This window comes from Euleptes europaea, chromosome 8 (genome assembly GCF_029931775.1).
Source record: "Euleptes europaea isolate rEulEur1 chromosome 8, rEulEur1.hap1, whole genome shotgun sequence".
Taxonomy (NCBI): domain Eukaryota; kingdom Metazoa; phylum Chordata; class Lepidosauria; order Squamata; family Sphaerodactylidae; genus Euleptes; species Euleptes europaea.
In genome coordinates, this window is record NC_079319.1 from 13482 (window position 1) to 64530 (window position 51049).

At 53.7% G+C, this 51049-nt stretch overlaps 2 protein-coding genes across 2 annotated transcripts; one reads left to right on the plus strand and one right to left on the minus strand.

Annotated features, from left to right (window-relative positions):
* Window positions 1-35213: 35213 nt before the first annotated feature.
* Window positions 35214-45756, minus strand: LOC130481783 (caskin-1-like). Its single transcript, XM_056854564.1, is given in 5 exon segments — window positions 35214-35310; window positions 36168-36192; window positions 36195-36557; window positions 36944-37339; window positions 43911-45756. Coding segments are annotated over 5 exon segments (2727 nt in total).
* Window positions 45757-48711: 2955 nt separating this feature from the next.
* Window positions 48712-49701, plus strand: CCDC166 (coiled-coil domain containing 166). The gene has a single exon (XM_056854565.1). It carries the CDS (start codon window positions 48712-48714, stop codon window positions 49699-49701), a length of 990 nt encoding a protein of 329 aa, XP_056710543.1.
* Window positions 49702-51049: the final 1348 nt, after the last annotated feature.

Consider the following 51049-nt stretch of genomic DNA (forward strand, 5'->3'; position numbering starts at 1 on the left):
AAACTAGGAGGGGAGGCATGAAGCCCAGTAAACAGACTGCCTGGAGGAAAATGCCACAGGGGAGATTGCCAAAGAATGGCAGGCCCCCATGCAAAGAGTATGGAGAGACAGGCAGAAGGACAAGGCGCGAGAAGGAGGGAGAGGCTCTCAGGGCAGCCCTGACCATCTTTACCAGAAGGAAGTCAAAGTGGTGGCATGGAAGAGGGGTTTTTCTAACCTCTGGCAGTAGAAGAAGCAGCAAAGAGAGACCAGGCTGCAGGATCCGTACTCCAAGCACGAAAGAGACTCAGAATCAGGCAGCACCTCGAACACTAAGAGAGGGGTTGTCGAATTCAGAAGCTTTCAAGACAGACAATCCATTCCCCACCACATTTAATTACCTAAATTTTGGGCAGTCAGCCTCATGATCTCAGTTCTCTCCCCAATACTCAGCCCTAACTCCTCCAACAGAAGATAGAAGCCCCCCCACAGAAACACACACACAGACCCCCCCGCTGTTCCTCAGCTCCAAGCTCCCCACCTCCACAAATTGGGGGTGGATTTGGAAGTCAACCACTGTCTCCACTTGTCACCAACAGTACCATGAGGCAAGAAGAGGGGGTGAAGAGGGCGACAGGCTCCTCAGGTGGGCCAGAAGACACTGTGTTTTTGGGCCTTCTTTCCTGGGAAAAGAACAGAAACTTGTAAAAAATTGCCGGTAAGTAGAAGCATGTTGTCTTTTTTACAAAGCAAGTGAAATATGGGCAGAGCATCACTAAGGGGCTTGTTAGGGGGGGGGAATTGGGGGGCTATAAACCCCAATAGGCACAAAAAAGAAGGGGCTTTGCTCAGGTAAATATTCTGAGAGAAAACAGGGGGGCTATAAACTCCAATAGGCACAAAAGGGAGGAGGCTTCGCTGAGGTAGATATTCTGAGAGAAAATGGAGGGCTATAAAACTCACTAGACACAAAAGGGAGAGGTAAATATTCTGAGAGAAAACAGGAAAAGGGGGACAGAGACCCCACACAGGGCCAATGGGGAAGGGGCTTTACTCACATAGGTCTTCTGAGAGAAAATGGGGAAGGGGCTTCACGCAGATAGGTATTCTGAGAAAAAATGGGGGAAAGGGGGGAGACACCCCCCCCACACAAGCCCAAAGGGGAAGGGGCTTTACTCAGATTTTCTGAGAGAAAATGGAGGGCTATAAACCTCAATGGACACAAAAGGGAGAGGTTAATATTCTGAGAGAAAACAGGAAAAGGGGGACAGAGACCCCACACAGGGCCAATGGGGAAGGGGCTTCACTCACATAGGTCTTCTGAGAGAAAATGGGGGAAAGGGGGCAGAGACACCCACCCACAAGCTCAAAGGGGAAGGGGCTTTACTCAGAAAGTATTCTGAGAAGAAAGGGGGGGCAGAGATACCCCCCAACAATCCTAAAGGGAAAGGGGCTTCACTCAGGTAGATATTCTGTGAGAAAAGAGGGAAAGGGGGTCTGAGCTCATGGACCAATCGGATCTGTGGCTGGTGGCCTCAGTTACTGAAGGAAACCTGTTGCTGACCAGGTGACCAAAGTGGTGGAAGAAGGACAAACGAGGAGGGCGGGGCTGCAGTCCAAGACCTCCCATTTCTCACAGGTGGCCCCCTCCCTCAGCATTTACAGCTCATTGAATGCAAGGTGGTTAATTGCCTGGCGCCGCGATTCTGGCCTTGGGGGGGGGGGGCAGATTGGAATTCCCCCTGAATTCTCAACCCCAAAAGGTCCCACAGCTTTGCTGAATCTCAAGCACAGCAGCCGTTTCCCATCTCCACTTATTCTGCAGGCCCTTTGCAGACCCCAGGCTGGGCCAAAGCCTGAAGGCAAGAATACTTAAGCAAAACCAGCAGAGGAATTTCATCACACAGATTTCCCCCCCACACACACACACACAGCACATGAAGAGTGTGGGGGAGAGGCGAGGGCAGCCTGCTTTTGCCCAGCCTCTTCATAAACTGCGGCCTGGATTTGTACCAGGTTTGTAATGCTGAGTTCCGGAAATTAAAACCCAATCGTGTCTCCAGAATGCCCGCGGTGTCAGCCACTGTACTAAATTTAGGAATTCTTTGTTTTCATTTTTGAGCGTGAAAACCTTTTCCTCAAGAAGCACAACACTCATTCTAAATGCACTGCATGAAAAACAGGATTTTCTCAACTGCAAACATTGCGAAATCTGGAGAGTGCTAAAACAAAAAAGACTCTCTTGCGCTGTTAGGTGCCTTTACAGCAGTTTCAAGATTGTTTTTGGTTAATGCAAATAGTTTAATGTGCTTGATAAGAGATTATTAAACTACTTAGTATTTTCAGTGTGATACAGTTGAGCTCAATATGCCAAACGGGTAGCACCTGTGGGTCAATAGGGAGCTTCTGTACAAATGCACTTTTTTCCTTTACTACAGAATTTATTTTCTACCTTCGCTTTTCCTATTTCCCACCTCTCCAAAGGCAAACTTTAAAGGAAGCATGCAACAGTGTATCTATATAGAGGATGCAATGGTTTGCAACTCTTTACTCCAGCCATTTCTCTTACAGAAAATTAAGACACAACAGGCACGTGCGAAAACCAGTTGCAATACGTTACATGTTAACTAAATTTGATTTGGTTGCATCGCTAAAAGCAATTTAGGTCTTAAAGGAAAACAAATACTGCATATCTTTCAAATTTCCCCCAAACGTCCATATTTCCCCCCCAAAAAAAAAAACCAGCTCGCAAGCCCGTAACTTTTTTTTTAAACTTCCCCCCACCCCAAGTTCGAGCCTTGCAAGACCACCGCGGGCCTCGTGCTGCGTCATAAAACCCGCTATACGCCCCCTCCCCCCGGGGCATTTCGCGCCAGACCCAAAGACACACACACCCCCTCCGGTGCACCGGGCGCCTTACCGGGCGGGCCGCGGAGTCCGCTTCGCCGCTGCACGTGCCGCCGCCGCCGCCTCCCGCGCGCCCGTGCCGTCCCGCGCCTGCGCACACACCCCAACCCACGGCGGGGCTGAGTGCACTACTTGGAGCATGCGCAGAGAGCCCCCGTGGGGTAGCGGCGGGCAGACTGGCAGCCGGGCATCGGGTGACGTCAGAGTAGCTCTGCATTTCTCCCCGGTGGACTGCCTCTGTAGCTGGAGGTTCCACTCTGCTGCCGCGACGCTTCTATTAAGAACGAGCCCGGGGCGGCCCTCGTGCAGGGGCTGAGTTCCCGCCAGGCAGGGTAAAAGGCGGCCTCTCGGCGGCAGCTTATTCCCTTGACCACCGGATGGCGGCATCTCCTCTCCCTGTCTTAGCCCCTGTGGAAGCCACTCGGAGGCGGGGCGTCGAGGTCGCGCCGCCCCCCCCAGCCCCCCCCCCCGTGCCTTCTTTGGCCCATGAAACCGCGCACGCACACCGGGGGAAGGGGGCTGGAACGGGCGGCCGAGCCAGGCCGGGGGGGGGGTCACTTGGCCTCTCGGCTGCAGTGCACCGGTTTGGCCAAGGGAGGGCAGCACCCTCCTCCCCCACGGCTCGGGCGCTCCCCCCCCCCATTTTATTACATTTTAGTTTATTCGATTTTATTTTATTAAGTTTTATCTGACCTGTTCTTAAAAACCTCCAGGGAATATTTTATCTTACCGCCTCCTGAGGAAGCCTGTTCCATGGAGCGGTTCCTGGGTGGGCAGGCTTCCTCCGGGGGGGGGGGGGTGAGCTCTCCTTCCCTGGAGGTTTTGAAGCAGAGGTTAGATGGCCATCTGTCAGCAATGCTGATTCTATGACCTTAGGCAGATGATGAGAGGGAGGGCACCTTGGCCATTTTGAGGGCATGGAGCAGGGGGGCACTAGGGGTGTGTGGGGGGGAGGGAGTTGTGAATTTCCTGCATTGTGCAGGGGGTTGGACTAGATGACCCTGGAGGTCCCTTCCAACTCTATGGTTGAAGTGGCAGTATGTTCAGGGTCTGACGTGCCGTGAAGCTGCTTTTTCGGGATGTACTAAAACGAATGACAAGTCAGCCCATTGGAAACAGTGGGAGAGGCTGCACAGCCCATTGAAGATAATGGGGAAAAAGAGTGTCGGTTGACTTGCATTGACTCCATTGAAAGACATTATAGCCCAAAAACGGTTGCAAAGAAAACACGGGATGGATTTCCCAGTAAGGTTTCTAAACCGTTCTGAGGTGGGGATGACAGACCACCCGGTGGATTTAAAGCCTCTGGGACCCCTAGAAGTGTTCTTAGGTGGTGATGACAGATCCTCTAGGGGAGTGAAAGCCTCTGGGACCCTTGGAAGTGTTTTAGGGTGGGGATGACAGCCCCTGGGACCCCTAAAAGTCTTCTTAGGTGGTGATGACAGATCCTCTAAAGGAGTGAAAGCCTCTGGGACCCCTGGAAGTGTTTTAGGGTGGGGATGACAGCCCCTGGGACCCCTAGAAGTCTTCTTAGGTGGTGATGACAGATACTCTAAGGGAGTGAAAGCCTCTGGGACCCCTGGAGGTGTTCTTGGGTGTGGATGACAGCCCCTGGGACCCCTAGAAGTCTCCTTAGGTGGTGATGACAGATCCTCTAAAGGAGTGAAAGCCTCTGGGATCCCCGGAAGTGTTCTTGGGTGGGGATGACAGCCCCTGGGACCCCTAGAAGTCTCCTTAGGTGGTGATGACAGATCCTCAAGGAGAGTGAAAGCCTCTTGGACCCCCGGAAGTGTTTTAGGGTGGGGATGAAAGCCCCTGGGACCCCTAGAAGTGTTCATAGGTGGTGATGACAGATCCTCTAAAGGAGTGAAAGCCTCTGGGACCCCCGGAAGTGTTCTTGGGTGGGGATTACAGCCCCTGGGACCCCTAGAAGTCTCCTTAGGTGGTGATGACAGATCCCCAAGGGGAGTGTAAGCCTCTGGGACCCCTGGAAGAGTTTTAGGGTGGAGATGACAGCCCCTGGGACCCCTAGAAGTGTTCTTAAGTGGTGATGACAGATCCTCTAGGGGAGTGAAAGCCTCTTGGACCACCGGAAGTGTTCTTGGGTGGGGATGACAGCCCCTGGGACCCCTAGAAGTCTTCTTAGATGGTGATGACAGATCCTCTAAAGGAGTGAAAGCCTCTGGGACCCCTGGAAGTGTTCTTGGGTGGGGATGACAGCCCCTGGGACCCCTAGAAGTGTTCTTAGGTGGTGATGACAGATCCTCTAAAGGAGTGAAAGCCTCTGGGACCCCTGGAAGTGTTTTAGGGTGGGGATGACAGTCCCTGGGACCCCTAGAAGTCTTCTTAGGTGGTGATGACAGATCCTCTAGGGGAGTGAAAACCTCTGGGACCCCAGAAAGTGTTCTTGGGTGGGAATGACAGCCCCTGGGACCCCTAGAAGTCTTCTTAGGTGGTGACAGATCCCCAAGGGGAGAGAAAGCCTCTGGGACCCCCGGAGGTGTTCTTGGGTGGGGATGACAGCCCCTGGGACCCCTAGAAGTCTTCTTAGGTGGTGATGACAGATCCTCTAAAGGAGTGAAAGCCTCTTGGACCTCCGGAAGTGTTCTTGGGTGGGGATGACAGCCCCTGGGACCCAGAAGTCTTCTTAGGTGGTGATGACAGATCCCCTAAAGGAGTGAAAGCCTCTGGGACCCCCGGAAGTGTTCTTGGTTGGGGATGACAGCCCCTGGGACCCCTAGAAGTCTCCTTAGGAGGTGATGACAGATGCTCTAAAGGAGTGAAAGCCTCTGGGACCCCTGGAAGTGTTTTAGGGTGGAGATGACAGCCCCTGGGACCCCTAGAAGTGTTCCTAGGTGGTGATGACAGATCCTCTAAAGGAGTGAAAGCCTCTGGGACCCCCGGAAGTGTTCTTGGGTGGGGGTGACAGCCCCTGGGACCCCTAGAAGTCTCCTTAGGTGGTGATGACAGATCCTCTAAAGGAGTGAAAGCCTCTGGGACCCCTGGAAGTGTTTTAGGGTGGGGATGACAGCCCCTGGGACCCCTAGAAGTCTTCTTAGATGGTGATGACAGATCCTCTAAAGGAGTGAAAGCCTCTGGGACCCCTGGAAGTGTTCTTGGGTGGGGATGACAGCCCCTGGGACCCCTAGAAGTGTTCTTAGGTGGTGATGACAGATCCTCTAAAGGAGTGAAAGCCTCTGGGACCCCTAGAAGTGTTTTAGGGTGGGGATGACAGTCCCTGGGACCCCTAGAAGTCTTCTTAGGTGGTGATGACAGATCCTCTAGGGGAGTGAAAACCTCTGGGACCCCAGAAAGTGTTCTTGGGTGGGAATGACAGCCCCTGGGACCCCTAGAAGTCTTCTTAGGTGGTGACAGATCCCCAAGGGGAGAGAAAGCCTCTGGGACCCCCGGAGGTGTTCTTGGGTGGGGATGACAGCCCCTGGGACCCCTAGAAGTCTTCTTAGGTGGTGATGACAGATCCTCTAAAGGAGTGAAAGCCTCTTGGACCTCCGGAAGTGTTCTTGGGTGGGGATGACAGCCCCTGGGACCCAGAAGTCTTCTTAGGTGGTGATGACAGATCCCCTAAAGGAGTGAAAGCCTCTGGGACCCCCGGAAGTGTTCTTGGTTGGGGATGACAGCCCCTGGGACCCCTAGAAGTCTCCTTAGGAGGTGATGACAGATGCTCTAAAGGAGTGAAAGCCTCTGGGACCCCTGGAAGTGTTTTAGGGTGGAGATGACAGCCCCTGGGACCCCTAGAAGTGTTCCTAGGTGGTGATGACAGATCCTCTAAAGGAGTGAAAGCCTCTGGGACCCCCGGAAGTGTTCTTGGGTGGGGGTGACAGCCCCTGGGACCCCTAGAAGTCTCCTTAGGTGGTGATGACAGATCCTCTAAAGGAGTGAAAGCCTCTGGGACCCCTGGAAGTGTTTTAGGGTGGGGATGACAGTCCCTGGGACCCCTAGAAGTCTTCTTAGGTGGTGATGACAGATCCTCTAGGGGAGCGAAAGCCTCTGGGACCCCAGAAAGTGTTCTTGGGTGGGGATGACAGCCCCTGGACCCCTAGAAGTCTTCTTAGGTGGTGACAGATCCCCAAGGGGAGAGAAAGCCTCTGGGACCCCCGGAGGTGTTTTTGGGTGGGGATGACAGCCCCTGGGACCCCTAGAAGTCTTCTTAGGTGGTGATGACAGATCCTCTAAAGGAGTGAAAGCCTCTGGGACCCCTGGAAGTGTTTTAGGGTGGGGATGACAGTCCCTGGGACCCCTAGAAGTCTTCTTAGGTGGTGATGACAGATCCTCTAGGGGAGTGAAAGCCTCTGGGACCCCAGAAAGTGTTCTTGGGTGGGGATGACAGCCCCTGGGACCCCTAGAAGTCTTCTCAGGTGGTGACAGATCCTCAAGGGGAGAGAAAGCCTCTGGGACCCCGGAGGTGTTATTGGGTGGGGATGACAGCCCCTGGGACCCCTAGAAGTATTCTTAGGTGGTGATGACAGATCCTCTAAAGGAGTGAAAGCCTCTTGGACCTCCGGAAGTGTTCTTGGGTGGGGATGACAGCCCCTGGGACCCAGAAGTCTTCTTAGGTGGTGATGACAGATCCCCTAAAGGAGTGAAAGCCTCTGGGACCCCCGGAAGTGTTCTTGGTTGGGGATGACAGCCCCTGGGACCCCTAGAAGTCTCCTTAGGAGGTGATGACAGATGCTCTAAAGGAGTGAAAGCCTCTGGGACCCCTGGAAGTGTTTTAGGGTGGAGATGACAGCCCCTGGGACCCCTAGAAGTGTTCCTAGGTGGTGATGACAGATCCTCTAAAGGAGTGAAAGCCTCTGGGACCCCCGGAAGTGTTCTTGGGTGGGGGTGACAGCCCCTGGGACCCCTAGAAGTCTCCTTAGGTGGTGATGACAGATCCTCTAAAGGAGTGAAAGCCTCTGGGACCCCTGGAAGTGTTTTAGGGTGGGGATGACAGTCCCTGGGACCCCTAGAAGTCTTCTTAGGTGGTGATGACAGATCCTCTAGGGGAGTGAAAGCCTCTGGGACCCCAGAAAGTGTTCTTGGGTGGGGATGACAGCCCCTGGACCCCTAGAAGTCTTCTTAGGTGGTGACAGATCCCCAAGGGGAGAGAAAGCCTCTGGGACCCCCGGAGGTGTTTTTGGGTGGGGATGACAGCCCCTGGGACCCCTAGAAGTCTTCTTAGGTGGTGATGACAGATCCTCTAAAGGAGTGAAAGCCTCTGGGACCCCTGGAAGTGTTTTAGGGTGGGGATGACAGTCCCTGGGACCCCTAGAAGTCTTCTTAGGTGGTGATGACAGATCCTCTAGGGGAGTGAAAGCCTCTGGGACCCCAGAAAGTGTTCTTGGGTGGGGATGACAGCCCCTGGGACCCCTAGAAGTCTTCTCAGGTGGTGACAGATCCTCAAGGGGAGAGAAAGCCTCTGGGACCCCCGGAGGTGTTATTGGGTGGGGATGACAGCCCCTGGGACCCCTAGAAGTATTCTTAGGTGGTGATGACAGATCCTCTAAAGGAGTGAAAGCCTCTTGGACCTCCGGAAGTGTTCTTGGGTGGGAATGACAGCCCCTGGGACCCCAGAAGTCTTCTTAGGTTGTGATGACAGATCCCCTAAAGGAGTGAAAGCCTCTGGGACCCCCGGAAGTGTTCTTGGTTGGGGATGACAGCCCCGGGACCCCTAGAAGTCTCCTTAGGTGGTGATGACAGATCCTCTAAAGGAGTGAAAGCCTCTGGGACCCCTGGAAGTGTTTTAGGGTGGGGATGACAGCCCCTGGGACCCCTAGAAGTGTTCCTAGGTGGTGATGACAGATCCTCTAAAGGAGTGAAAGCCTCTGGGACCCCAGAAAGTGTTCTTGGGTGGGGATGACAGCCCCTGGGACCCCTAGAAGTCTCCTTAGGTGGTGATGACAGATCCCCAAGGGGAGTGTAAGCCTCTGGGACCCCTGGAAGTGTTTTAGGGTGGAGATGACAGCCCCTGGGACCCCTACAAGTGTTCTTAGGTGGTGATGACAGATCCCCAAGGGGAGAGAGAGCCTCTGGGACCCCCGGAGGTGTTCTTGGGTGGGGATGACAGCCCCTGGGACACCTAGAAGTCTTCTTAGGTGGTGATGACAGATCCTCTAAAGGAGTGAAAGCCTCTTGGACCCCCGGAAGTGTTTTAGGGTGGGGATGACAGCCCCTGGGACCCCTAGAAGTCTCCTTAGGTGGTGATGACAGATCCTCTAATGGAGTGAAAGCCTCTGGGAGCCCCGGAAGTGTTCTTGGGTGGGGATGATAGCCCCTGGGACCCCTAGAAGTCTCCTTAGTGGTCATGACAGATTCCCAAGGGGAGTGTAAGCCTCTGGGACCCCTGGAAGAGTTTTAGGGTGGAGATGACAGCTCCTGGGAACCCTAGAAGTGTTTTTAGGTGGTGATGACAGATCCACTAAAGGAGTGAAAGCCTCTTGGACCCCCGGAAGTGTTATCGGGTGGGGATGACAGCCCCTGGGACCCCTAGAAGTGTTCTTAGGTGGTGATGACAGATCCCTAAGGGGAGAGAAAGCCTCTGGGACCCCCGGAGGTTTTCTTGGGTGGGGATGACAGCCCCCGGGACCCCTAAAAGTCTTCTTAGGTGGTGATGACAGATCCCCAAGGGGAGAGAAAGCCTCTGGGACCCCCGGTGGTGTTCTTGGGTGGGGATGACAGCCCCTGGGACCCCTAGAAGTCTTCTTAGGTGGTGATGACAGATCCTCTAAAGGAGTGAAAGCCTCTGGGACCCCCGGAGGTGTTCTTGGGTGGGGATGACAGCCCCTTGGACCCCTAGAAGTCTCCTTAGGTGGTGATGACAGATCCTCTAATGGAGTGAAAGCCTCTTGGACCCCCGGAAGTGTTCTTGGGTGGGGATGACAGCCCCTGGGACCCCTAGAAGTGTTCTTAGGTGGTGACGACAGATCCCCAAGGGGAGAGAAAGCCTCTGGGACCCCCGGAGGTGTTCTTGGGTGGGGATTACAGCCCCTGGGAGCCCTAGATGTCTTATTAGGTGGTGATGACAGATCCTCTAAAAGAGTGAAAGCCTCTTGGACCCCCGGAAGTGTTTTAGGGTGGGGATGACAGCCCCTGGGACCCCTAGAAGTGTTCTTAGTTGGTGATGACAGATCCTCTAAAGGAGTGAAAGCCTCTGGGACCCCCGGAAGTGTTCTTGGGTGGGGATGACAGCCCCTGGGACCCCTAGAAGTCTCCTTATATGGTGATGACAGATCCCCAAGGGGAGTGTAAGCGTCTGGGAACCCTGGATGAGTTTTAGGGTGGAGATGACAGCCCCTGGGACCCCTAGAAGTGTTCTTAGGTGGTGATGACAGATCCTCTAGGGGAGTGAAAGCCTCTTGGACCCCCGGAAGTGTTCTTGGGTGGGGATAACCGCCCCTGGGACCCCTAGAAGTGTTCTTAGGTGGTGATGACAGATCCCTAAGGGGAGAGAAAGCCTCTGGGACCCCCGGAGGTGTTCTTGGGTGGGGATGACAGCCCCTGGGACTCCTAGAAGTCTCCTTCGGTGGTGATGACAGATCCCCAAGGGGATTGTAAGCCTCTGGGACCCCTGGAAGTGTTTTAGGGTGGAGATGACAGCCCCTGGGACCCCTAGAAGTGTTCTTAGGTGGTGATGACAGATCCTCTAGGGGAGAGAAAGCCTCTGGAACCCCCGGAGGTGTTCTTGGGTGGGAAATGACAGCCCCTGGGACCCCTAGAAGTCTTCTTAGGTGGTGATGACAGATCCTCTAAAGGAGTGAAAGCCTCTGGGAACCCTGGAAGTGTTTTAGGGTGGGGATGACAGCCCCTGGGACCCCTAGAAGTGTTCTTAGGTGGTGATGACAGATCCTCTAAGGGAGTGAAAGCCTCTGGGACCCCCGAAAGTGTTCATGGGTGGGGATGACAGCCCCTGGGACCCCTAGAAGTGTTCTTAGGTGGTGATGACAGATCCTCTAGGGGAGTGAAAGCCTCTGAGACCCCCGAAAGTGTTCTTGGGTGGGGATGACAGCCCCTGGGACCCCTACAAGTCTTCTTAGGTGGTGACGACAGATCCCCAAGGGGAGAGAAAGCCTCTGGGACCCCCGGAGGTGTTCTTGGGTGGGGATGACAGCCCCTGGGACCCCTAGAAGTCTTCTCCGGTGGTGATGACAGATCCCCAAGGGGACTGTAAGCCTCTGGGACCCCTGGAAGTGTTTTAGGGTGGGATGACAGCCCCTGGGACCCCTAGAAGTCTTCTTAGGTGGTGATGACAGATCCTCTAAAGGAGTGAAACCCTCTTGGACCCCCGGAAGTGTTCTTTGGTGGGGATGACAGCCCCTGGGACCCCTAGAAGTGTTCTTAGGTGGTGATGAAAGATCCTCTAAAGGAGTGAAAGCCTCTGGGACCCTCGGAAGTGTTCTTGGGTGGGGATGACAGCCCCTGGGACCCCTAGAAGTCTCCTTAGGTGGTGATGACAGATCCCCAAGGGGAGTGTAAGCCTCTGGGACCCCTGGAAGTGTTTTAGGCTGGAGATGACAGCCCCTGGGACCCCTAGAAGTGTTCTTAGGTGGTGATGACAGATCCTCTAGGGGAGAGAAAGCCTCTGGGACCCCCGGAGGTGTTCTTGGGTGGGGATGACAGCCCCTGGGACCCCTAGAAGACTTCTTAGGTGGTGATGACAGATCCTCTAAAGGAGTGAAAGCCTCTGGGACCCCCGAAAGTGTTCTTGGTTGGGGATGACAGCCCCACGGACCCCGAGAAGTCTTCTTAGGTGGTGATGACAGATCCCCAAGGGGAGCGAAAGCCTCTTGGACCCCCGGAAGTGTTCTTGGGTGGGGATGACAGCCCCTGGGACCCCTAGAAGTCTTCTTAGGTGGTGATGACAGATCGCCAAGGGGAGTGAAAGCCTCTGGGACCCACGGAGGTGTTCTTGGTGGAGATGACAACCCCTGGGATCCCTAGAAGTCTTCTTAGGTGGTGATGACAGATCCTCTAAAGGAGTGAAAGCCTCTTGGACCCCCGGAAGTGTTCTTGGGTGGGGATGACAGCCCCTGGGACCCCTAGAAGTGTTCTTATGTGGTGATGACAGATCCCCAAGGGGAGTTAAAGGCTCTGTCGCGCCCAGAAGGGTTCTGAGGTTCTGATGACAGCCCTTGAAGGGGATTAAAACCCCAGGGACCCCCAGAACTTTTCTAGGGTGGGGATGACAGCCCCTGGCACGCCCAGAAGTTGTCGTAGGTGGTTATGACAGATCCCCAAGGGGAGTGAAAGCCCGTTGGTCCCCTGGAAGTGTTCTGGGGTGGGGATGACATCCCCTGGGACCCCCAGAAATGTTCTGAGGTGGTGATGACAGATCCCCAAGGGTAAATAAAAGCATGTTCTTTATGCTTTTTTATTTGTAAAATATTGTTCTGAAGTATCCGCAATGCATGCCACTTTTTTCTGTGGAACCATTATGAGTTTAATGTCTGTTGCCGCCTATTCCTCCTGTTATCTAATCCCAGGGATTGCATCATTGTTCATTTGTGCATCTCCTGGGGTTTTTCCTGGTTGTTTCTTCCCAAATCTGCTTGGCTGCAAATTTTTGAGAAAGATCTCAGCAAACCCTGGATGGATGTAATGTGAGTAGAATTTTTCCTGGCCAACCCACACAAAAGCCATCTTACCTTCCCCTTTCCCGGAAGCAGTAGTTAACCCCCTCTGGGATTAGGGTTGGCAACCTCCAGGTAGTTCCAGGAGATCTCTTGCTATTACAACTGATCTCCAGCCAATAGAGTACTGCTCACCTAAAGAAAATGCCCCTCTGTGAACTGGACTCTATGGCATTGAAGTCCTTCCCCTCCCCAAACCCTGCCATCCTCAGACTCTGCCCCCAAAAAACCCCTGCGATGGTAAAGAGGGACTTGGCAACCCTCTCTGGGACCGTGACTCTTTTTATCTGCAAATGAACATCATTATATCGGTCTTCTGGTATAACGATGTATCTTGCAGAATATCTTAATTTCCAGCTTTCATTTTAACAGGAAAGTCTCTAGCCCTTTTCATTGCTGAGATATAAGGGGGGAACATATTTTCAATAATAGTAGATAGATACTTTTTTAAAAAAGAAATTGGGAATTTAGAGAATTACAGAAACACATTGTAATGTCATCAGGAAATATTGCAGAGGTTCTAATAGGCAAATTAAGAATCATGGAACCATTTTGGTGAAATCTACACACTTTCCCGAATTATTTATTAAAATGTTAAGTATTTCATGCCACTGTACAATTTATTATTCAAGGTGGCGAACACTGAGTGTACTTCAAGCATCTGTCATTCCATCCCTGTGGCTGTCATCCCCACCTCAGAACACCTCTGAGGGTCCCTGGGGCTTTCAATCTCCTTGATGGGCTGTCTTCCCCCCTTCAGGACACTTCTCAGGGTCCCAGGGGCTTTCAATCCCCTGGGGAGTCAGTAATCCACCCTCAGAACAGTTATGGGGGTCCCAGGGTTTTTCATGCCCTCTTCAGAACAATTCTGGGGGTCCAATGGGCTTTCAATCCCCTTGGGGGCCCGTCATCACCGCCCTCATAAAGCTTCTTGGGGTCTCATGGGCTTTAACCCCCCCCCCTCAGAACATCTCTGTTTTTATTTAATGTTTTCATTTAAAGACAAGGGTACAAAAAGGAAAAAGGAGAGGAACAAGGGAATCCATCTTATGTTAACAAATCTATTGATGTATATAATCAAGTAAGTTCAAGCACATTTTGAACTTTCAAAAATAAATTACCAAACATTGTCATTAATCTAATATGGTTACATTTAATTAATTGTATTCTCCATTTTCTAACCACAAATTTGTCAACTAATTAGCTAACATATATGTATAAAATGGATGCCAGAAGACTTCTGAAGGACCCAGGGGCTTTCAATCCCCTTGGGTGGCTGTCATACCCCCTTCAGAACACTTCTGGGCATGCCAAAGGCTGTAATCCCTATCACAGAACACATCTAGGGGTCGCTGGGGTTTTTCCCCTTGAGGGGTCTGTTAAGTCCGCGTGGGGATGACACATGAGGTCGAGACGGAGTTCCAACAACGCAGCTTTTTTGATTTCAGCAATGAACAGACGGAACTGAGGAACTGTACAACCAGGCTCTGCTTATATGCACCCCTGGCCCCCGGTGGCCACTCCTCCCCTGATCCATGATAGGGGGAAAACAACCCCCAGGTCACCAATGGCATGACCTGGCTTAGGGCCAGTGGGATGTGTTGGCTGTGGCCAATCATGCAAGCAGGGCTTAGGAGCCTTCGCCCAGGACTCAAGCTCCTGGGCTTCCTTCGCTATGGTCTTAACGGATGCACATACATTACACCCCTCCCCCCCCAAGTTCAAACACTCACGAGCACACAAAGTCTTTCAGGTGGCTTGGTCATGTTCGTAACCACTGCGACCTACGCGGTACCGGCACTGGCGTTGTGGGTGCTGGGGCCACGTCTGTGGCAGCGGTTGGCCCGGGTTCACAGGAGGTGGGAGAAACGGCTTCCAGGAGCTCTCTTTGCATGCTGGCAGACAGGCGCTCCTCGCTCGGCTCGCTCTCCGCTGGCGTGGCTTGCTCCGGCACTCTGGGAAGCTCCGGAGCTCTGTGGCAGCGGCGCGGTCGGGCTTGTCAGGCAGTCAGCGGTGCAGCTGATCGATGTGTCGCCGGAGGACTCGACCCTCGGGGGTGGCAACCAGGTAGGATACTGGGCCGGTTGCATCTCGCACGGTAGCCGGAATCCAGGCTGGGCCCATTCCATAGTTACGGGCATAGACGGGGGCATCCTGCTCCACGACCCGTAGGGTTGCCGGTTCTTCTCGGTGGTGAGGGCGTTCTGGCGCAAGGTCGGGGTGTAGCCGGTCAAGTGGCGTTTTTGCCCGGCGGCCCATGAGGAGCTCCGCGGGGCTTTTTCCGGTGGCGGAGTTGGGCGTAGCGTGCTGGTACAGGAGGAATTCTGCCAGCCCTCTGTCCCAGTCATTGCGCTCAATGAGCCGCATCGCTTCCTTGGTCGTGCGGACCATTCTCTCTGCCTGTCCGTTACTGGCAGGGTGGAACGGGGCTGAGGTCGTGTGGCGGATTCCGTTTTTGGCAAAGAACCCTTGGAACTCCGCGAATGTTAATTGGGCCCCGTTGTCGGAGACCACTGTGTCTGGCAAGCCGTGGGTGGCAAAAAGCTTCCGCAGTTCCCAAACCACCACTCGCAAGGTCATAGAGCCTACGCCAGCGACCTCCAGCCACTTGGAGTAGGAGTCCACCACGATCAGGAAGGTTTTGCCCTGGAACGGGCCCACAAAGTCTATGTGGAGGCGGGACCAGGGTTTGTGGGTGGACTCCCAATGGTGGGTCGGGGCTCGCATCATCTCGGGCCGTGACTCTTGGCATGGCTGGCAGCAGCTCACCCACTCCTCCACAGCAGCGTCTATGCCCGGCCACCAAACGTAGCTCCTCGCCAGGGCCTTCATGCACACTATTCCCGGGTGGCAGGCATGCAGGGCCTCCAGGACCTTGGTGCGCAGTTTGGCTGGAACCACGACGCGGTTCCCCCAGAGTAGACCCCTTATTCAGCAAGAGTTCATGCTGCCGCGTGCAAAAGGGCTTGAATTCGCCCTCAGGCCTGGCAGCCAGCCACCCCTTCCCCACCCAGTTCAAAACGTGGGTGAAGTCCTTCGCTGTGTGAGCTGCAATGTCCGAGGCATGTAGGGGCGGTTCAGGCAGGGTCTCCAGCAGTATGACGTTGTAGGCCGGGGACGGGTCTGGGTCGGAGTCCTTGAGCGGCAAATGGCTGAGCTCGTCGGCGTTCACGATGCTGGACCTGGGCGGTGCAGTAGCCGGAAGTCGTAGGCGTTGAGAAAAATCGACCACCGGAGCATGCGGGGGACAGGATTTGCGGCATCTGTCGATCTGGCATGAACCCCAAAAGTGGCTTGTGGTTGGTGATGATGGTGAAGGGGCGGCCATAAACATAGTCATGGAATTTCTTCACGCTGGCCACGACGACGAGCACCTCCCGGTCGATTTGGGCATAGTTCCTCTCCGCAGTGGAGAGGGTCCGGGAGTAGAAAGCAATCGGGGCCTCCCGATCACCTGGCAGCTGGTGGCTCAGAACCGCTCCGACGCCGTAGGGCGAGGCGTCACATGTTAACACAACGGGAAGCTTCTCGTCGAAATGGACGAGCAAGCTGGAGGGAGACAGGAGGGCTTTGGTAGCCTCGAACGCCCGTTGATGCGACTTACCCCACGCCCACGGGGAGGATTTGTCCAGGAGACTGTGGAGTGGCTCAGCAACCGACGCCTTGTTAGGGAGGAAGGCGTGGTTAAAGTTCAGCAGGCCGAGGAACGACTGGAGCTCCTGCTTGCTTTGGGGCGGCGGGACATTGTGGATCGCCTTGATCTTGTCGGGCATGGGATGGATGCCCTCTGCGTCGATCAAGTAGCCCAGGAACTCCACCTGCGACAGGCCCAGCTGGCACTTCTCTCGCTTGACCGTCAGCCCGGCATCTCGGAAAAGCGGAGCACCCAGCGGACGTGATCCAGGAGCTCGTCATCGGAGCTTGTGGCGATCAAGACGTCGTCAAAGTATGGGACGATGCCAGGCAAGCCCTTCAGGAGGTCTTCCGTCAAATTCTGGAAGATGCCCGGGGCCGTGCTGACCTCGAACTGCAGGCGCGTCATCGGAAGGCACCCCGGTGAGTAACAATTGTCTGTGCCTCGGTCGACTCAAGGTCCACGGGCAGCTGTTGGTAAGCCTGAGTGAGGTCCAGTTTGGCAAACACCCGACCCCCAGCGAGGGAGGCCAGGAGGTGGTTGACAACGGGCACGGGGTAGGCGTGCGGCCGCAGCGCTGTATTAATAGTACATTTGTAGTCCGTGCAGATGCGGACGTCCCTGTTGGGCTTCAGCGGTGTCACGATCGGGGTCTCACGGGGGCATTGGGGACCGGTACCAGCACACCCTGAGCGACGAGACGGTCAAGCTCTGCGTCGATCCGGGGCTTGAGGGCGAAGGGGACGCAGCGAGGCTTCAGGCAGATGGCCGCAGCGCCGGGGTCGACATGCAGGCGGACTGGCAACCCCTTGTAGCAGCCCAGCAGGCCCTTCCACATGTCCTCAAACTCCGCCCAAATGTCGTTAAGGGCGGTCAGGCTGATGCGGTGGAATCCGCCGATGTGAAGGCCGAGGGCCGGAAACCAGTCGAGCCCCAGGAGGCTCGCGCAAGGCCCCTCGACCACAATGAGGCAGAGGCACCTGGAAAGGTCCTGGAATCGGACGGGCATGCGGGCCTCCCCCCGGACCAGCACCCGGCGCCTCTGATAGTCCCAAATGGTGACGCGGGATGGTCACGGCTCGGGGAGGGAGGCAGTGCGACGGCCCAGGTCACGGTACTTGTCCAGCGATATAATGGAGAGAGCCAACCCGGAGTCCACTTCCATCTCGCAAGGCGCACTGCCGATCTCGAAGACGATGGAGACCTTGTCTGCCCTGTGCACCTTGTGGAGGGAGACGCTGTGCAGCTCGGTATCGCGGCGACCCCTGCGGTCGCTGGTGGGCTCGTCGTCGTCCATCTTTCTTGACTGGGCACGAAGACCGACCCTTCGACGTCGAGCGACAGACTTTGGCAATGTGGCCGACCCCGCCGCAAGCCCGGCAAGAGGCGTTGTGGAACCGGCAGGAGCGGCGGTCGTGTCACTCACCACAGCTCGCGCACAGGCGGTCTGTGGTGCCTCGTGCCCGGTGCCCCCGAGAGGCCCCGCGGTCGCTCAGTTGGTGAGCCTCATCCTCGTCGCTGGAGGCCGCGTCGCTGGTGCTCTCGTGGTGGACTGTAACCGGATCGTGGGGAGTCAGTGTGACCGGTCACCCAGACGTCTGGGACGGGCGGAGGACTCGGCCGCAGCGGCTTCCTTGATGGCCGCGGTCAGCGCGAGGTCCTTCTTGGTGAGGAGCCGGCGCCACAACTTGTCGCTTCGCAAGCCGAACACAAAGCAGTCTCAAAGCCAGTCGTTGAGGTCCAGGAACTCGCAGGAACGAGCGGCTGTGCGTAGTGCTGCGATATATGCAGCTGCAGATTCCCCTGGGTCCTGGTCCCGCAGGCTGTCATCCCCACCCAAGAACACCTCCGGGGGTCCCAGAGGCTTTCACTCCTTTAGAGGATCTGTCATCACCATCTAAGAACACTTCTAGGGGTCCCAGGGGCTGTCATCTCCACTCAAGAACACTTCCGGGGGTCCCAGAGGCTTTCACTGCCCTTGGGGATCTGTCATCACCACCTAGGAAGACTTCTAGGGGTCCTAGGGGCTTTCATCCCCACCCAAGAACACTTCCGGGGGTCCCAGAGTCTTTCACTCCCCTTGGGGATCTGTCATCACCATCTAAGAAGACTTCTAGGGGTCCCAGGGGCTGTCATCCCCACCCAAGAACACTTTCTGGGGTCCCAGAGGCTTTCACTCCCCTAGAGGATCTGTCATCACCACCTAAGAAGACTTCTAGGGGTCCCAAGGGCTGTCATCCCCACCCAAGAACACCTCCGGGGGTCCCAGAGGCTTTCACTCTCCTTGAGGATCTGTCATCACCACCGAAGAACACTTCTAGGGGTCCCAAGGGCTGTCATCCCCACCCTAAAACACTTCCAGGGGTCCCAGAGGCTTTCACTCCCCTTGGGGATCTATCATCACCACCTAAGAAGACTTCTAGGGTTCCTAGGGGCTTTCATCCCCACCCAAGGACACTTCCGGGGGTCCCAGAGTCTTTCACTCCCCTTGGGGATCTGTCATCACCATCTAAGAAGACTTCTAGGGGTCCCAGGGGCTGTCATCCCCACCCAAGAAAACCTCTGTGGTTCCCAGAGTCTTTCACTCTCCTTGAGGATCTGTCATCACCACCTAAGAAGTCTTCTAGTGGTCCCAGGGGCTGTCATCCCCACCCAAGAACACCTCCGGGGGTCCCAGAGGCTTTCACTCTCCTTGAGGATCTGTCATCACCACCGAAGAACACTTCTAGGGGTCCCAAGGGCTGTCATCCCCACCCTAAAACACTTCCAGGGGTCCCAGAGGCTTTCACTCCCCTTGGGGATCTATCATCACCACCTAAGAAGACTTCTAGGGGTCCCAGGGGCTGTCATCCCCACCCAAGAATATCTCTGGGGTTCCCAGAGTCTTTCACTACCCTTGGGGATCTGTCATCACCACCTAAGAAGACTTCTAGGGGTCCCAGGGGCTGTCATCCCCACCCTAAAACACTTCCAGGGGTCCCAGAGGCTTTCACTCTCCTTGAGGATCTGTCATCACCACCTAAGAAGACTTCTAGGGGTCCCAGGGGCTGTCATCCCCACCCTAAAACACTTCCAGGGGTCCCAGAGGCTTTCACTCCCCTTGGGGATCTGTCATCACTACCTAAGAAGACTTCTAGGGGTCCCAGGGGCTGTCAGTCCCACCCAAGAAGACCTCTGGGGTTCCCAGAGGCTTTCACTCCCCTTGAGGATCTGTCATCACCATCTAAGAACACTTCTAGGGGTCCCAGGGGCTGTCATCTCCACTCAAGAACACTTCCGGGGGTCCCAGAGGCTTTCACTGCCCTTGGGGATCTGTCATCACCACCTAGGAAGACTTCTAGGGGTCCTAGGGGCTTTCATCCCCACCCAAGAACACTTCCGGGGGTCCCAGAGTCTTTCACTCCCCTTGGGGATCTGTCATCACCATCTAAGAAGACTTCTAGGGGTCCCAGGGGCTGTCATCCCCACCCAAGAACACTTTCTGGGGTCCCAGAGGCTTTCACTCCCCTAGAGGATCTGTCATCACCACCTAAGAAGACTTCTAGGGGTCCCAAGGGCTGTCATCCCCACCCAAGAACACCTCCGGGGGTCCCAGAGGCTTTCACTCTCCTTGAGGATCTGTCATCACCACCGAAGAACACTTCTAGGGGTCCCAAGGGCTGTCATCCCCACCCTAAAACACTTCCAGGGGTCCCAGAGGCTTTCACTCCCCTTGGGGATCTATCATCACCACCTAAGAAGACTTCTAGGGGTCCTAGGGGCTTTCATCCCCACCCAAGGACACTTCCGGGGGTCCCAGAGTCTTTCACTCCCCTTGGGGATCTGTCATCACCATCTAAGAAGACTTCTAGGGGTCCCAGGGGCTGTCATCCCCACCCAAGAAAACCTCTGTGGTTCCCAGAGTCTTTCACTCTCCTTGAGGATCTGTCATCACCACCTAAGAAGTCTTCTAGTGGTCCCAGGGGCTGTCATCCCCACCCAAGAACACCTCCGGGGGTCCCAGAGGCTTTCACTCTCCTTGAGGATCTGTCATCACCACCGAAGAACACTTCTAGGGGTCCCAAGGGCTGTCATCCCCACCCTAAAACACTTCCAGGGGTCCCAGAGGCTTTCACTCCCCTTGGGGATCTATCATCACCACCTAAGAAGACTTCTAGGGGTCCCAGGGGCTGTCATCCCCACCCAAGAATATCTCTGGGGTTCCCAGAGTCTTTCACTACCCTTGGGGATCTGTCATCACCACCTAAGAAGACTTCTAGGGGTCCCAGGGGCTGTCATCCCCACCCTAAAACACTTCCAGGGGTCCCAGAGGCTTTCACTCTCCTTGAGGATCTGTCATCACCACCTAAGAAGACTTCTAGGGGTCCCAGGGGCTGTCATCCCCACCCTAAAACACTTCCAGGGGTCCCAGAGGCTTTCACTCCCCTTGGGGATCTGTCATCACTACCTAAGAAGACTTCTAGGGGTCCCAGGGGCTGTCAGTCCCACCCAAGAAGACCTCCGGGGTTCCCAGAGGCTTTCACTCCCCTTGAGGATCTGTCATCACCACCTAAGAAGACTTCTAGGGCTCCCAGGGGCTGTCATCTCCACCCTAAAACACTTCAAGGGGTCCCAGAGGCTTTCACTCCCCTTGGCGATCTGTCATCACCACCTAAGAAGACTTCTAGGGGTCCCAGGGGCTGTCATCCCCACCCTAAAACACTTCCAGGGGTCCCAGAGGCTTTCACTCTCCTTGAGGATCTGTCATCACCACCTAAGAAGACTGCTAGGGGTCCCAGGGGCTGTCATCCCCACCCTAAAACACTTCCAGGGGTCCCAGAGGCTTTCACTGCCCTTGGGGATCTGTCATCACTACCTAAGAAGACTTCTAGGAGTCCCAGGGGCTGTCATCCCCACCCAAGAACAGTTCCAAGGATCCCAGAGGCTTTCACTCCTTTAGAGGATCTGTCATCACCACCTAAGGAGACTTCTAGGGGTCCCAGGGGCTGTCATCCCCACCCAAGAACACCTCCGGGGGTCTCAGAGGCTTTCACTCCCTTAGAGGATCTGTCATCAACACCTAAGAAGACTTCTAGGGGTCCCAGGGGCTGTCATCCCCACCCTAAAACACTTCCAGGGGTCCCAGAGGCTTTCACTCCTTTAGAGGATCTGTCATCACCACCTAAGAAGACTGCTAGGGGTCCCAGGGGCTCTCATCCCCACCCTAAAACACTTCCAGGGGTCCCAGAGGCTTTCACTCCCCTTGGGGATCTGTCATCACTACCTAAAAAGACTTCTAGGGGTCCCAGGGGCTGTCATCCCCACCCAAGAAGACCTCTGTGGTTCCCAGAGGCTTTCACTCCTTTAGAGGATCTGTCATCACCACCTAAGGAGACTTCTAGGGGTCCCAGGGACTGTCATCCCCACCCAAGAACACCTCCGGGGGTCCCAGAGGCTTTCACTCCCTTAGAGGATCTGTCATCACCACCTAAGAAGACTGCTAGGGGTCCCAGGGGCTGTCATCCCCACCCTAAAACACTTCCAGGGGTCCCAGAGGCTTTCACTCCTTTAGAGGATCTGTCATCACTACCTAAGAAGACTTCTAGGGGTCCCAGGGGCTGTCATCCCCACCCAAGAATACCTCTGGGGTTCCCAGAGGCTTTCACTCTCCTTGAGGATCTGTCATCACCACCTAAGAAGTCTTCTAGGGGTGCCAGGGGCTGTCATCCCCACCCAAGAACACCTCCGGGGGTCCAAGAGGCTTTCACTCTCCTTGAGGATCTGTCATCACCACCTAAGAACACTTCTAGGGGTCCCAAGGGCTGTCATCCTCACCCTAAAACACTTCCAGGGGTCCCAGAGGCTTTCACTCCCCTTGGGGATCTGTCATCACCACCTAAGAAGACTTCTAGGGGTGCCAGGGGCTGTCATCCCCACCCAAGAACACCTCCGGGGGTCCAAGAGGCTTTGACTCTCCTTGAGGATCTCTCATCACCACCTAAGGAGACTTCTATGGGTTCCAGGGGCTGTCATCCCCATCCTAAAACACTTCCAGGGGTCCCAGAGGCTTTCACTCCCCTTGGGGATCTGTCATCACCACCTAAGAAGACTTCTAGGGGTCCCAGGGGCTGTCATCCCCACCCAAGAAGACCTCTGGGGTTCCCAGAGGCTTTCACTCTCCTTGAGGATCTGTCATCACCACCTATGAACACTTCTAGGGGTCCCAGGGGCTGTCATCTCCACCCTAAAACACTTCCGGGGGTTCCCAGAGGCTTTCACTCCATTAGAGGATCTGTCATCACCACCTAAGGAGACTTCTAGGGGTTCCAGGGGCTGTCATCCCCACCGTAAAACACTTCCAGGGGTCCCAGAGGCTTTCACTCCCCTTGGAGATCTGTCATCACCACCTAAGAACACTTCTAGTGGTCCCAGGGGCTGTCATCCCCACCCAAGAAGACTTCTGGGGGTCCCAGAGGCTTTCACTCCCCTTGGGGATCTGTCATCACCACCTAAGAAGACTTCTAGGTGTCCCAGGGGCTGTCATCCCCACCCAAGAACACTTCCCGGGGTTCCCAGAGGCTTTCACTCCTTTAGAGGATCTGTCATCACCACCTAAGAACACTTCTAGGGGTCCCAAGGGCTGTCATCCCCACCCTAAAACACTTCCAGGGGTCCCAGAGGCTTTCACTCCCCTTGGGGATCTGTCATCACCACCTAAGAAGATTTCTAGGGGTCCCAGGGGCTGTCATCCCCACCCAAGAATACCTCTGGGGTTCCCAGAGGCTTTCACTCTCCTTGAGGATCTGTCATCACCACCTATGAACACTTCTAGGGGTCCCAGGGGCTGTCATCTCCACCCTAAAACACTTCCGGGGGTTCCCAGAGGCTTTCACTCCATTAGAGGATCTGTCATCACCACCTAAGGAGACTTCTAGGGGTTCCAGGGGCTGTCATCCCCACCGTAAAACACTTCCAGGGGTCCCAGAGGCTTTCACTCCCCTTGGAGATCTGTCATCACCACCTAAGAACACTTCTAGTGGTCCCAGGGGCTGTCATCCCCACCCAAGAAGACTTCTGGGGGTCCCAGAGGCTTTCACTCCCCTTGGGGATCTGTCATCACCACCTAAGAAGACTTCTAGGTGTCCCAGGGGCTTTCATCCCCACCCAAGAACACTTCCCGGGGTTCCCAGAGGCTTTCACTCCTTTAGAGGATCTGTCATCACCACCTAAGAACACTTCTAGGGGTCCCAGGGGCTCTCATCCCCACCCTAAAACACTTCCAGGGGTCCCAGAGGCTTTCACTCCCCTTGGGGATCTGTCATCACTACCTAAAAAGACTTCTAGGGGTCCCAGGGGCTGTCATCCCCACCCAAGAAGACCTCTGTGGTTCCCAGAGGCTTTCACTCCTTTAGAGGATCTGTCATCACCACCTAAGGAGACTTCTAGGGGTCCCAGGGGCTGTCATCCCCACCCAAGAACACCTCCGGGGGTCCCAGAGGCTTTCACTCCCTTAGAGGATCTGTCATCACCACCTAAGAAGACTTCTAGGGGTCCCAGGGGCTGTCATCCCCACCCTAAAACACTTCCAGGGGTCCCAGAGGCTTTCACTCCTTTAGAGGATCTGTCATCACCACCTAAGAAGAGTTCTAGGGGTCCCAGGGGCTGTCATCCCCACCCAAGAACACATCCGGGGGTCTCAGAGGCTTTCACTCCCCTAGAGGATCTGTCATCACCACCTAAGAACACTTCTAGGGGTCCCAGGGGCTGTCATCCCCACCCAAGAACACTTTCGGGGGTCCCAGAGGCTTTCACTCCCTTAGAGGATCTGTCATCACCACCTAAGAAGACTGCTAGGGGTCCCAGGGGCTGTCATCCCCACCCTAAAACACTTCCAGGGGTCCCAGAGGCTTTCACTCCTTTAGAGGATCTGTCATCACCACCTAAGAAGACTTCTAGGGGTCCCAGGGGCTGTGATCCCCACCCAAGAATACCTCTGGGGTTCCCAGAGGCTTTCACTCTCCTTGAGGATCTGTCATCACCACCTAAGAAGTCTTCTAGGGGTGCCAGGGGCTGTCATCCCCACCCAAGAACACCTCCGGGGGTCCAAGAGGCTTTCACTCTCCTTGAGGATCTGTCATCACCACCTAAGAACACTTCTAGGGGTCCCAAGGGCTGTCATCCTCACCCTAAAACACTTCCAGGGGTCCCAGAGGCTTTCACTCCCCTTGGGGATCTGTCATCACCACCTAAGAAGACTTCTAGGGGTGCCAGGGGCTGTCATCCCCACCCAAGAACACCTCCGGGGGTCCAAGAGGCTTTGACTCTCCTTGAGGATCTCTCATCACCACCTAAGGAGACTTCTAGGGGTTCCAGAGGCTGTCATCCCCATCCTAAAACACTTCCAGGGGTCCCAGAGGCTTTCACTCCCCTTGGGGATCTGTCATCACCACGTAAGAAGACTTCTAGGGGTCCCAGGGGCTGTCATCCCCACCCAAGAAGACCTCTGGGGTTCCCAGAGGCTTTCACTCTCCTTGAGGATCTGTCATCACCACCTATGAACACTTCTAGGGGTCCCAGGGGCTGTCATCTCCACCCTAAAACACTTCCGGGGGTTCCCAGAGGCTTTCACTCCATTAGAGGATCTGTCATCACCACCTAAGGAGACTTCTAGGGTTCCAGGGGCTGTCATCCCCACCGTAAAACACTTCCAGGGGTCCCAGAGGCTTTCACTCCCCTTGGAGATCTGTCATCACCACCTAAGAACACTTCTAGTGGTCCCAGGGGCTGTCATCCCCACCCAAGAAGACTTCTGGGGGTCCCAGAGGCTTTCACTCCCCTTGGGGATCTGTCATCACCACCTAAGAAGACTTCTAGGTGTCCCAGGGGCTGTCATCCCCACCCAAGAACACTTCCCGGGGTTCCCAGAGGCTTTCACTCCTTTAGAGGATCTGTCATCACCACCTAAGAACACTTCTAGGGGTCCCAAGGGCTGTCATCCCCACCCTAAAACACTTCCAGGGGTCCCAGAGGCTTTCACTCCCCTTGGGGATCTGTCATCACCACCTAAGAAGATTTCTAGGGGTCCCAGGGGCTGTCATCCCTACCCAAGAATACCTCTGGGGTTCCCAGAGGCTTTCACTCTCCTTGAGGATCTGTCATCACCACCTATGAACACTTCTACGGGTCCCAGGGGCTGTCATCCCCACCCTAAAACACTTCCAGGGGTCCCAGAGGCTTTCACTCCATTAGAGGATCTGTCATCACCACCTAAGGAGACTTCTAGGGGTTCCAGGTGCTGTCATCCCCACCGTAAAACACTTCCAGGGGTCCCAGAGGCTTTCACTCCCCTTGGAGATCTGTCATCACCACCTAAGAACACTTCTAGTGGTCCCAGGGGCTGTCATCCCCACCCAAGATGACTTCTGGGGGTCCCAGAGGCTTTCACTCCCCTTGGAGATCTGTCATCACCACCTAAGAACACTTCTAGTGGTCCCAGGGGCTGTCATCCCCACCCTAAAACACTTCCAGGGGTCCCAGAGGCTTTCACTCCCCTTGGGGATCTGTCATCACCACCTAAGAAGACTTCTAGGTGTCCCAGGGGCTGTCATCCCCACCCAAGAACACTTCCCGGGGTTCCCAGAGGCTTTCACTCCTTTAGAGGATCTGTCATCACCACCTAAGAACACTTCTAGGGGTCCCAAGGGCTGTCATCCCCACCCTAAAACACTTCCAGGGGTCCCAGAGGCTTTCACTCCCCTTGGGGATCTGTCATCACCACCTAAGAAGACTTCTAGAGGTCCCAGGGGCTGTCATCCCCACCCAAGAAGACTTCTGGGGGTCCCAGAGGCTTTCACTGCCCTTGGGGATCTGTCATCACCACCTAAGAACACTTCTAGGGGTCCCAGGGCCTTTCATCCCCACCCAAGAAGTCTTCCGGGGGTCCCAGAGTCTTTCACTCTCCTTGAGGATCTGTCATCACCACCTAAGAAGTCTTCTAGTGGTCCCAGGGGCTGTCATCCGCACCCAAGAACACCTCCGGGGGTCCCAGAGGCTTTCACTCTCCTTGAGGATCTGTCATCACCACCTAAGAACACTTCTAGGGGTCCCAAGGGCTGTCATCCCCACCCTAAAACACTTCCAGGGGTCCCAGAGGCTTTCACTCCCCTTGGGGATCTGTCACCACCACCTTCTAGGGGTCCCAGGGGCTGTCATCCACACCCAAGAATACCTCTGGGGTTCCCAGAGGCTTTCGCTCTCCTTGAGGATCTGTCATCACCACCTAAGAAGACTTCTAGGGGTCCCAGGGGCTGTTATCCCCACCCAAGAATACCTCTGGGGTTCCCAGAGGCTTTCAGTCTCCTTGAGGATCTGTCATCACCACCTAAGAACACTTCTAGGGGTCCCAGGGGCTGTCATCCCCACCCAAGAAGACCTCCTGGGGTCCCAGAGGCTTTCACTCCCCTTGGGGATCTGTCATCACCACCTAAGAACACTTTTGGGGGTCCCAGGGGCTGTCATCCCCACTCAAGAAGACTTCTGGGGGTCCCAGAGGCTGTCACTCCTTTTGGGGATCTGTCATCACCACCTAAGAACAGTTATGGGGGTCCCAGGGGCTGTCATCCCCACCCAAGAACACTTCCAGGGGTCTCAGAGGCTTTCACTCCCCTTGGGGATCTGTCATCACCACCTAAGTTCACTGCTAGGGGTCCCAGGGGCTGTCATCCCCACCCTAGAACACCTCTGGGGGTCCCAGGGGCTTTCACTCCCCTTGGGGATCTGTCATCACCACCTAAGTTCACTGCTAGGGGTCCCAGGGGCTGTCATCCGCACCCAAGAACACCTCCGGGGGTCCCAGACGTTTTCACTCTCCTTGAGGATCTGTCATCACCACCTAAGAACACTTCTAGGGGTCCCAAGGGCTGTCATCCCCACCTTAAAACACTTCCAGGGGTCCCAGAGGCTTTCACTCCCCTTGGGGATCTGTCACCACCACCTTCTAGGGGTCCCAGGGGCTGTCATCCACACCCAAGAATACCTCTGGGGTTCCCAGAGGCTTTCGCTCTCCTTGAGGATCTGTCATCACCACCTAAGAAGACTTCTAGGGGTCCCAGGGGCTGTTATCCCCACCCAAGAATACCTCTGGGGTTCCCAGAGGCTTTCACTCTCCTTGAGGATCTGTCATCACCACCTAAGAACAGTTATGGGGGTCCCAGGGGCTGTCATCCCCACCAAAGAACACTTCCAGGGGTCCCAGAGCCTTTCACTCCCCTTGGGGATCTGTCATCACCACCTAAGAACACTTCTGGGGGTCCCAGGGGCTGTCATCCCCACTCAAGACTTCTGGGGGTCCCAGAGGCTGTCACTCCCTTTGGGGATCTGTCATCACCACCTAAGAACAGTTATGGGGATCCCAGGGGCTGTCATCCCCACCCAAGAACACTTCCAGGGGTCCCAGAGGCTTTCACTCCCCTTGGGGATCTGTCATCACCACCTAAGTTCACTGCTAGGGGTCCCAGGGGCTGTCATCCCCACCCTAGAACACCTCTGGGGGTCCCAGGGGCTTTCAATCCCCTTGGGGGTCTGTCATCCGCACTGTAGAACACCTCTGTGGGTCCCAGGGGCTTTCAATCCCCTTGGAGGTCTGTCATCCCCACCTCAGAACGGTTTAGAAACCTTACTGGGAAATCCATCCCGTGTTTTCTTTGCAACCGTTTTTGGGCTATAATGTCTTTCAATGGAGTCAATGCAAGTCAACCGACACTCTTTTTCCCCATTATCTTCAATGGGCTGTGCAGCCTCTCCCATTGCTGCCAATGGGCTGACTTTGTCATTCGTGTTAGTACATCCCGCTTTTTCTTTGCTGCCGCAGCGTAAGACTTGCGCTGAGGTTTCAGGGGGAACAGAACCGAAGTGTAAGGACAATTGCTGCCCCCGTTTTGTAATAATAAATAAAAAAATAAAAATAAAGTCTGATTAAAGTCAAATAACATAAAGTGTTATAAAATAATTAAAACAGAGGGCTCAGCTGGTATTGCGCACGTATCATTACAGCTTTTCGGGAAGAAGAAAGGCCTCCGAAACGCTTGGGGGGGGGGGGGGAAACGACCTAGTAACGCTTCCGTTATTTGTGACGGGGGAATTTGAGTGTCTGTAACGCTTCCGGGACCCGAAATCGGCGGGGACTACAAAACGGGGGCAGCGGTTCTAGTAACACTTCCGGTCTTTGTGGGCAAGTTCCGGGCACCTAATGCGGTTGCGCACTACAGAGCAGGGGGCGGGGATTCCATCTGGCGCTTCCGCTCCACGAGACCGGGGGGGGGGGGGCTGGTTTGGCTGTGACGGTTTTGGGCACGGTTGCCATGGAAACAGGCTGGCGACGCGGCCGTCGGGCGCGCCCGTGAACCCGCTGCGCAAGCGCCGCAGCCGTGCAGAAAGAGGGGCGCTGCTGCCGCCCCGCGGCCAAACCCATGCACTGCAGCCCAGGGACCCCGCGGGCCACGCCCGGCCCGGCCGCGGAGGCTCCGCCAAGGGGCCCGGGGCTCCCGGGGGACGTCCCGGGCCTCCGACGCAGTGTGTGTGTGTTGGGGGGGGGAGACCGCACAACCCATTGCCATGGAAACTCGTTGTATGCGCAGAGGCACAGCCCTGGGCTGATCAGAGACCCGGGGCAGGGGATGCCGCCGCCGCCGCCTTGTGGCGCAATGGAGGAACTGTCCCCGCCCCGCCCCCACCTTACTTAAGCCATTTAATTTGCAGCCCCTCCCTCATTCCCAGCACGGGGGAGGAAGCAGCTGGTGTTGACAGGCCGACCTTCTCCACCATTTCAGGAGGACTCCAAGCGGCTCCCAGTCCCCTTTCCCCCTCCCCACAGCAGGCACCCCTGGGCACGGTCACTGGGGGTGTGGGGGGTGGTTGTGATTTCCCTGCATTGTGCAGGGGGGTTGGACTAGATGACCCTGGCGGTCCACCTTCCAACTCTGTGATTCTAGGTAGGTGGGGCTGAGAGAGCGCTAAGAGAGCTGTGACTAGCCCAACGTCACCCAGCTGGCTTCGTGTGGAGGAGCGGGGAAACCAACCTGGTTCCCCAGATTAGCCTCCGTCGCTCATGTGGAGGAGGAGTGGGGGATCAGACCCGGTTCTCCAGAGTCCGCCACTCCAAGCCACTCCAAACAGGCGCTCTTGCAGGTCTCCGCTCTGGGCTCTGAGCTGCTCTGCTAGGGCAGCTGTGTCCTGGGGAAAGAGCTCCTTTTCGCCTTGGCTTCTGCCAGTCTGAGCGCCCAGATCAGAGTCCACTGCTCCAAACCACCAGTCTTAACCACTGCACAGAAGAGGCCACTCCGCAGGTACTGCGCTGGGGAAGATCCCGCTCAAAGGCTTGTAGATCTGCAGGAAGGCATCCAGGGCCTGGCCCCACCTTCCCAATAGGCTCACCCACTTCCCTGAAATGAATGGTGAACATAAGAAGTAGGGGATACCCCTCCAGGGGTCCTGGCAGCCCCCGATAACGCTCCTTGGGAAGACTGTGCTAGCCCCCCACCCCACCCCCGAGGTCCCACTTTATTTAAATAATGGAGGCCACACACTCAGCTTTTTTCTTTTAAATAGAAGCAAAGTTCTTTACAGCACCACGAAAAGCCATCAAATATTGTTTTTTTCATAATAACAACAATACAGGCAGGTGGGGATGTTGGAGGGAAGAGGAGGCTGGGATCAGGATGCATAGCTCTGACAGAATGGACAGACGATACAAGTTCCATAACTTAATAAAAATATATGTTTCATATATATATTACACATATATATCCAGCATAAGAATCTTCGAATACTTTTAAGATACAGCTTGTGTTGTTGTTTTTAATCTCTCTTTACAACAGATATATTCACGTGGTCGTTTCATTTTTTGTTCTTTTAAAGTATTTTTTAATTTAATAAAGAAATTTCATAGTTGTGCCAGACGTGTTTTGGAGATCAGTACTTGGAGAAAAGAGGGGTGACCAGACGACACCCTCAACCCCACCCCACCCGTGGCCACCCAGTTCTCATTAAAAAAAATAAAATAAACAGAGCAAAGGAATAAACCAGAATTGCATTCCCAAACATAAAAGCCATTTGTTGCCCTGACAGATCCTTGTGTGTACATCAGTATACAGCTGCACGTGTGTCAAAATTACATCCACGCACGCACGCACAAACAAATTAAAAAAACAAACAGAAAATACACTGGTAGGAGATGAGATTGTATAGTACCAAATAATCCATAAAAGAAGGCACATCCTTTACTTTTGGCTAAAATGGTGTAAAAAGAACATGGCAAAGAAAATCAAAGCCCGTGTAACAGAAACTTAATTTCACACGCCCTGAAAACAAAAGTGATGGTATCTTTTACACCTTGTGCTACTCATTAAGATGATCTCGCCACAAGTCAGAGGTTAGGACAAGTCTGAAGATCCCAGCTGCACTCTAGTTCTTTCAATTAAATCTCTTTAAAACTGTTTAATATACAACTGATAATATTAACTCTTCTTAAATATATATATATATATATATATATATATATATATATATATATATATATATATATATATATATATATATATATATATATATATATATATATTACTTTCCTTTATTCTATCGGGGGGATGACTCGTTATAATCATCTCAAATAATTTAATACGTTATAGCTTATTTTCCTCAACCCTTTACACCCTCCAAAGAGAAAGTGTGGATTTTGTTTTCCATATCTGCAACCTAGAGGAAGGGCCTTTGCCCACTTAGCATGATTAATAACCCTGGGTGTCTACCACCGAGTGCCTGAAGGAGCCAGACGTAGACAGTAGCCCAGGGGAAGAAGGGAACTTGGAGCAAAGGGGGGTTTCCTGAGCTTTTGATCTTCAGCTGGTACTTTTGAGCTGTCCAAACTAAGGCAGGGTCTGTTATCAGCACTTCTAACTTTCTGGCTTCTAGACTATGTTTTTCTCGTGGGAGAAGATGGATGGTGAAAGGAAGAGGGAGAAAGACCCCAGAGGCTTAAAAGAGGCCCCAAGTGGCAGGTTGGAAGGGGGGGGTGACAACAGAGTCCCACATCTGCAAAGTGAGACAACGGCTCTAAAGGGAGACGCACCTATGGAAGCTCAGGATAGAATCCGGCCTCTTGGCCTAAAAGCAGCAAATGCCCGAGTAAACGCTGGTTTGTGAAGGCCGCCTCTGCCACTGGTCAAGGGTGCGAGACGCTCATACGGGTGGAACTTTGAGGCATATGAGGCCTGACCTCTGGAAGTTCAGCCTGAAATGTGGGAGCTCTTCTCGTTTCTTGACCTCCAAACGATCTCGGGTGCTTGTACTGTTCTGGATCTAGAGGAAGATGGGACACGAGGAAGAGAGCAAAGAACCATGAGCGGTGGCTTCCGTTATTACTGAAATATCTGACGGGCTAAAGCCAACAAGGGACCCCAAGGGTTAAGGTGGCTCTCGGAAAAGTGATGCTTGTGGGGGAAATGCCACCTCAGATAGGCGCATGTAGGAGGTCAGAACTCTTCCGTTGGGCACCGTTAGCCGAGAAGACGGCATTCTGAGGCCCATCTGTCCCTTCGGATGGCAAATAATAGCTAGGAAACGGGAAGATGATCTGCAAAACATCTAAGTGGTAATGGCGGGCCTGTTAGGACACAGTGATGTGATGTGACCTCTGACCTCAGGGAGGTATAAAACCACCGTAACAAAACACGTGAGATCTATCAGAGGAAGGATGCTAATGCTTACCCCTAACTTAGCCTCTCTGGAAGCAATTCCTGATTGTGAAAATAGCACAAGCCTCTGCAAATCTGTTAAAATCTTTGTCCGAGGGCCCACAAACTAGACACCTCGGGGGACCCTGCCGCGGGTCCACCGCCAAGGTGGCTGCAGGCCTCAGGGGGCAGAATAGAAGTGATTACAAAAATTAAGAATGCACTTCAAGGATCGATGCATAAGGAGGCGAATCAAGTTCTGTGCTGTGAATGACTCCTTGATCTGAATGCTGGCTCCAGGAAGGCTATGAGCTCTCCTGTGGCAAAAAGATGCTGATTCTCACCAAGATGGGAATAATTTTGTTTAACACTGACAGGGAAAAGGAGGGGCCTCTCATTGCCAAGAAATTCCAGCAGGAAGAGAGTGGCCGATCAATGCTTTAACAACTCGGAGTTGCCGCATCGCCGTAGGAATGGGTAATGCGTTATTGGGATTCCTGGATTGTGCTTGTCTAAGATAAGATGTGCCCATTGAGAAGTGGCCATGAGGCCTCAAGGGTTAAGAGGGAATCCCCGTGGATCCACCCAAAGAGGCTGTGTCTCCCATCATCCTGTGGCCATTCAGATGCTCAATCGCTTACTTGTCACTGCAACTGAGAGACAAGGTGATTTGCTGTGTCCATCAGCATGACAGTGGGGACCATCATGACACACACATGACTTCTGCAGAAATGTTGTTTCCTGGGCCAACGTCTTTCCATAGCAGCCTCTCTCCTTGAACTCCATAGCAATGGAGAATCTCAACCTTACAAGCACCATCTTACCAAGAAAACGTCCAGTCCTGGCTGGCCAGCTCGGCCCCACTACCATTCCCCCTCTCCAGCAACCGACCACGGCTGGTTCCCTTTGAGACACAAGGGTGCACGTTCTGAAGCAATCGCTCCTCAGGCACACAGAACCCAGCACTGCAGGGCTTCAACGAGGTTGGGTCTTTCTTACCTCACACCACCCCACGTCAACGTTGTAGGCCGAGTACCCATGCTTGACGAGAGCAATACCAGCCAAGGAGGACTCTGGAGTCTGAGTTATGTCATAGGTGAAGAGGTTCCGGTGTGCTCGTCTTGGCAGATGATGGAATGTATTTGGAGTATGCGGACACCGAGAAAGAGGTCTCCAAGCGCCAAATCCCTAGAGGAAGAGTCTCTACTGCCAAACACCTCCGGCCCCTCCACGGCGGTGCCGCTTTGTGACCAAAGATTCCACAGTTCTGGACAGGATGAATATCCCATGCCAGCCCACTGTCTACTTAGCTCTCCTCCCCACATCTGCGCGCACCCTCCCAGAAAGAAGTCTGGTACGGAAGGCTTCATTGTCTAATCAGGTGACAAGCTCTTTGGAAACAAAGAGAAAGTGCAATCACAGTCCCTCATAATATTGTCGAAGGCTTTCACGGTCAGAGTTCATTGGTTCTTGTAGGTTATCCGGGCTGTGTAACCGTGGTCTTGGAATTTTCTTTCCTGACATTTCGCCAGCAACTGTGGCAGGCATCTTCAGAGTAGTAACACTGAAGGACAGTGTCTCTCAGTGTCAAGGGTGTAGGAAGAGTAATATATAGTCAGAAAGGGGTTGGGTTTGAGCTGAGTATTGTCCTGCAAAAGTATTGTCCTGTAAGTATCAAGATAATGTGCTAATGAGGGTATGGTATGTTAATATGGAACCATTGTATCCTAAAGTGATCTGTTAATGTGTGTAATCCAAAGCTAATCTGTATGGCTATTGTTGAATGTTGTCTTTGTCTGGAGGTTTTTCAGGGCAGGAAGCCAAGCCTTATTCATTCTTAAACTCTCCTCTTTTCTGTTAAAGTTGTGCTGATGTTTATGAATTTCAATGGCTTCTCTGTGCAATCTGACAAAATAGTTGGTAGAATTGTCCAGTCTTTCAGTGTCTTGGAATAAGACCCTGTGTCCTGTTTGTGTCAGTCCATGTTCAGCCACTGCTGATTTCTCAGGTTGGCCAAGTCTGCAGTATCTTTCATGTTCTTTTATCCTTGTTTGTATGCTGCGTTTTGTGGTCCCGATGTAAACTTCTCCACAGCTGCAAGGTATACGATATACTCCTGCAGAGCTGCAAGGTATACGATATACTCCTGCACAGTCCCTCATGCTCAGAACCACAACCATTGTTTACCCAGAGATATATTTTGACCTTTCTCCCCACCCTCCCCCCAAAAAGACCCCAGGAATAAATATTCTTCTGTGGCAGCTGCAACAGCGGCCAGGGGGGTATTTACAGGTGGGTTTCTGCCAGAATTTTTTTTCCTTTTTTTTTTCTCTTTTCAAGTTTCAACACCGTATCAATCATGCAAACATACCAAAGCTTTTTCACGGCACCTGCCAGGAACGAGGCAAACAAGCAAACATAAAAGGATCTTATTTGTCAAATGGGACTCGTTAACAGAACAAAACTCCCCACAGTTACAAGCTTCATCGTCACCAGGAGAAGACTAACACCGTCGGGACAAAGAAACCCACCAAAAGCAGCCCACCAAAAGCCCCACCCCCTCGCCCTGGGCTGACGGCTTCCCTTGGGCATCTCCCCACCCCCGCCTCTTCCAGCGCTCCCCCACCCCACCCCACCCAAAAATGGCAGACAGGGGCAGGAATTGAGACAGCAGGGCACAGCAAGAGGGGCAGCGCTCAGTCTGGGGACGAGACCGACACAAAAGGCAAGAGGGTCACCGGGACAGAACAGCCAACCCAAGTGGAAAACGAGAACAGCCAGCAGCAAAACTGAAGACTTATTTGTGCCACATTCTGATCGCTTGTAGGGACTGTCATAGAAGGTGAGGGGGAAGGACTTCAATCTTGGAGAGAGGTCAGGGACGCCTTCCCAGTTCATCAAGAAAGAGACGCATGGAAGGCTGAGCCGGAGCAGATCCCGCGGCTGCCGTCGGGCCCGGAGAAAGTCGCCAGATGACGTTCAGCCCGCAGACCAGGAACCTCCTGGCCAGAACGAGGCACGGCGGCCTTCCGCCTCGTTTGGGAGAGAATTCCAGCTGTCCTTTATTCCCCAGGGTCAGCAGGTGGTTAAGCTAGAAAAACAGGGGCAACACAGCGGAGGGAATTCCCTTTCGTTGGTTGTGTTTTGCTTTGGCAAAACTGTTCCCAAGGAAAGCCTTTCCCAAGCACCTCCCATTTGTTTCAGCACAATCCTGAGGTAATCTTATCTTCTTTGTGCAAACCCTCAAAAGACGGCGGGTGAAGGGGGAGTTTGGGGGCATGGGACGATACTCGTGGAGGCGACCTGTGCCCTTGGTGCCCTTGGCAGATCCTGAGGTTGGCCCGGGTGGTTCTCCGGCTCTCATTCCAACATGGCATCCAGCTGGTCCGCGAGGTCGTCGAACATGCTGCCGATGTCGTCCAGGATGCTGACTGTGCTCTTGGATTCCGCGGCGGAGCTGAGGGGGGACAGAGGCCGGAGGGGGAGTGATGAGACGGATGCCGGCTCTGCCCTCCCTCTCCCCCCACCCCCCCAGGCATTTCCCACTATTCCTCTGAGACCACGTTGGCATATGCCTTCCCCAAGCCCTCGAAGACAACCCAGAAACTGCAACTGGCCCAGCGTGCGGTGGCCCATTTTGGGCCAGCCGCCGGGAACAGACGTGGCCCATTTGGAAACAGCTGCCAGTCTCCGTTTCAGAATCCAATTCAAGGTACAACAGTTACGACCCTTGAAACTCTTCACGGCCTGGGACTCGCATAACGGGAAGGACCAGCTCCTTCCCTGTGTGCCTGTGTGCCGACTGCGGTCATCAGGCAGCCATCTGCTGCTGATCCCCACCACTTAGGGTAGCCTGCCTGCCACGGGCCAGAGCCCGGGGCCTTTTCCATCATGCCCCCAACTCTGTGGGATGGGCCCCCTGAAGCAGTGAGAGGGCTCCCCCCTTCCTTGGAGATCTTCAGGAGGCGCTGCTAGACCTGCATGTTTGGCAGGGCTTTGGAGCTTAGAATCGACAGGCGTCTTTTAAGTTGCGGGGGGATTGCTATTTTCATTTTTGGCCTTAACAGAAAATGTTTTTAAACTATTATTGTCAGTCATCTTGAACCATGAGGAAAGGTGGGATATTAATGTTTTAGTCGACAAATATAAATCAATAAATCCCCGTCGGGTACAAGAGACTGAAGATCCCACCCTGATGCCTCCGTCTGGTGACACACACACAGAGGGTGCTCCCGGGGTCCCCGCCCTGGCCCTCCCCTGCCCAACTGAACCCAGCCCCAGCCCCCAGCCCCCACCCCCTCTGGCAATCCTTACACTGATGCCTGCCCATCCTCCTGATCTTCTCCTCCACAGCTTGCAGGGCCGCCACAAGCGAGGCGCTCGTCTCCTCCAGTTTCTGGTGGGCGCTCTCCGCACTGACGCTCTCCGCCGAAGGCCCAGCCATGGAAGAGCGCGGCGGCTTGACCGGCACTGTCTGAGACGCCACCCCGCCGGGAGAGAGGGGCTTGGCTGGGCTGGAGCAGAGCGAGGGGGGTGTGCTTGACGGCTTGATGGTGGGCACCAGCTGCTTGGCAGGCGACGGTGCGGGCGTGGAGCTGGCACTTGCCGACTGGAGGGCAGCGTGGACCTTCGGCTTGGGGGCGGTCGGGGGAGGCGTGGGCTTGGGGGAGATTGGAGGTGGGGTGCCGTGGACCCGCTTCACTTCTGCAACAGAGAGGACAGCATCAGCACCTACCCATTTCTGGGGGTGCCGCAGCTGCATAGAGACGTGGCATATATGCCACCTATTCCCAATTTCCTTCCCCTCTTCTCCATGCTACCCCTGACATCCCAGAAGGCTTGTGAGCCCCTTGCTTATGTATGGACATGTGGTTACAGGGACGGACCCCCCCCTCCCCACCTTAGGCATAAGGACCTGGGATAGCTGGCTGTGCCTGCCGACCCTGCAGGAAGCGGAGGTATACACAGGGATCACCGGGGCTACAGGAAGAAGCAACCAAGCAGAGCACTGTCCTGGAAAGATCTGTGGCTTCTGCCTGCCTGTGAGCTACCTGCCAAGATGACAGCTTTCTCCAGCAGTGCACACTTACCTGGACTGCCAGGGCCAGGAATTGGGGCCTTTTTGGAGGTGGGCGTGGGGGGCCCAGAGGCTTTCTGGGGTAGGACAGGCTTAGGAGATACTGGTGGCTTGGCCGGTTTCTTGGGCTCGCCTTCCACGGGGAGCTGCGTCGAAACACGGTCAGATTTCTCCTGCGAGGCTCCCGTGCTGCTCGTGTCAGAGGCCAGGCGGCGCTTGACGGTGGCCGTGCCGTTCTGATACACCGACAACGGTGCCGGTTCCTGCTCCTTGTCTTTCAACTTCGGCCGCCTCTTGACCGTGTCGGACTCTGTGAGGAGGAACTTGATGCCGTCCTGTTGGCTTTGCTTGGCCCGGATCCTCCTCTTCAGGGTGGCACTGGCCTCCACCTTGGTGAGGTCACGGTGGGTGTCAGGCTGCTATCTCGGTTTCGTTATTGCCTCTGTCTCTGCGCTGTATTGTCTGCCCCCCAAGGTCGCATACCTAGGCCTGGGAACTCAGCTCCTGGGAAACTGTATTCAGCCTGTGCGTGTAATCTCCCGCCTTTCCTGCCTTATAATATCTCCCAGCTAGTGAGCCTCTCATAGCTGTCATTTTATTCGTTTGCACTGTATGCCTATTTGACCAGTAAAAGCCATCTGTTTGGACTCTATATGACTTTGTGGTGATTTCTGGTTCTGTGGGCCAAGGGCTGACATTATGACAGCTATCCCTTCTCTTCACCATTCTACTAGCCAGGCTGGAGCCCAGGGGGGTTCGCCTGCCACTTGGATGGGAGCTGTGCAGCTCTCCAGGTGATCTACACCCTGGAGCCCTTCTCTGAGGATCCTACTCTGTTACAAGACTTAATCGCTGAACTTTTCCGGACGACCCGAGAGGTTTGCCGCTTGAGGGGACTGGTACAGGAACAGTGGCAATCTCTTAAAGGACGTCTCTGGATGTTAACGTCGGAGGATACTGATGCTCGTCTAGATCTTCAGGACTTGGATCAATTACTGGACGATGCCCGATTGGCGACTGAGGATTTACAAATATTAACTGGACTTTTGGATAATCTTATTTCTCGAGAAACTCTTTCTACCATGGCGGGAGCCCCGCCGGAGGGTTTTTCCCTGATCCCGGATGCAGCCAGCTGTCAGGCTGAGGCCAAGCGAGTCGCTATTAGCACCGCTCTTCTCCTTGTGGAATGTACAAAGGACACCCCGGTAGCCACCTTGGCTCAAGTTTTGACCTCGACTTTTGGAGCCGAGGCACCCGCACTGGCGGTTCGAGTACAACCTCTGCTGGGCGGGGAACCCGACCCCCTACTCGCACTCCTGGAAACAGAACTTTTGCCGCGCATTACGGCAGAGACTGCCCTAAGACTTGAGAACGCCAAAGTTCTTGCGGATCAGCAAGCCGCCGAAGCGGCTAAGGTCGCAAGAGAGAGAGAGGCTGCAGAAGCAGCCAGGGCGGCTGCAGCAAGGATTAGGAATCTGGCGAACGTGGACACGCGCCCCAAAGACAATGTACTAGGGCTATCGGGTCTGTCTTATTCCCCGGCGTTTGTCCCGTCGCGCGCGACCCAACGCGCACGCCGTTTGGCTGACCGACGTCGAGACTCAGGAGAGTCTGAAGACGAGGATTTATATGGGGATAGCTCTCAATGGGCCACAAGCTTCCGGACCAGTAAGCCTCATCTTACTGGTGGCCCAAGTGAGGAGGTTCATCTCTTACGAGCCCAGAATCGGGAGCTCTCCGACCGTGTTGATCAACTCCAGGAAGTAATGGAACTTATGCTTCAAGAGAACAGGCAATTACAACAAACCCTGATAGCTCAGAGACAGCCCATTCCGATACCGGGTCAGGGGGTACCCGTACAGCCACCCGCTAATGTGCCTGCCCCACCCTTGCCTCCTGGAGCTCCCGTTGCTCCTCCGCCCGGACCACCCGTGCAACCACCCGCTAATGTGCCTGCTCCACCCTTGCCTCCTGGAGCTCCTGTTGCTCCTCCGCCCGGACCACCCGTGCAACCGGGTCAACCTGCGCCCGGCCCTTGGAAGCAACTCAAATTGAGGACTACGTATGACGGATCTCTCGAGACTTTGCCTTGTTTCTTGCATCAAGTGGACAGTTATATGCGAGAACAAGGACAACTTTTCCCCACGGAAGACAGCCGGGTGCGTTACGTAGCTTCCCTTCTGACAGGTAAAGCGGCTGACTGGATGGTCCTCCAGTTTGACACCCGCTCTCGTGCTATTCGTTCCCTCAACAACTTCATGACTGCCCTAAGAAGGAGGTTTGAGGACCCCTTCCTGGGGGAAAGAGCCAAAACGGAACTCTTACAATTAAAACAAGGCTCTGCTACAGTTCGAGAATTTGCCGATGAATTTCAACGACTGGCAAGTAAAATTGTAGGTTGGCCCGAGACCACCCTGATCCATCATTTCAGGGAAGCCTTGCATCCTGACATTCTGAACTGGTCTTACATGCGAGGCGATCCCGATACCCTCGAAGACTGGATCCTATTAGCCGAGGAAGTGGAAAGCCGCCGACGCTTCATTTCTCTCGTCCGTCAAAAGCACAAGGAAAAAGGCACCCAAAAGCCTCAACCCAAGGCACCACTGCTCGTCCCACGAAATCCCCCACGTCCGCCCCAGGAACGTGAAGCCCGATTTCAGAGGGGTGCCTGTCTTACTTGCGGAGAAATGGGCCACTTTGCAGCCGTTTGCCCACGCCGCCAGGAAATATTTCGTCCCAGCACGACAACCCGCGCCCGAGGTCGTCCATCACGCAGAGGCACCGCGGCCACCCGCAGCGCAGCTCCGGGAAGACCCACACCCTCTGCACTCCATGCCGGGGACCCAGCCTCCCTGCCTACTACCAACGACCCCGCCGGGTCTCGGATTACAAGTGCCCCATTGGGGGACGACTTTCCCTCTTCGGATGAGGAAAATCCTTGGATTTCTCCGGCCTTAAACCTGGAATCTCCCCTCGACTTGTCAAAAAACGGCTCCGGTCTGTGGTGAATGGAGCGTCTCCACAGACCTCTCAGGATCTTCCTATCAAACCGAATGCTCCTACCAAAATCAAAGAAGTGGACTCCACCGTCTACGTGGATGCAGTTTTACAGCAACTTAACGGTGGCCCACAAATCCCCGTCAAAGCACTAATTGACTCCGGTTGCTGTCGCACTCTCATAAGCGAAACCACTTTTGCTGCACTCAGAGCCGACTCTGAGGCTTTACCCGCCCCCGTCCAATTTGCCCAAATGGACGGAAGCCATTTCCAGGGGGGTCCAGTTGATCACCGCACCATAGGGGTGGCAATGGGAATTGGTTCCCACTGGGAACAAATAGACTTCACTATAGCCCCTATCCGATTTGAAGTGGTCTTGGGAATTAACTGGATTAAAGGACATAGTCCCAGTATTGATTGGGACACAAACACTATCTCCTTCGCTAGTCCCACCTGCGACCAGCATCGGCAAAACTTTGCTCTGCTATATCCGCCCGTTCCAGCATTAACCTCTACTGCCCCAGCACCACCGGCTCTACCCGCTGTATACCGGGACTTTGAAGATGTCTTCGACCTTAGGGAATGTGATGCCTTACCCCCCCACCGGGCCTCAGACTGTGCGATTGAAGTGGTAAAGGACTGCACATTAACCAAGAGTAAGATTTACCCTATGAGCGCTTCCGAGCGCACTGTCCTCCGGGACTTTTTGGACAAAAACCTCGCCAGAGGGTTCATTCGCCCTTCGAATGCCCCAAACTCGGCCCCCGCGTTTTTCGTCCGGAAAAAAGAGGGCGACCTTCGCCTGTGCATTGACTTCAGAAAGCTCAATGCGGTTACCCAGACCAACGCCTATCCTATCCCATTAATATCCGATATTTTGGGACAATTACAGGAAGGCCGTGTGTTCTCTAAATTAGACTTGGTGGAAGCTTACTACCGAGTCCGTATCCGCGAAGGGGATGAGCACCTCACTGCCTTCTCTAGCTGTTTCGGAATGTATGAATTCCTTGTGATGCCATTCGGATTAAAAGGGGCCCCGGGGGTCTTCATGCAACTCATCAATGAAATCCTACATGACCTTCTATATCGTGGGGTGGTGGTCTACTTAGATGACATTCTCATTTATTCGAAAACTATGGACGAGCATGTGGCTCTGGTCAGGGAAGTTCTGCAACGCCTGCGTAACCATCAACTTTTCGCAAAACTAGCTAAGTGCGAATTTCACCAAAGCAAACTCACGTTTTTGGGATACATCATCTCCCACCAAGGTCTTCGCATGGACCCCGCCAAAGTCCAAGCCGTCCTCGATTGGACTCCCCCCACCAACCGGAAGCAAGTACAACAATTTCTGGGATTTGCAAACTTCTATCGAGGATTCATCCCTAACTTCGCCCAGGTGGCTCTACCCATTACGGACCTACTGAAAACTAAGGGAAAAGTAAGCTCGGCTGCCTTGCCCTCCGCAAAAATCCTATGGACTGAGCAATGCCAAGCCGCCTTTCTGGCCCTCAAACGCCTCTTCACTTCGGAGCCGGTGCTACAGCACCCAGACCCAAATCAAATGTTCATTGTGCAAGTCGATGCTTCCGATGTAGCCATGGGAGGGGCTCTCCTCCAGCAAGGACCGGATGGTCTTCTTCACCCTTGCGCTTACTTTTCAAAAAAATTTGCGCACGCTCAATTAAACTGGCCCATCTGGGAGAAAGAGGCCTCAGCAGTTCATCATGCACTGACTCTATGGCGACAATTCTTGGAAGGGTCTAAAGTCCCCTTTGAGGTTTGGACCGATCACAAAAATCTAGCTGCCCTCACGGGGTCCCATAAGCTATCGGAGAAACAACAACGGTGGGCGGAGTTCTTTGCGCAGTTCCGTTTCACCCTGAAGCACGTCCCTGGGAAGCAGAACATTCTTGCGGATGCCCTCTCCCGTTTACCACAATATCCGGTAAAACTCGAAAGACCCACCAACTCTCTGTTCACCCCTATGCAACGTGGGGCTCTACCTATGCTGGCTGTGCAAACTCGATCCCAGCATCAGCACACCTTACCCAACGTACAAGCTCCGCCAGCCCAATCGGCTGCCCAGCCGCCACCGCAACAAACCGGAGTTCCTGCCCTTCCTACCCCTCCGACCGCCCAGCCGCCTGCAGTCTGCGCGCCGCCACACGTAAGCACTAGCCCCATAACTGTTTCTAAGATCTCCATGGCCGACGGGGGAGCCCCCTCCAAAATCCCCATCTCCGAGTCCTTTTTAACTGTCCTTCGGGACCAGTGCCTTTTAGAACGTTCCGCTCATACCCTACCTCCTGGTGTTTTGGAACAAGGAGGATCCTGGTACAAGGACTCGAAATTGTATGTCCCCAAGGCTCTCCGGAAGGACGTTTTACATTTAGCCCATGGAGCCAAAACAGCTGGGCACTTTGGGTTTCTGAAAACCCTTCACTTATTGCGCAGACAGTTCTGGTGGGGGGGAATGCGTTCCGACATTGACTCCTTCATCCGCAGCTGTCCCGTTTGTGCCACTGCGAAACGATCGCAGGGCAAACCCCCGGGACTGCTACAACCTCTTGAAACGCCCAGCAAACCTTGGGAAGTGATTGCTATGGACTTCATGACTGATCTCCCTCTCAGTGGGGGTAAAACTGTGTTGTGGGTTGTTACTGATTTGTTTTCTAAGCAAATACATTTGATTCCATGCGCAGGGATCCCCTCTGCTCAGAAACTGGCCCGCCTCTTCGTGACGCATATCTTTCGTTTACATTCGTTTCCGCGTAAGATAATTTGTGACCGCGGAAGTGGTTTCATTTCTAAGTTTTGGAAAGCTTTCCTCAAGTTGGTGGGAGTGGAACAAGGGTTGTCTAGTGCATACCATCCTCAAACTGATGGTCAAACTGAACGTGTCAATGCTGTACTTGAATGTTATTTACGCTGTTATGTTAACTACCACCAGGATAACTGGGTGGAACTGTTACCTTTAGCAGAATATGCCTACAATAATGCCATGCATCAATCCACAGGTTTTAGCCCATTTTTTGCTGTGTATGGACAAGATTTCAGTCCCATCGCTCCTGCAGATGATATAGAGGGGGAGGGGAACCCCGACATTGCCTCCTGGGCACACGCCCTCCGTACCACTTGGCCCTGGCTCGTTAGCAACCTCGACCGGGCCAAACGTAAATACAAAGCGCAAGCTGACAAACATCGCTCCCCCGGGGGTGATCTGCAAGTGGGTACTTTGGTTTACCTTTCCACCAAAAATCTCCGTTCCACCCAACCGTGCCATAAGCTCAGTGCTAAATACATTGGCCCTTTCCCCATCACCCGGGTCATAAACCCTGTCACGGTGGAACTGGCTCTCCCCAAATCCTTGAGGCGTGTGCATCCTGTTTTCCACATTAGCCTCCTCAAACCCCATGTTGCTTCTCCACAGTGGCATCCGGACCCACCTCCTGCGCAACCCATCATGGTGGGGGGGGAGGAACACTTCGAAGTCTCCAAGATCCTTGACTCCCGTGTTCACCATGGCAACCTGCAATATTTGGTCCGTTGGAAACATTTCCCCCCTGCCTATGACGAATGGGTACGCGCACGGGATGTCTCCGCCCCCGACCTCGTCGACGCCTTTCACATTGCTTACCCAGATAGGCCAGCCCCCTTGCGAACTGGGAGGGGGCCTTGAGGGGAGCAGAATGTCAGGCTGCTATCTCGGTTTCGTTATTGCCTCTGTCTCTGCGCTGTATTGTCTGCCCCCCAAGGTCGCATACCTAGGCCTGGGAACTCAGCTCCTGGGAAACTGTATTCAGCCTGTGCGTGTAATCTCCCGCCTTTCCTGCCTTATAATATCTCCCAGCTAGTGAGCCTCTCATAGCTGTCATTTTATTCGTTTGCACTGTATGCCTATTTGACCAGTAAAAGCCATCTGTTTGGACTCTATATGACTTTGTGGTGATTTCTGGTTCTGTGGGCCAAGGGCTGACAGTGGGAGAGCAACGGGGCATCCCCCCCTTCAGCCTTGGCCACCCCCATCTGCCGCGGTCGCTGTCTGATGGTCAGGTTGCCCTCTTCGGCAAAGGGGATGTTCTCGCCAGAACCACTCTGCGGGGAAGCTCCAGCGTGCTCCACTCGCAGCCGCTCGGTGGGGCCGCCATCTGCAGCCGTGTCAGACTTGATGCTATCTGACCGCTCACGGCGGGCAGCTGTAACTAATCCAGTGACGGGGCCGCTGATTGTTCGCCGGCGGTTCACAACCTCGCCGTCTAGCCCAATCGCATCCTTGTGCTTCACTGTGGCCAGCACGGTCGCGATACGAGAGTGTTCTGGACTGGATGGGTGAACAGCAGCACCGGGTTGCAAGTAGTATCCGTCGGAGCCCTTCCCAAGGCCGGGTGGCTTCTGCAGGGCGAGTCCCCGGTCACCACCGCCAATGGACGACATTTCCAACATAGCCGCGATGCTCTTGACGCTTCCAGCGCTGCCCGTATCAATAGTCCCGCCAAAATCACTGGCCCGTCTCTGCTGCTGTTCCGGGGAGGGCTCCGGTCCCTCTTCCCCTTCCTTGGTGAAGTCGTCACCCATGTTAGTGCTGGAGATTGCAGAGCTGGAACGTTTGGGGGGCGGAGGCGGGGGACCCTTCTTCTTTGGCCGTACGGCAAAGGACTGACTGCGATTGACATTCTTATCGTTGCCCGACTGCGCCCACACTGAATGGCTGCGCCCAACTCGCCTCTGTACAGTGGCATAGGGACCGGCGTCCGGCACCAGCAGTTCGTCTCGTTCCTGCTCACTATCTGACATGGCGTAACGGTTCAGGCTGTGAGCCCTCTTCTTTGGCCGGCCGCTTTCCTCCTCGCCGTCTCCAGCCTGAGGCGGCAGGCAGAGCACGGGCACTGAGACAGGCAACACCGGCACAGCTTGTGCCAAGGGTCCTGCCATATGAGCATCTCCCTCCACAGGCTGCGGCATGACATAGGCGAAGCCGCGGTGCGTGGGGGACTGAGGCAGTGAACGGGGAGACATGGGGCGGTCCGACTGCGGCAGCCACTGTGGCGTAGGTTTTACCTTGGCTGTGGCATGTGCCATGCCAAGTGTCTGCGGCGAGGATGGGCGGGGCTTGGTGGGCGTTTGCGGGGGAGTGTAGTGCCCTCCGGATGGGGGAAAAGATTGCCGCGGTTTGCCAGGCACTGGCGGCACGCTCGCCCGCTTGATGCTGTGGCTGTGTCGGAGACTACGCACTTCCTTGGGGAGAGTCGCCGGTCCCTCTTTCCCGTCCTCCGCCAGGTACTCCTGGCTCTTGGAGATGGCCGTGCCGGCGGCTTTGGGTCCATCCCCCAGCAGTTCTTGGGAGCTGCTCATGAGTTTAGCCCGCCCACTCAGACTGTTCTCGTGGGCCAGGCGGGCGGAGTGCTGGAAGGCCGCCCCTTCGCGGAAGTGCCCCACATGATTGACCTGCTTTTCTGCCCCTTCCTCACCAGGGCCCGTCATGGCTGCCTGCAGCTCGTTGCTCAGCTCGCTGTCCTGGAAAGTGGTCATCTTGGGGGACTGACATTCAGCCGTCTCCTGCTGGGGGGACTCAATGGCCACTGTGTCCAGCGACTGAGGTGCCCCCTTCTTCTTCAGGGTCCCAGACTCATACTTGACGTATTCAGCCTTCTGGATCTCAGCCAACTTTTTCACAGCTAACATCAGCTTTTTCTGGTGGCCTAACAGAAGCCGGGAGATAATGGTTTCAGCCCACGAGCACAGAAACAACCCATACAAAACCGTCTTTTTCTTAAGGACAGCAGAAGAGCCCTGCTGGATCAGGGTGGGGGCATCCATCTCGTCCAGCATCCTGTCTCACACAGTGGCCCAACCACGTCCCCATGGCTAGTACCTACTGACAGAGCTATCCTCCGTCATCCTTTTTTTGGATTATAAACTAGTAAACCGCAACAACTATCGGACCATTGCATTAATTTCTCATGCAAGTAAAGTGATGCTCAAAATCTTACAGCAAAGGCTGCTACCATATATGGAATGAGAAATGCCTGATGTTCAAGCTGGTTTCAGAAAAGGAAGAGGCACTAGAGATCATATTGCAAATATACGCTGGTTACTGGAGCGTACGAGAGAATTTCAGAAGAAAATCAGCTTGTGTTTCATAGATTACAGCAAAGCTTTTGACTGTGTGGATCATGAAAAGTTATGGCTGGTTTTAAAGGAAATGGGTGTGCCACTACATCTGATTTTTTTGATGCGCTACCTGGACAAGAGGCCAAATTTAGAACAGAATATGGAGAAACGGAATGGTTTCCAATTGGCAAAGGTGTCAGACAAGGATGTATTTTATCTCCCTATCTCTTCAATCTATATGCAGAACATATAATTAGGAAACAGGATTAGATTTAGATGAAGGTGGAGTGAAAATTGGAGGGAGGAACATTAATAATTTGAGATATGCTGATGACACTACATTATTGGCAGAAAATAGTGAAGATTTGAAACAACTACTGCTGAAAGTTAAAAGAGAAAGTACCAAAGCAGGACTGCAGCTGAACATCAAGAAAACAAAAGTAATGACTACAGGAGAATTACAGAACTTTAAGGTTGACAATGAGGAAATTGAAATTGTTCAAGACTTTCTATTCCTTGGCTCCACCATCAACCAAAAGGGAGACTGCAGCCAAGAAATTAGAAGGAGATTGAGACTGGGAAGGGCAGCCATGAAGGAGCTAGAAAAGATTTTGAAGTGTAAGGATGTGACTCTGGCCACCAAGACTAGATTAATTCATGCCATCATATTCCCTATTACTATGCATGGGTGTGAAAGCTGGACAATGAAGAAAGCTGATAGGAAGAAAATAGATTCCTTTGAAATGTGGTGTTGGAGGAGAGTGTTGCGGATTCCGTGGACTGCCAAAAAAACAAATCAGTGGGTTATAGATCAAATCAAGCCTGAACTGACCCTAGAAGCTAAAATGACTAAACTGAGGCTGTCGTATTTTGGTCACGTCATGAGACGACAAGAGTCACTGGAAAAGACCGTCATGATAGGAAAAGTTGAGGGCAGCAGGAAAAGAGGAAGACCCAACAAGAGATGGATTGACTCAATAAAGGAAGCCACAGCCTTCAATTTGCAAGATCTGAGCAACGCTGTCAGAGATAGGACATTTTGGAGGACTTTCATTCATAGGGTCGCCATGAGTCGGAAACGACTTGACAGCACTTAACACACACACAATGAAGGGCCAGGATCTACCCCTCATTCTCACAGCCAACGGGAAAATTGGGGAGGGGATTTGTACACATCCAATGCAGCCAGGTGCCTCTCAACAAATTCTCTGTCCTCTGGACACCTCTTATCTTGAAAACCCTACAGGGCTACACTACAGTATAAATTGGCTGCAACTTAACAACAACAAAAATAGGGATAGTGTATCGCCGTTTGCAACTCTTTCTCATGTGTTGCTCATGCTTGCAGTTTTTGTTACAGAAAATGAAGGTAATTACACTTTTATATCTATACAGGTGCCAAATAGTTCCGTGCTGAAGGAATACACCTGATAGTGCCACTGCAGCAAGACAGCAGGCCTGACTGAAGAATTCTGCTCTAGCACAGTCAGGGATGGACACTGGAGGGGTGTGAGTGTGAGATTGAGTGGTAACTGCATTCAAAGCAATGGGCTTGGCTCGATGATTCACAACCCGTGATGTCGGCATTCCATTATCACCGTGGACACAGGAGACATTCCAAAGATGCCAGTTGCTTGAAAGGAAACAGCCCCCTTCTCACTTTCCTGTGCATCTTCTCCAGCCTGCTGGGAAGAGGCTGGCTGGCAACTGAGCAGTGGGGAAGTCAGTTGGTGAGAGATCCACAAGGGTGAGGGTTGGGGCAGATGCAAGAACTGAGTGTAGCTCCGTCGACATAGGCAGAGCGTTACTGGGGGCGGGGGGAGGATTTGCTTATTTCATTAATTTACACTAAGGTGCATTCAGTGCTTTTGCAGGGATAAGCCAGTCCCAAATAAAGAGGTATCCAAATGATCTGACAGAAGTTTCCCACTAAGGTTGCTGGACTGAGGTCAATGATTTGGTAAGCTTCTGGAATTGACACAATTTCCTTCCCACCCATATGCTGCAAATGTCAGGCCTTTTAGTTCCCTATCAAACTTGGGAAAGGGAAACATTTTGGACAATGGTCAGAATGACAGTGCAGAAAGACTGGTACAAAATCTGAACACAGGTTAGAGCTCATTTTAACAGCTACTGCAGCAAAGACACTTTCCCACTGTTACATGGTGTTTTGCATGGTAAGAGACCTTTGATATCCTGGCACCAGAGGCAAAATGGCAGTCATTGATGCCTCCCTATGGCCTGTTGGCTGATAAAATCATTTGTATCCAAAACCAAGAGCTTGAGTGATCTGTGCTTGGAGCTTGATGGCTTCAAAACAGTTTTCCATTTCATGGCCACAACACCCCCAACTCCCCCAATAGCCCTCCTGATACCTCCAAATTCCTAACTCTGGAGGTTGCCGGATGCACACAGACCAAGAGACAGGTAGCCCTCAAGATTTAGCGAGGAGGAAAAGGAGGAGCCAGGTGATGCTGCCCTCCTCCTCCTCTTCCACGGCTGCAGGAGCAGTGCTGGCCTGGTTATTCCCCACTCAGGGTAATTTTTATGATGTAATTTTTAGCATCAAAATTTTGAGGATTACCCAAGAACCTCGTGCTACTCATGGTCATTGTGTAACAGCCTATTCTGTTTGATTTTGTCAGCGTCTAAACACTCACCTCTTGGCACAACATGGCACCGAAGAAGAAAAAGGCAAAAGAAAAAAAAAGCAAGGCTGGAAATGTCCCCGTGCCAATATTTGTCAGTGAGCGGGAGCAGTACCTTCAGAAGGAGTTTGCCATCCTGACGGAGCACATTGATACATACACCCAGCGCGTGCAGCACTTCCAGGAGGAAAACGAGTTCCTGGACAAGGAAGCACTGCAGATCCGGGAGAACAGCAAGGCCTACCTCTCTTACTTGAATAGGCGCACCCTCCGATGCCAGACAGCCATTGTTACACTGAATGACCAGAATCGCTCAGACCTCGCACAGGTTCGGAAACAAAAGGAACAGCTGATCTCACAGTACACAGACAAGGAGAAGGAAGTGAAGAGCCAACTGATCGAGATGGAGACCAAGTACTCCCTCATGCACAAAGAAGTGGAAGAGCTGCAGCCCTTCAAAGAACTGCAGTTCGAGCAGCTGACCAGGATCCGTGAGCTGGAGAAGGAGCTTCTAGCCATGAAAATCCAGCATTCGGAGCAAATGCACAAGGTCAAGAGCCAGTTCCTACAGCAGAAGGCTGAATATGAGATGGAGTCTCAGCAGAAAGTCCAAACTCTGGCCAAGCTGGCAGAGAAGGAAGCTGTGCGAAGTCTAATACAGCACACCAAGCAGGTGAAAGCTGAGAACTGGCGACTGCGCCATGAATTGCTGAGCCTTATCAGAAGAGCCGAAGTCTTGAAAGATTTCATGAGCCAGCTGAGAGAACAGCAGCAACAGCTTCTACGGGAGCACCAGTACAGCCAAGACCTTGCGCGCATGCGCCATTGGCTAAGGCAGCGTGGGGCTCGGGTAATTGTCACTCCTGGCAGCAGCTTCAGATGCAGCCCAGCAGCTAGGAACAGGACTCTTTCCCCTCATGACATAAATGCCCAACTGCCCACAGAAAAGGAACTAAGAGCATCCTCCAAGCATTCCTCAGGCAAAGGACAACATGCCGCTGGGTATGATTTTTAAGATCAGCAGCAGTAAGAAGCCTGCCAGCAGGCTGTACAGTCTCTGCAAAAAAGACCAGGGCTGTAAGAAACAGCTCATCACAGGCTCTGAGGTCAGGCAGCCGCCCAAGAGGAGGAAAAAATCTTCCCCAGCAAAGGGGATGGGAGGCTGCCCAGCTCACTCACAACAAGGCTCACCAGGACCTTCCCTCACTAGGGAGACTCACATCTCACATGTTCGGCTTTTTATTGCCTTGATATTAAACATACAAGGATAGGGAAATTTATTAGGAATAAATAAAGGGAAATTATTAACCCAATTATAACTATCTGCTGTCCACCATAACAGAGTGAAATGACAAAGGCCTCAAGCAGATAACCTGGAAAGGGAGGCTATAAATGCACTAAAGAAATTTAAAAAATTAAGTGGGGGGGATGCTAAGCCTCTTCTGGTGGCCTTGCAAGTTTTGATATCCTTTCTTTAGCCAGCAGCAACACAACCACACATAGCAACATCATCACAAGTGCCTGCTGCCACCCCCTACACAGTAGATGCTGACAATCTACAGTCTGAGACCGGAAACAGCAGAGGGAGGTGTGGGAAGTGGAAGGAGAAATGAGGAGGATTCTGCCTTCATTCCCCTCGGATGGGCTGAAAAACTTAGCTTCAGTAGGAGAGGGAGCGTGAGGGTTTGCAGGAAAGTGGGTTGGAGGCTGCAGAAGACCATCCACAGGCCAAGAGTGATGGGGCTGGAGAAGCTAAGGTATCCATGGGGATAAAAGAGAAGACAAGGTGAGTGGACCCAGCCATGGAAGGCTTTGAAGGCTGAGTGGGTTGCACTTAGGGTTGCCAGGTGCCCGGTGGTGGCGGGCAAACCCCCGGCAATTCACCCCTCTGCCCGCCAACCAGATGAGGGTCTGCGGGCAAACATGCACACGTGTAAACACCGCGGCACGTTACTTACGGTTTACAACCAGAAGTGCCGCATCGCAAGAGGCTCTTTACCACTCAGAGTGTGAGTGGTACAAGGCTCCTCATGAGGCGGCACTTCCAGTTTACAACAACAGAGGATTGTCACATGGTCAAGAGGTGGATGGTTTTGGCAGCTGATTGCTGGCTAAAGGGCAGTATTGTGATACAGCAACACAAGACCAGCAGGGAAGGGAGGGGACCAAAGCATGAAATAAACAGGTGAGGGCAGAGAGGAAGGGCCCTGTTTCTACAGTGTTGCAAAGGGAGAGGTGATTGAATATGGGGGAGTAAAAAGGAGGAATCTAAGGCTAGCTCAGCAAGGTGAATGGTGACCTTGTCAATAGTTATGGAGAGCACGTGAGGACAGGAAGAACAAGAAGGTCAGCAGCAGAGACAT

Coding starts and splice junctions, on each gene's coding strand:
- CCDC166 (XM_056854565.1), top strand. CDS start 48,712: ATGGCACCGAAGAAGAAAAAGGCAAAAGAAAAAAAAAGCAAGGCTGGA.